This window comes from Bufo gargarizans, chromosome 9, assembly GCF_014858855.1.
Source record: "Bufo gargarizans isolate SCDJY-AF-19 chromosome 9, ASM1485885v1, whole genome shotgun sequence".
In the NCBI taxonomy this organism is placed as follows: domain Eukaryota; kingdom Metazoa; phylum Chordata; class Amphibia; order Anura; family Bufonidae; genus Bufo; species Bufo gargarizans.
The window spans coordinates 187,105,969-187,178,057 of NC_058088.1; the positions used below are offsets into that span (position 1 = coordinate 187,105,969).

Genomic DNA, 72,089 nt, shown 5'->3' on the forward strand with positions numbered 1-72,089 from the left:
CTTCTGTCTGTTTAAATGATTATTCAAAAATCAAGTGCAAAGGAAGCCAAACGTTATTTGACCCTGGCTAATATTAACAATGCACACTAGTGTTGAGATGAACAAAGACCTTGTGGAGGAGGCTTTGGGGTAAATCATATTTGACCATATAAGGTTCAATTAGGTTTATTTGTAGTAAGTATAACAATTACTTTTTTTTTTGGGGGGGGGGGGGTAGAGGAATGTTGTACACTGGATTGTCAAATATATTCCCCCTGGAATTGGGTGCCAACCATCATGGCTCCCACATTAGCACGTTTTTTGGAGTCCTATATAGCTGTGTGTGGCCAAAAGAAGTAGCTAAATAAAACTGGATTGATCACTATGCGATTTCTTGGGGAAAGGGGGGGGCGCAATCAACTTCATAATCAAAATAAAAAAAATCAACCAAAAGGTTGTATGCTAAGAGTTATTTATAATATAACACTCGGTTCCTCTCCAGGAAGGTCAAACTCTCTATAGCTCAGTCCCAGCACCCCCCCACTGAGAATTTTTGCTGGAAGTTACACTATCCTGGCGGAACCCTCATCTAACTTCATTAGTGAGCAGATAACAATTAAAGAAGCTTTAGGGATGTAAACGTCTCCTATTGTCTGCGACTAGAGGTCTTTTAAATGCGCATTCCCACAATGAATAGATCTCCATCTCTATTCTAATCCAACTTTTGGTTCCTCTGTCTAATCTTACACTGTCATCCTCCCAGTTGTTCCCAGAAAGACAAAGGAGCCAACAGTGATAAGAATGCGAAAAATACCTGATTACTATCATGCAAACTCAGGGCCGTAAAGAAGTATTTAGAAACCCTGAACCCCATGGGGTCATCTGCAGGAAGGCCACAGTTCACTTCCTAGTATACATTAAATAATCGAATCTCTAGACCCAAAATTAATTTAGATTCAGAATTTCTTCATGGGTACTGAGACTGTTGGTACCGCCATGGGCACGAGCAGCAAGCCCACTAAATAATACAGATTATATGGAGGGCCTACTGCATTACCCAAATCATATCTGTAAAAGAAGTGAGGTTGCAAAAAGGTGAAGCTTTATTTTACATATTGTAAGTTTCCATAAGATTGTTGTCTTTTTGTTGCATATACAGGGAGTGCAGAATTATTAGGCAAGTTGTATTTTTGAGGATTAATTTTATTATTGAACAACAACCATGTTCTCAATGAACCCAAAAAACTCATTAATATCAAAGCTGAATATTTTTGGAAGTAGTTTTTAGTTTGTTTTTAATTTTAGCTATTTTAGGGGGATATCTGTGTGTGCAGGTGACTATTACTGTACATAATTATTAGGCAACTTAACAAAAAACAAATATATACCCATTTCAATTATTTATTTTTACCAGTGAAACCAATATAACATCTCAACATTCACAAATATACATTTCTGACATTCAAAAACAAAACAAAAACAAATCAGTGACCAATATAGCCACCTTTCTTTGCAAGGACACTCAAAAGCCTGCCATCCATGGATTCTGTCAGTGTTTTGATCTGTTCACCATCAACATTGCGTGCAGCAGCAACCACAGCCTCCCAGACACTGTTCAGAGAGGTGGACTGTTTTCCCTCCTTGTAAATCTCACATTTGATGATGGACCACAGGTTCTCAATGGGGTTCAGATCAGGTGAACAAGGAGGCCATGTCATTAGATTTTCTTCTTTTATACCCTTTCTTGCCAGCCACGCTGTGGAGTACTTGGACGCGTGTGATGGAGCATTGTCCTGCATGAAAATCATGTTTTTCTTACCTTGCAGACTTCTTCCTGTACCACTGCTTGAAGAAGGTGTCTTCCAGAAACTGGCAGTAGGACTGGGAGTTGAGCTTGACTCCATCCTCAACCCAAAAAGGCCCCACAAGCTCATCTTTGATGATACCAGCCCAAACCAGTACTCCACCTCCACCTTGCTGGCGTCTGAGTCGGACTGGAGCTCTCTGCCCTTTACCAATCCAGCCATCTGGCCCATCAAGACTCACTCTCATTTCATCAGTCCATAAAACCTTAGAAAAATCAGTCTTGAGATATTTCTTGGCCCAGTCTTGACGTTTCAGCTTGTGTGTCTTGTTCAGTGGTGGTCGTCTTTCAGCCTTTCTTACCTTGGCCATGTCTCTGAGTATTGCACACCTTGTGCTTTTGGGCACTCCAGTGATGTTGCAGCTCTGAAATATGGCCAAACTGGTGGTAAGTGGCATCTTGGCAGCTGCACGCTTGACTTTTCTCAGTTCATGGGCAGTTATTTTGCGCCTTGGTTTTTCCACACGCTTCTTGCGACCCTGTTGACTATTTTGAATGAAACGCTTGATTGTTCGATGATCACGCTTCAGAAGCTTTGCAATTTTAAGAGTGCTGCATCCCTCTGCAAGATGTCTCACTATTTTTGACTTTTCTGAGCCTGTCAAGTCCTTCTTTTGACCCATTTTGCCAAAGGAAAGGAAGTTGCCTAATAATTATGCACACCTGATATAGGGTGTTGATGTCATTAGACCACACCCCTTCTCATTACAGAGATGCACATCACCTAATATGCTTAATTGGTAGTAGGCTTTCGAGCCTATACAGCTTGGAGTAAGACAACATGCATAAAGAGGATGATGTGGTCAAAATACTCATTTGCCTAATAATTCTGCACGTAGTGTACATTTGGAAATAATATAGAAGTAGAATTAGCTTACATAATACTTTTATGGTTCTACCACATCCCAAAAATAGATATTTTTTTGAAGTTTTTCTTTTTATAAAATGGGAGAAAAAAATTTAAAGAATAATATATATATATTTATAATATTCAATTATAATGATATTACTATATTTTATAAACTATTAAACTATTTGATATATAATATTTATTCATCTTAGTATTTCAGTGTATATCTTTTTTAGGCATAATAATCCTGAGAGAATGAATTCTAGATTTGATAAAGTCCCTAATGAGATATACAAGATTACATAAAAAATCTTTTGTGGTGCCGGGAGAAAAGTATATAAGGTGGGATAGAAAGAGCACATTTTCTTATTGTGGCAAATGACTTGAGGTGAGGGCAATATTCTATTGTTTTTTGTTTTTTTTTGCTATTGTGTTTGCTAATAGGTAGGTGTTTTTCTTTAGTTTTTTTTGTTACATTTGTTCTAATTTTTCTTTTGTCTTTTTTTATATATTTTATTCTAGAAGGTGGTATTTAACATAGATGTTGGAACCATTGAAACAAAGAAGCCAATAATTCCACATGTCATCGATTTAGCCAATATGGAAATAATTTTACAGGAAATATTGTCCTCATTCTTGCAAAATAAATTCCTGAAATTATCCAGTGTATTTACGGTAATTATCTGTATTACAGCCAGATGCTGGTGGCTTAGACTGGATTCGGTGGTGATGTGTTCTGTGTAGTAGAACTACGGGGGGTCTAAATCCTCAGGTCTGCGTAAGTTCTTGGGTGGTTGAGATGTCCCTTTGTTGTAAAAATGTAATGGAGGGTGAATAATGGGCTACAGTCTGCTGCAAATGCTACACGTCCGCTTAATTTAGCTTTTAGAAGTCAGGCTAAAAAATATTTTACTGTAACACATATAATGCAAAAGCTCAGAAGACCAAATGGATCCCACCAGCGACCCTCTGCTTATTTGTATTAAAACGTAACCTGTGTTATATTGGATTTAAAAAAATGCAAAAATAAATAAATAAGGAAATTGTTTTTAACCCCCTCGTGTGGGAATTGTTAAAACTATCAGTTGGTGCGAGGGGCCGTTGCCTGTGGGTGCTCAGAAAATTAGAAATGGGTTAATACGGAGTATTGCGCCTGCGCTGTGTTAATATTTACTCAGAAAAGGGGGGAGATTTATCAAAACTGGTGCAAAGTAGAACTGGCTTAGTTTCCCACAGCAACCAATCAGATTCCACTTTTTATTTTCCAAAAGAGCTCTGCAAAATAAAAATTGGAATCTGATTGGTTGCTAGGGGCAACTAAACTGTTTTTCCTTCACACCAGTTTTAAAAAATCTCCCCCAATGTTGCTAATCTCGCCCCAGTTTATAGCAACACCTGTGGTTCTTCCACCTGAATAAGCAGTAGAGTGGCAATGAAGCTGTGCAGCAGAGGTGAGTGTTCTCATTGTGGCATGAAATGGTGATTGCCGACATGCCATTAATTAACCCTTTCATTGCCAGGCCTAAAAAAAAGGCCCGAATGTCCAAGCAATTTTTTATGATTTTGTGCTTGTGGTGGTTTAGTGACCCTAACTTTTTTATTTGTTAGACTAGCAAGCAAATTTTATTTATTTTTTACTTGACACAAAGGACTTTTTGTTAGCATGTTTTTTTTTTCTTTTTTTTTTCTTTTTTTTTTAGGTTTGATTTGGGGGAAAAATGCTAATTCTTATTAAACAGTAATTTTTTTTCTAATTATAGCTTTTTATTTCTTAAATATTAAAACTGACACAAAAATAAGTTATTGCAATGGGTTCCCTATTTTGTGACGATCGTTTCGATATGTAACGTGTATAGGTTCGACAGAACGGGGCAATTGTGGCGACGGTTTCAATTAGCGACAGCATTTAAAAAAAATTTATTTACATTTTTTATCTGTAATTTTTAAGCAATATTTTTTTGCTTATATTTTAATTTTTTTTGACACATAATATGTCCACTAGGAGGTCATTAAAAGACCTCTGGAGCACACTGATTTTTATTTTATTTTTACTTTCACTGTTTCCACTGTAAGGCTACTTTCACACTTGCGGCAGAGTGATCGTCGGAGCTGCCTGCCGGGTCCGGCAATCTGCATGCAAACAGACAGCATTTGTAGACGGATCCGGATACGTCTCACAAATGCATTGCAAGAACGGATCCGTCTGTCCGTTTGTCATATGAACAAACGGATCAGTTTCTATTTTTTTTTTACATTTTTAAAGGTCTGCGCATGTTGCTTAGAACAGCTCAAGCAAAATGGCCGCCCCATAATCATGTTCAGGAAATAGAATAAAAAAAATCTAAATTCAGAAAATAAAAACCGATTTAAAAAAAAGGAGACGTGTTACTATCTGGTTTTAACTGGCAGATACAGATTTTTGGTGACACATTTCCTTTAACTTCCCTCAATATGAATACTAACTTCCCTCTGAGTATTGCTCTAGGTCAGGGACAGGCGTAGCAACGTGTAGATAGAAGTTTGCCAGCGTTCCACTAGAATACCCGAAGTCCAGAACCTGTGGGATTTGCAGCACTCAGCCATCATTCAGCTACACCCCCCCCTACCAGAGGATTGTGTATATCCTGCCTGACATGTTTCACACATTTTACACAGTGCAGATGCAATACTCTCGGTCACCAAGGTAGGAAACCATTTCTAATTTACTGAGGCCACACAGGCAACGGCCCCTCACACCACATATCTTTATCTACTACAAGCCAACTTTTTTTTCCCTTTTTTTATCAAATATAATAAATTATTTATTTTTACATATTCCATAAATCGTGAAAAAACACATTTCTGGGCCCAAATTACACCTCGTGTACCCTTAAATTTGGAGTCCAACACTATGGCTAAAGTTGGACTGGCCTTTTAGGATGCAAAAGTGGGCCTGGGTTCTCTAGACACAATGATGGGCTACAAAAATCCAGCTGAAGACAATCCCATTTGGAGGTGACTTTTGGACAAATGTTTGACTGACTGCGATTCCTCAAAGTCTCCAGATAGCTTAAGGGAAATAAGCTACTGCCAGACATCTTTGGGCCTCTGCTTTCACAGTAGCTTGCAGAAGATGGCTGATCTCCTTGAGGTTTTATTTGCTTTAATTGAGTTGTTCTTAAAAGCAGCCATACCCCATAGATATATATCAGCCGATCCTACCACGTGACGTTCAGCAAGTTTGGTCAACCATCTATGTGTAGGAGTACCTCCTGATGTCACATGTTGGGGGAGATAAGAATTCGGCTGTTGGATTTCACCAGATCCTTTTGTTCTCTGGCAATATGTCACCAGCAGAGGTTCGAGACACATGCACGCTCAGCCTAGTTGAGCTTACATGAGTATATGTGTGTGTGTAGGCTTGGGGTCAGAAGAGATAGTTGTTGCTGACAGGTATAGCAAGTCTTACCCTTTTCCACCCATAGGATTGACCTAAACTCTACATCAAGTACAGCTAACAACATATATATTTTTTATTCCTTCAGTGACCAATCTATGGCGGACAGCAATCCAGCCAACAGCACTACCATCATATTTGTTCTTATGGGTCTACCCAACACTCCACTGCTCCGTTACATTTCCCTTGGGGCCTTTTTGAGTATATACTTGATGACATTAGTTGGGAACTTTGCAATTCTCATAGCCATTGTCTCAGATGCTCGTCTTCATACTCCCATGTACTTCTTCCTGGCCAACCTTTCTTTAGTAGAGCTGTGCTACACAAACGTCACTCTACCTAATATCCTCAACAACATAGTAAGACAAAGTGACATGATTTCCTTCCAGGCATGTATCTGTCAGGTTTATCTCTTCACGTTCTGTGTCACTGTTGAGTGTGTCCTACTTGCCATCATGGCTTACGATAGGTACGCTGCCATCTGTATACCATTAAGATACAGGATTATCATGAACCAAGCAGTGTGCCTTCAACTAGCATCTACCACATGGATCGCCGGTATCTTGAACGCTATCATACATTCCATCCCAACATCTCTCCTGCCTTACAGTGGTGTCAACAAGGTTGACCGACTCTACTGTGAGGTCCAACCCCTAATACAATTGTCTTGTAGTGACACATCCCTCAACAAGATGTTGACCACTTTGTCTGCTTTATTATTTGGGGTTGGGTTGATGACTTATATTTTAGTGACCTACGTCTTTATTATTTCAGCCATTCTCCGAATCCCTTCATCATCTGGACGGTTAAAAGCCTTTTCCACCTGTAGCTCCCACATCACGGTGGTCCTCATGTATTACGGAGCCCTTATCTTTATGTACTTAAAGCCAACATCTAGGGATGTCCGGAAAATGGATAGTGTTATCTCTGCTATGTACTGCATGGCCATCCCTGTCTTGAACCCGATAATCTACAGCCTGAGGAACAACGATGTGAAACTTTCTATAAGAAAATTTTTGACGTTGAAGAGATTCACTTAAGGGGACTGATGTGTAATGTGATGGATGCATTTAACCATGTGGAAATACATATTAATATAGTAACATAGTTTGTAAGGCTGAAAAAATACATCTTTCCATCCAGTTAAGGCTGTTATACTGCAAGTTGGAACAGAGGAGGGCAAAAAATCCTTGAGGTAGAAGCCAATTTTCCTCATTTTAGGGGAAAAATTCCTCCCTGACTCCAATCTGGCAATTAGAATAACTCCCTGGATCAACAACGCATGTCTAGTAACTATAACCTGTAATATTATTACTAGAGATGAGCGAATTTCATAGAAGTCTATGAGCTGCAAAACGGATCCGTCCCGTTTCCGTTATGCAGGGGGACGGATCCGTTTTGCAGCCCATAGACTTCTATTATGACAGAATGAATAACGGAATGCCTCTTAAAGGCATTCAGTCATAGAAATGCGTTATGGTCCGTGGTAACGGAATCCATAAAACAATTCACCTTTTACCAGTAAACAAATTTCATAACCTGAAATTCGCTCATCTCTAATTATCACACACCAGAAATACATTCAGGTTTGTTTAGCTGACTTCATCAAAAGTGTATGGTGGGCTTAAAGTGGCACTGTACTGTCATTAAAATTTTGATATGTGATACGGACATATCAAAAGTTTAGATCTCTGAGGGCTGAGAACCCCTTTGACCTCTAAAATGAGAGAAGCATGCAGGATAGGAAGTAAGACGGTCTCAATAGAAAGTCTATGGTTTCGCTTCACTTCCGTCTTGTGCATCGAGGAGAAAGAGAGAGCACACACTCCTCTCCTCTCGTTCAGCATTCAGGCCTGCTCTAAACTTTTGTTAGGTCCAAATAACATATCAAAAGTTTTATGAAAGTACAGTGCCACTCCACCATACACATGCATGCTTGGGTCAACAACATATGCTTGTGTTGTGGTTGGGAGAGAAGAGAAAACTGCTGGTGGTGGCTTATCTCTTCGAGAACATGTTAAAATCCATCATGCCCACCTTGCAGTTAGGGAGAATGGAAGGAAGAGTTAGGAGGCCTCCATGAACATTAGATGGTTGGCTGCCCCCCCCCCCCCCCCCCCCCCTGAAATTGACATCTATCTAATTGTGTGGCTATCTTAAATACTGTATCAGGTAATGCTTTTGTGCACCAGTAAGTATGTCCAAACATAATGGTCAAAGACTCAAAACTGGTTTTCCAATATGAAACATAATACTGGTCTATTAGTATTAGAATGAACTGAGCATATCTGGTACAAAAAAAAATTGTTCATATGAACTTTTAGAACTTTACAAAAATAGACTTTATTTACCTGAATGTGCAATTCTTCATTAAACATAATACTTAGCAATCTCTGACTCATTGGCTTCCTTTGATGGGTTTCATTCAGCCATTCATACGAACCACAATGTGAAGAAGGAGAGCAAGAAGAATGAGGACACCAACCATATGTTATGCTTACTTTGAAGCCAGTTTTGGACGTAACAGGCTCCATTGAAAGTGGTCATATACTTTAGATAGTGGTGGGCTAAATGCTCCTCCTCACAACCTATCTCAGTTCCTCCAGAACCCCCCTATACATGCACTCTTGGCCTGACCAAGCCTGTATGTATTCTTAATAAGTCTTAGCAGCTGCCAGACTCTTTTGATGGTGGCTTATCTCCTTCAGAAGAAAAGGATTGAGCATGTTGAAATTCAACATGCCAGACCCTCATCTCTCTTGACATCTGCTATCAAGGCAGAGTCACGACATGTCCATAATCACTAGATGACTGGCCGTTCCCATCATAATTGGTGGGTTTGACCAATGTCTAGTCAAACTGGGGCTACATAGGGTGCTTTTGAACATAATAAGATAGTTGATAAGAAAAAAAAATAATATTGTCTCAGGCAATCCTTGTCTTGAAAGGAGTGGGAATGGAACCCCAAACCCTAGAACAAACATATTATAGATAGAGATTTTCAAAAATTCGATTTGGAAAAGCCACCGTTTTTTTTCCACAAAAAATTTGATTAGATCCGAATTAGTTAGTCGCGAAGCGCGTTATAAACCAGCTATTTCCCGGCCTGCAGGGAGTGTGTATCTCGCTGTACATCACTGTGCATCGCAGAAACATGCATAGCTAGTCCGCTGTGGTAGTGCAACAGTTAGTGTGCGTCAGTATGACAGGCAAGTGACAGGCGTCGCTCTTAGACTCAGTCCACACTTCACTAATTTGGTCAGTTTCAGGTCAAAAACTGACCAAATAACTGAAGTGTGAACTATACCTTACAGGTCAATGCTAACGTCAGGTATAAAGAACCGTGCAGCGGCCCAAGATTCTACTATAGAGTTAAATAGCGTGCTCCTTTGACACCGTCGTCAGCTGATTCCACATAGATTTGTACAGAACCTATTCTGTTACACGCTGATACAAGTAGTGAGCTAGAGGAGAGGGTGTCAGCAGTAAGTTTGTGTTGCCATCACTGTTCATTTTTCCCATCAGAAGAACAACCCCAAAAAGATGGATCCTGTCTTTTGAGCATCCACCTTTACATGGTCGGTATTTGGTCAGTAATTGATCAGTATTGGTAAGGCCAAAATAAAACCCAGGAGTGGGTCCAAAACAGAGATGACAAGTGATGGGAATATTTGCTTGTCTTCTGTGTTTTGGACCCACTCCTGCTTTTTTTCTTCCAAATCATGAACAAATCCCGATGCAAAATAGGGACAGTGTGATAGACGCCTTATGGATGCTTCAAAGACAGGATCCATTGTGTTTTTGATTTTTCTTTTCTTCTGACAGATCAGAAGGATAAAATGTCAACAGGGAAACTAGCGGCATCGTCACAGAATGCTGAGGGTGGCAACCGCATGAGGAGTCAACATAGTGTCCCAGTCACAGAGTGGGGGGGGGGGGGGGTGGCAACAGCAGTGGAAGTAACAGCACAAAATGGTGGCAGTAGGAGAAGATGGCAGCAGGTGTGTGGCATCAGGCAGGTGGGTATCCGAATAGTGGCTAAAGCACGTGGCCAGAAGTAAAGGGCCATATTTTACAATGTTCTGGTGTTGCACCCAGAATCATCTAGTCTGATGCAGCAGGCACTGGTTTGTGGAAATCCTGGCTGATCCACGCCTGATTAATCTTTAGAAAGGTTAATATCTCAACATTTCCTGTTAAAAGGCGAGTTCTCTTTGAGGTAACTATGGCCCCCGCCGCACTAAACACCCGCTCTGATGCCACACTACTGGCCGGGAAGGAAAGCTTGTCCAGTTGCAGCCACGAATCAAGTTTGGCCGCCAAGTAGTCTAGGGGATCCTGGATCTGGGGTTTCAGGGTGCAGTCCACGTATGCCAGCACTTACTGGTTCAGGTTCTGCTCCATGTCCTGCTGCGGCTGGTGGGTGGTTTCTTCAGTAGGCGGGTGAAGAAAAGTGCTCATTAGAGAGTCAAGACTTAAATTGCTGCTGATGTAGCTGGTTCTGCTCCTGTCCCCCCCCCCTCCCCCAGCAGTTATGGCAGTGGAGCATGAGCACAGACCTTCATGAGGATGGGCAATGGCGCACATAGGCAGTGACCAGTTGACTACATAGGATGTCTCAATAGTAATTGAGTTCATCATTCATATTTTGACCTGGTAGCATGGGTCTAACATTGTGAAAAGCCAGTAGTCATCTGGTGATAATGCAGCTGTCACTACTCAAGCAACTCAGCATGCATCTGGCCAATTGCACAAGGGAATCAGAGGGAGTCCTTGCCTCCATCTGAACTGCACATTGCCATGGTCTGCTCGGGTCATCTGCCTGGCCTTCCTCATTGTGTGCTCCAGCTCCTCATACTTCTCCTGTTCCTCTCATGTGGTTTGGGCAGATAGACAAACTATTTCTGTATACAGTTCCTGGGCGTTAATGTCTCTCTCCTTCTCCTCCACCTCCGCCGGTTCACCCCCCCCCCCCGGGCCCAGGTGGGCATGAGATGTAGGTGCCACAACTCCTGTCCCCTGGCCAGCCAGATTTATCAGCATCTGCTCCAGGACGTGAAGGAGTGGAATGACGTTGTTCATCCCATAGACCTGGCGACTGACAAATAAAGTGGCCTCCTCAAAGGACCTGAGCAAACGGCAGGTGTCACGCATGAGCTGCTACTGGCTAATGTTGAAGTTACACTGGGGAGTAGTCCTGTCCGCCTTCATCATTACGGCCTCCCTCTGCTCATATAGTCGGTCCAACATGTGGAGGGTGGAGTTCCAACATGTGGAAACGTTGCATATGAGGCGATGTAGGGGAACATCATTCTGCCTATGTAGCTCAAGGATGGCATGTTTTGCTGGGTAAGAGTGGGATATTTACTGTGATGCTGACTTTTATGTACTACCCCTAAAATCTATGTATAGGAAGGAAGGAAATAGTTAACTTGCTGTTTTTCAGTATTAGTTGCTAGGTAATGGTCCCACTTTCTCCAAGTTAGTGGAGTCTGCGAGAGACAGGGCATGTCTAGAGTGTGCTGATATAAAGTAGGCCAAGACAGAATCCTTCTCCAAGAAATCACCATTCCTGAGAGTGAAAGCTTCCAGAATGGTTTAGGACCTTGAATGCCATGCTTGAACTGAGCCAGTAAGGGTAATGCATGCCTACAGATTTAGACTTTACTGCTCATGGTTGGGGTTAATTGCTTCTGGCCTCCACCACACTACTGAGACAGACTGGCCATCTGATCTAGGACTGCACCCCACAGCCAGGAATTGCAAGGAAATATTGAGTAATTGCACGCCTTTGGTCAACTGGGAAGATCACTAGTAACTATAAAGTTCAAGACTGAGGGAGGACTACCACCATCATAGTCACCTCCCATATACAGCCTGCTCTGTCTCCTCTGTGAAATACTAGAGAACTGTCTCTGCTGCTTGTATCTGTACCATGACCCCCATCATTATTCTCTTGCAAAGCTGGCCTGGTCCTTGGTTTCCACACCCGATCCTGATACTAGTATCTGGCAACAACAAGGTAATTACTGCTACGATTATTAAATAGGGTTCACTTACTTTTCTCCCTGCGTTGTGAATGTTTACACAATGTGCACAATACAAGACCGGGATGGTACAACGCTCTGTGTGTTATTAGGTGAGTTAGATGGTTTTCATCGATAACTGTGACCACATTTTTATTAGCATCGATGGAGAAATCCAGGTCATTTCATGAAGGTCACTTACTTTTTCTTGCAACTGTTTATCATTTTAATCAAAATATGAGCATTTTTTATTGCCAGGATATTACATTTGCACTGTTTGTACTTTGGGGACATGTTTAACTGTGACAAATGATGAGATACTCAAGAGATTGACCTAGACTATCCCCAACAGGAATCTCATGTCTGGAAATAGGGTATATTATGGCAGTGCATTGGCAGTATGCAATCATACTGGAGGTAGGTGACTGTATGTCGTACGCTATGTCTTTTTATTATCGTACCTACTTTCCCTATTCCCCATAACAGTTGGAACTTGAAGCTGCTGCACCCAATGCAAAATCTATAACAAGTCCCTCACCTACCATGTCCTGTCCTATTCTGTGGCGGAAGGGATATTGGGCCCTTGCCAACATTAGGGCCCAGGTTCAACTGCTATTTCTGCTATGTACCTATTATTCTTCCAATGCAGAAACCTGTTACTGATACGTCTATGTGCTGTGCACTGTGTTCCTAGTACAATAGATTCATGGATAGATGAAGGAGAACGATCAACATGAAAACCTAACAAAAGACCGCTCTCTCCTCCGTGTTTTGGTAGCATTTTTTTCCCATAAATGTAGCCATGGACATCCGCATATTTATTTATCATGTTTTTATCTTATTTTATGTTTTTATTTAGTTTTTATCTTTTCTCTGTGATTTTTGCTTTTTAGCACAAGCAGAGTTCACTTTAGTCTACTTTCACACTCGCGTTTTGGCTTTCCGTTTGTGAGATCCGTCATAGACTCTCACCAGTGGTCCAAAACGGATCAGTTTGCATTCTAATGCAGGCATGCTCAACTTGCGGCCCTCCAGCTGTTGCAAAACTACAACTCCCATCATTCCCAGACAGCCTACAGCTATCAGCCTACAGAAGGGCATGGTGGGAGTTGTAGTTTTACAACAGCTGGAGGGCCGCGGGTTGAGCATCCCTGTGAATCTAAAGCATTCTGAATGGAAAATGATCCGCTCAGAATGGATCAGTTTGCCTCCGTTCCATCTGAGCCAAACGGATCCGTCCTGACACACAATGTAAGTCAATAGGGATCCGTTTTCACTGGCACAATAGAAAACGGATCCGTCCCCCATTGACTTTCAGTGTTGTTTAAGATGGATCCGTCTTGGCTATGTTTAAGATAATACAAACGGATCCGTTCTGAACGGATGCAGACGGTGGTATTATCTGAACGGATCCGTCCGTGCAGACCCATGACGGATCCGCACAAAACGCGAGTGTGAAAGTAGCCTTCACGTTGGTTATCATTTTACTCAATTCACGTTTAGACCGGACCAAGAATTGACCGAACTCTCGATAATCTTTTTTTTAATTAAATATCAAAGACAATCCATTAACGTAACTATAAAAGAAAATACAAAACATCGTCAACTTCCTCAAATACTAACATTTAATCTACTGCGCCATGATTGCCGCCATCCCTCCCTCGTATTTGGCGTGCACCCTTTCCCCTTTGATTATTATTAGTGATGAGCAGCAGGGGTCATATTCGAATTTGTGATATTTTGCTAATATTTTGTAGAATATTCGCTATATTCTACATAATAGATCGCGTAATATGCGAATATTACGCGATCAGTACAGGCGTGGGTCAAAAACAAATATATATAGCACTATAGAATATAATGCTATATATTAGTTTTTAGAATATTCGTCATTCGACATGAGTCCTCCCTGCTTCTTGCTTTCGGGCCAATGACTCATTGGCCTACAAGCAACTTAAGCAGGGAGGAATCATGACTTCAGATGGAAAAAAATGAGGAATATTCTAAAATACGAATATATAGCACTATATTCTAAATATTCGCGAATTCTCGAAGTGGCGATATTTGAGATAAAAATTTGCTTTTCGAATATTCGTGCTCAACACTAAATATTATGTCCTTGGTTTTGGGAAACCAACTGGTTTCGAAGGGTGGACTGGCCATAGACCTTACAAGGAGATTTCTCAGTGGGTTGATGACCAGGGTGCCGCCTGAACGCTCTTACTGGCCGGGTACATAGGGATCTGATACTTTCTGTGTTAATTAACAGTGGGATCATCAGGCACTTACTTAGAAGGCCACAGCAGACCATGGTTCTCTGCCCTGCCGTTCCCCCTCATAGGCCATGTACAAAGTGGTGCAGAGACGTAGGAGGGCATCCTCTTTTTCTAATCTGTTTTTATTTTCAGATTACACATATTTTTATTGCATTTCCATAACATAATTATGGAGGCGGCCATGTTGCCTGAGACGTTCTTAACAGCATTTAGAAAGCATTAAAAAATTGCTTTACGGCAGCCCCATGGGCCATAGACACAATGGTCAGGAGGAGACCTCATTGAGTTTTCTAGGCTGCTCAGAGGTCATTGTACAGGGAATGAATAGATAAGCTCTGAAAATCACCTATTGTGAATGGTGGATACAGTCTTATCCATACACATAGGTGATATCATTACAGGCAGGATTAGAATGACAGATAAGCAGATAACTGTAGTAAATTGATCTGTACAGACTTAGAAATAGCGCCTATTATTTAGTAGTAATGGTCAGTGTCAAAACTGCAGGATTTTCTGGTTATTGTTTAACTATAGATGTTGACGTGGAAAATGTAAAATAACATTGTCAAAAGTTCTTTAAAAATATGTTAAACGTAATTTAAACAATAGGTAATTTTCTGACGGCACGTTCCCTTTAGGTTTTAAAACTCTATAAATCTGGGACAGGGTTAAAGTTCATTTACCAGCCAACAAGGAATCAAACAGAGAATTAGAAGTAAGATAATCTACTTTTCTTAAAGGGAATGTGTCGTCAGAAAACGACCTATTGGTTAAATCACATTTTTATGTTTAACATATTGTTAAAGAATTTTTGACCATGTTATTTTAAATTTTCTGTGTCAACATTTATAGTTAAACAAAAACCATAAAATCCTAAAGTTTTGGCACTGGCCACTAAACCTAATAATAGAGAGCACTTCCTGGTTTGTACAGATCACTTTACTGCAGTTATCTGTCATTCTAAATCCTGCCTGTAATGATATCACCACTGTTATAGATAAGACAGCATCCACCATTCACAATAGCTTATGTATTCCTTTCTTGTACAATGACATCTGCACAGGTCACAGAGCAGCCTAGAAAACTCTCCCATAGAAGTCATTGAGGTCTCCTCCTGACCATTGTGTCTATGGACCATGAGGCTGCCGTAAAGCAATTTTCTTAATGCTTTCTAAATGCTGTCTAAGAACAGCTCAGGCAAGATGGCCGCCACGATAATCATGTTCAGGAAATAGAATTAAAAAGTCTGAAAATAAAAACGGATTAGAAAAAAGGAGATGTGTCGTTATCTGGTATTAACTGGCAGTTAAAATTTCCTTTACCTATTTCTTTAGAACTCCTTTAATTGCTTGTACCTGAAGCAGTGTCGACTTGGTATCCCAAGATGGGAACTGTCTGCATTATATACGATACCTGGGTCATACTAATCATTTTAATTACCATTTTTTCAGACCATAAGATGCACCATGCCATAAGACGCAACTAAGATATAGAGGAGGAAAATATCACCCCATCATCAGACCCCCAAGCTCCATCAGCCCTCAGATCAGACCCACATCAGACCCCCAAGCTCCATCAGCCCTCAGATCAGACCCACATCAGACCCCCAAGCTCCATCAGCCCTCAGAACAGACCCCAACACTCCATCAGATCTCTGTATCAGACCCCCATTCCTCCTTAGACCTCAGATTAGATCCTTGTTCCTCCTCAGACCTCAGATCAGACCCCCATCATACTCCCAAGCTCCATCAAATCTCATATCAGGCCCACATTCCTCCTCAGATCAGACAATGGCTTTCTCCAATTGAACTGTTCAGAACATATGCACGCTCAACCAAGCTAAGTTTACATGAGTATATACAGTTGCAAGAAAAAGTATGTGAACCCTTTGGAATGATATAGATTTCTGCACAAATTGGTCATAAAATGTGATCTGATCTTCATCTAAGTCACAACAATAGACAATCACAGTCTGCTTAAACTAATAACACACAAAGAATTAAATGTTACCATGTTTTTATTGAACACACCATGTAAACATTCACAATGCAGGTGGAAAAAGTATGTGAACCCCTAGACTAATGACATCTCCAAGAGCTTATTGGAGTGAGGTGTCAGCCAACTGGAGTCCAATCAATGAGATGAGATTGGAGGTGTTGGTTACAGCTGCCCTGCCCTATAAAAAACACACACCAGTTCTGGGTTTGCTTTTCACAAGAAGCATTGCCTGATGTGAATGATGCCTCGCACAATAGAGCTCTCAGAAGACCTACGATTAAGAATTGTTGACTTGCATAAAGCTGGAAAGGATAATTGTTGACTTGCATAAAGCTGGAAAGGATTCTAAAAGTATCTCCAAAAGCCTTGCTGTTCATCAGTCCACGGTAAGACAAATTGTCTATAAATGGAGAAGGTTTAGCACTGCTGCTACTCTCCCTAGGAGTGGCCGTCCTGTAAAGATGACTGCAAGAGCACAGCGCAGACTGCTCAATGAGGTGAAGAAGAATCCTAGAGTATCAGCTAAAGACTTACAAAAGTCTCTGGCATATGCTACATCCCTGTTAGCGAATCTACGATACGTAAAACACTAAACAAGAATGGATTTCATGGGAGGATACCACAGAGGAAGCCACTGCTGTCCAAAAAAAAAAACATTGCTGCACGTTTACAGTTTGCACAAGAGCGCCTGGATGTTCCACAGCAGTACTGGCAAAACATTCTGTGGACAGATGACACCAAAGTTGAATTGTTTGGAAGAAACACACAACACTATGTGTGGAGAAAGATGCCCAGCACACCAACATCAAAACCTCATCCCAACTGTGAAGTATGGTGGTGGGGGCATCATGGTTTGGGGCTGATTTGCTGCGTCAGGGCCTGGACGGATTGCTATCATCGAAGGAAAAATGAATTCCCAAGTTTATCAAGACATTTTGCAGGATAACTTAAGGCCATCTGTCCACCAGCTGAAGCTCAACAGAAGATGGGTGTTGCAACAGGACAACGACCCAAAGCATAGAAGTAAATCAACAACAGAATGGCTTAAACAGAAGAAAATACGCCTTCTGGAGTGGCCCAGTCAGAGTCCTGACCTCAACCCGATTCAGATGCTGTGGCATGACCTCAAGAAAGCGATTTACACCAGACATCCCAAGAATATTGCTGAACTGAAACAGTTCTGTAAAGAGGAACGGTCAAGAATGACTCCTGACCGTTGTGCACGTCTCATCTGCAACTACAGGAAACATTTGGTTGAAGTTATTGCTGCCAAAGGAGGTTCAACCAATTATTAAATCCAAGGGTTCACATACTTTTTCCACCTGCACTGTGAATGTTTACATGGTGTGTTCAATAAAAACATGGTAACATTTAATTATTTGTGTGTTATTAGTTTAAGCCGACTGTGATTGTCTATTGTTATGACTTAGATGAAGATCAGATCACATTTTATGACCAATTTGTGCAGAAATCCATATCATTCCAAAGGGTTCACATACTTTTTCTTGCAACTGTATGTATGTGTAGGAAAGAGAAGTCTTAAGAGATAGTAGTTGCTGAAAGGTATAGCTAGTCTTACCCTTTTCCACCCATAGCATTGACCTAAACTCTAAATTATGTACAGCTAACATCATATCATTTTTTTTAAACCTTCAGTGACCAATCTATGGCGGACAGCAATCCAGCCAACAGCACCACCTTCATATTTGTCCTTATGGGTCTACCTAACACTCCACAGCTCCGTTGCATGTCCTTTGTGGCCTTTTTGAGTATATACTTGATGACATTAGTTGGAAACTTGGCTATCCTCCTAGCCATTGTCTCAGATGCTCGTCTTCATACTCCCATGTACTTCTTCCTGGCCAACCTTTCTTTACTAGAGATGTGTTACACAACCGTCACTCTACCCAATATCCTCAACAACATAGTAAGACAAAGTAATCTGATTTCCTTCCAGGCATGTATCTGTCAGGTTTATCTCTTCACGTTGTGTGCCACTGTTGAGTGTGTCCTACTTGCCATCATGGCTTATGATAGGTATGTTGCCATCTGTATGCCATTAATGTACAGGACTATCATGAACCAAGCAGTGTGCCTTCAACTAGCATCTACCACATGGTTCACCGGTATCTTGAACTCTATCATCCAATCCCTCCCAACATCTCTCCTGCCTTACTGTGGTGTCAACAAGGTTGACCGACTCTACTGTGAGGTCCAACCCCTACTACAATTGTCTTGTAGTGACACATCCCTCAACAAGATGTTGACCACTGTGTCTGCTTCACTATTTGGGGTTACGATGATGACTTTTATTTTGGTGACCTACATCTTTATAGTTTCAGCGATTCTCCGAATCCCTTCATCATCTGGACGGTTGAAAGCCTTTTCCACTTGTAGCTCACACATCACCGTGGTCATCATGTATTATGGAGCCATCATCTTTATGTACTTAAGGCCAATGTCTAGTGATTCCCAGAGAATGGATAGTGTTATCTCTGCTATGTACTGCATGGCCATTCCTGTCTTGAACCCCATTATATACAGCCTGAGGAACAAAGATGTGAAACGTTCTATAAGAAAATGTTTTACTTTGAAGAGATTCAGTTAAAGAGGTTGGCCACTTTCTGGCTACTTTTGGCCAATGCATATGAGAGTTGACTATATGACACATACTAATATAGCCCTGGTTGATTTTCTGTGCCGTTTGCTTGATTTTGTAAGACATGTGTCCTTGTTGGGCAAATATTTTGTGCTGCTGTCCACACAGGAGACCTGTCCATAAGATGGCTGCTGATGGAAGGTCTTGTGAGCAGGGAAAAGTAACTCAGACACCACACATCGCTCAGCCTTTTCCACTCAAATACACCACATCTGCTTTCTGCACTTGCAATGTTGAGATTTTAGTGCAGGTATACTGTATTTTAACAGAGGAGACTGAGTGATTTGTCTGGTCACATAACCCTCCATCAGCAGCCCTTTTATGAACAGGACCTCTGTGTGGACAGCACAGAAGACCTGGCCAACAAGGGAGAATACATTATGAAATATAGGAAATGGTGCAAAATATCAACAAAGATTATATTGTTAAGTGCCATATGGTCATCTTACTAACATTTTGGTCAACAGTAGCCAGAAAGTGGGCAACCCCTTTAAGGGGTGTGATGTGTAATGTGATGGATGCATTTAAGCATGAGGAATTAAAATCAATCTATCTGCCCAGAGGGTATACAGTTGGCTTGGTGGTATAGGCACATTGACAAGAGGCCCTTCACTGATGGTCAATAAGTCCCCACACAGATCATTATCCAATCTTGACAAAATTGGTGAGTTTGACTGACTGATCGAAACTGTATGGCGTTATTAAAGTGGCACTGACTTTTGATATCTTATAGCGACATATCAAAGGGTTTAGATCTATGGGGATCTAAGCAGTAAGACCCATGAAGACCTTTGAAATATCCCTATAACATATCAAAAGTTTTATAAAAGTACAGTAGCACTTTAAAACCAGCCATATGGTATAAAAAAAATATATCAAGGATGTTTGTTGGGGATGACTATCATTTTGCCATCGGAAATCTCTTCCACTCCACCATACACATGCATGCTTGGATTAGCAAAATATGGTTGTGTTGTGGTTGGGAGAGGAGAGGAAGCTGCTGGTGGGTGGCTTATCTCCCCAGGAACATGTTAAAATCCATCATACCCACCTTGAAGTTGAGGGGAGGCATGGAAGACTCAGGAGAGCCTCCATAAACATTAGATGGTTGGCTGATCCTCCCGAAATTGACATCCATCCGATTTGTCGGGCTATCTTAAAACTTGTAACAGGCAATGGTCTCTCGTGCACCAGTAAGTATGTCCAAAAGTAATGGTCAAAACTCTTCCAAACTTGATCCAATGGTCAACGGATTTACCAGTACAGAACACAATACTGGTCCATCAGAATGTGAATAAACTGAGCACATCTGGTACAAAAATATTAAATGTTTTTTGTTCACATCAACTTTTTGAACCTTATCAAAACAGACTTTATTGACCTGCCTGTTTGTACAATTCTTCATTAAACATAATACTTAGCAATCTCTTTGCCTTCTTTTGAAGGGTCTCATTTAGTCATTCAAACTAACCACAATGGGAACAGGGCATCAGAAGGAGAGCAAGAAGAATGAATGACAATGGCTACAAGCCTACTCTGACCTTCTGTGGTGCTTCTTTAGAAATGCTGGCCACACATATGATATATCAATTCCTATCAGATTCCTCTCTGCTATGCTCATCCTCATCATGACTGCAGCTACACAAACTCAAAATGACCACAGCTCCACAAAGCTCAAAGACGGTCTTTGATTGTTGAATAAGAAGAACCAGAGAAAATAAAAACAGCACTGCATGGGATCCAATTTAAAGAGCACCTATCAGCAGGATTACCCCTATTAAACCAGGCATACTGCCTGGTAGAGTTGATCCTGCTGATTAAAATGATACCTGTCTTGTGAAAATCGGTTGTGGCGTTCCCGAGAAAAAACAATATTTATTCTGTATACAAATGAAGGCTGCAGTGCACTGAGGGGTGGAGCCAGCACTGGAGAGCTGAGGTGTCACTAGGCCCCACCCCTTAGTGCACTGTAGCCTTAATTTGGATAAAGAATAAAAGTGATTTTTCTCAAGAACATCACAACTGATTTTCGCAAGACTGGTATCATTTTAATCGGCAGGATCAGCCCTATCAGACTGGGGACTGGTCTAATAGTTTTGATCCTGCTAACAGGTACTCTTTAAAATAGTATTTCTCCTGATAAAATCTTTTTCATAAGAACTTCAAGCAGAAATGCCATGGATCACAGATATTGGGGGGGGATTTATCATTCCCTCCCACACCAGTTTTTGGTGTAAAAAAGTTGCAAACACTATTTTTCAACTTAATGCTACTTCATTTCATGCCCTAGCCACTCTTGCAAAAAGGGGCGTAACGAGAGGGGATAGGGCCAGTGGCCCCTGCATATTTATCTTCTATTATGCCAGGTTGTTTTTTGTATAAAAGAAGACTGAAATCTACACCAGCTAGAGGCAGGCGTACACTCCAGTTTATGTCCATGGACAGTCGGAATTGGGCTTTTTAATTTATGACAAGTTGTGAGCCTCTTTATAAATTAGGCTCGGAGTAAAGGGATATCATAGACTGGTGTAAAACGATGGTCTATAATAAATCCCCCCCCATTTTTCAACCAGTTTTGCCATTCTGGCTTTGCCAAGGCTTAAACACAAGTGGTCCATAAAAAGAACTCTTGGCTTCATCGTCAATGTTTAGAATAATAAAAATATGCCTTATATAATATACATTAAAATGTGGTTCTTTTGGCCCAAAGGTAAGGAATCCTTGACAAACCCAAGGCTTGGCTAATACCTGTGATCAATCTTATTTTGCTTGATGAACTTGTTAGTATATTGGGTCTTTGTGTTTCTTCAGTTCTTTATGGTTCTTCGTAAGCTTCATTTGATGGGTTTCTTAATCATCCATGTCCAGGCTGAAAGTTTGATGGGGCTGAGGCAGTCCATTTTTGATTGATCTCTGATCTCTGAGATTGTGGTTATACTTGACTTTATTACATCGGGCTGATGGGCCTAATTCTATATTAAATTAGTAAATTTATTTAAGTGTGTGTGGGTGATCACTGAGCCTGTAGGAGCAAGGAGAGTCAGGTAAGTGGAAGTTAATCTAAAGGCAGAGGGCAAATTGCAGGGGGCAGTCCAGTTAAGAAGCTCAAATTAGTTGCTCTGCCTTGATAACACTTTACATAAAAGGAGTCTGTTACCCACCAAATCAATTTAAAAGAAAACCTGGCCAAATGGGGCTGCACGGTGTTATTGGCGGACCTATGGTATATCAAATGGAACGGTGGTGCCCATGGTGCTCTTAAAACCTCATTTGCATATAAATAAGAAGAAGCATTTAGGAAACTAGATTTTCTTGAGACAAGTATGGTTATGTTTCGGGACACAAACACTACATGGTGGTATGCTTACTTTGAAGCTAATTCTGAAGGTGACAGACTTAAACTGGCTATATACTTTAGATAGCTGTGGGTTAAATGCTCATCCTTCCAACCTATCTTGATTCCTCCAGAACCTTCCTATACATGCACTCCTCGCCTGACCAAACCTGTATGTATTTCTAATGATGAGAGGAGTTAGCAGCTGCCAGACTCTTCTAATGGAGGTTTATCTACCTAAGAACAAAATTATTGGGCATTTTGAAATTCAACATGCAAGACATCAGCTATCAAGGTAGACACACCACGTGCCCATAAACACTAGATGATTGGCTGGTCCCATCAAAATTGGTGGGTTTGGCCAATATCTAGTCAAACTGGTGCTACATTGTGTACTTTTGAATGTAATGGGTTAGTTGAAAAAAAAATATATATATTGTCTCAGGCAATCCTTGTCTTGAAAGGAGAGGGACTGGTTATGGTTGGTCTACTCTGAGGATCTAGCCATTTGTGAGATCACTGTGGGGATCCCAGCTCCCAGACCTCCAGTGATCTGATGATAAATTGACAGTCCTGTTCTAAGTGTAATTTATGGGAAATCTTCATAGACCATAAACAAAAAGAATATGCATAGTTCTCTGTTTATCTATGGCTAGCATCCAAGCATTGCCGAGTAGAATGGAGCCCCAAAGCCTAGGACATACATATTATAGAGGCAGAACATGAAGCATAGGGTCTTTGGAGGATAAAATCCAGGTTTATCCCAATGATTTTATTATTGGGCGTTAAGAATATACTCATCAGACTCCTCTCTATAGCGGAATAAGGGTACAGGGAAGGGGAATTGGCACAAGGGTCATGAAAAGGACATGGATAAGACAAAAACACCAGGATCTCCTCCTTCTTTGGTTCTGGTAACACCCATGCTGGTCTTTGTCTCACCCACCTGTCACGCCTTGCCCTGTGAATGTGCGGAGATCTGTCAGACTGGCTGCCCCTGTCTGACTTCTTTGTTTGTTTTGATTTGGGTTTCAGCTGGATCCACCTTCCCTCAGGTGTACTGGGTTTCATTGTTAGTGATGCTATTTATCCCTCCTTCTCCCAGTGGCCTGTGCGGGTTATAGTTCTTTCCTGGGAGCTCTTGATTTGTGGTGGATCGTCTGCTCCAGCTCTACTCAAGATAAGTCCTCTCCTTCATTTCCCTTTGTGTGTTTTAACTACGCCTCTAGGGAGACACTTGCCTCCTCCTGGTTTGAAGAATCAGGTTGTCTCTTCCCTTTCCCCTGCTGCTTAGGGTTTTCCCAGGGTGTTTAGGTTTAGGCACAAGGGCATGTGCATATCCACCCTAAGGGTATGCACATGGGAGCAGCAGTTTAGGGAAAGCTTTTAGGGATTGCTAGGATGTGCCCCTTTTCTCCCTAGCTTTTGGGCCTAGTCATTTGTTCTGTTTGTTTTCCCGTGTTTGGTTATTTCCCTGCTTACCTACCTATCGTGACACCATTATTGTTGTACAGTAATGGTGGAGTGGACCTCTGTGAGTTCCCTTCTGTCTTGTTAACTTGTTAACTTACATCGGGGTGCTTAGGAGCCCTTCAAAACTTCAAACAGCTACTGTGGCAACTTTGGCTAGGGCTCCACCTCTCCAAATTCACAGTTGACAGTAAATGGTTAATTGCTTAATGCATGTGTCACGATACTGCTGTAATCCAATGGCAGGGACAAGGCCTAAACACAGGAGGCACCGTAGTCTTGAACAGGAGGTATCAGGAATGCAGATGAAGGCAGGGATCCAGATTAGAGGTCAGGGGGAAACCCAGCAAGTGGTCGGCAGGTGTCCAGGAGTATCAGGGTAAACCGCGAGGAGAAGGAACAAACCAAAGAGCAAGTTCCAGGCAAGAGGACTGCACAAGCGGGAGCTAAAACACAATACTCAAGCAATGAGTAACAGGCTTAAAAGGTTTATATATTAAACCGGGAGTAATATGGCACCCAGCTGAGACACAATCCACCATCTTTACTGAGGGAAAACTTAAGGGCAAGACAGTCTGAACTAAACAGACATAACAGGATAATTCCTAACAGCATGACTTATTCTGACAAATAGCTTCTTTGAAGCCTGCTGAACATCCTTGTTCCTTAAAGTGTAGATGAAAGGGTTGAACATGGGGGCAAGAATGGTGTACATCACACTGGCTATCCTGTCCTTAATCAAAGAGTAGCTAGACGATGGACGAAAGTACATAAACATTATTGTCCCAAAATAAAATGTCACCACAGCTAGATGGGAAGAGCAGGTGGAGAAAACTTTTCTCCTTCCTTTGGCAGAATGAATCTTAAGAATGGTGGAAATAATCCGGACATAGGAGGCCAAAATGAATAGAAAGGGACCAGCGACCACAATGGATCCTTCAGTGAAGATGACTACTTGATTGATGGTAGTGTCTGAGCAGGAGAGTTTGAAGAGAGGCACCATGTCACAAAAGTAATGGTCGATGTGGTTGGACTTGCAGTATGAGAGTCTCGATGTTAAAGTGGTATGTAGAAGGGCATTTGCCGTAGACAGGACCCAGCAAATGGCAACAAGTTGGGCACGCAGTTTCCTATTCATTACAATTCCATAATGGAGAGGGTCGCAAATGGCTAGATATCGATCATAAGCCATGACAGCAAGTAAGAAGTCCTCAACATTGGCAAATGTCAAAAAGAAGTAGATTTGGGCCATGCATCCACCAAACAATATGACCCTTCTCTTCAAGTCCAACAAAAAATTCTTCAACATTTGAGGAACCGTCACCAAACACAGACAGGTGTCTACAAATGATAGGTTGGTCAGGAAGAAGTACATTGGGGATTGTAGTTGAGAGTCAGAGATGGTCAATGCAATGATTGCCAAGTTTCCAGTTATGGTGATAATCAAGATGAAGAAAAATACTACAAAGAGCTTGAGCTGGTAACTATGGAGATCGGCAAATGTGGAGAGTATAAATTCTCTCACCGATGAAGTGTTGGTGGTTTCCATATCTTTTAGGTTTGTTCTTATATTTCTGAAGCCATGAAACAATAACAAAAATAAAAAAAAATAGATAAACTCAGAGTAATAACATATCATTCATCATTTTTCAGCACTGAAAAACTTTAAGGAAAAAAAAACGGAATATGCAAAAAACAGATAAAAGCAGCCAAGCTAGAGACATAGAGACTCTTTGTCAAAAAGAGTAAAACTAACCCTAAAATGTTCTTCAATTATATAAATGGTAAATGTTTAAACCTGAAAGTGTTGGCCCTTTACAGAGTGATGAGGGAAGAGTTGTAGAGAGCGATGAGCGGAAAGGAAATCAATAAAAAAAAAATGTCTCCACTGTATTCACTGAGGAAAATGAACTGTCAGATGAAATGCAGAGTGTAAACATACATTCCCCATTAAAATTTTCTTGTGTGACTCAGGAAGAAGCGCAGCGGCTTCTTAAAAATGTTAAAATAGACAAATCACCAGGACCAGATGGCATACACCCCCCATACAGTAGAATTAAGTAATGTCACAGCCAGACCCATTTTTCTGATATTTAAGGATTCTGTATTGACAGAGAGTTTAGCAAATGTGGTGCCAATATTTAAAAAACGGGTCAAAAGAGCCCGGGAACTATAGGCCAGTAAGTCTAACATCTGTCGTGGGTAAACTGATTGAAGGTTTTCTAAGAGATGCTATCTTGGAGTACCTCAATGAAAATAAGCGTATAACACTGTACCATGAGGTCCTGTCAAACAAATTTAATCCATTTCTATGAGGAGGTAAGTTCTAGACTGGACCAGGGTGAGTTAATGGATTTCGTATAGCTGGACTTCTCCAAAGCATTTGACACTGTACCACATAAAAGGTTAGTACATAAAATGAGAATGCTTGGACTGGGGGAAATGTCTGTATGTGGGTAAGTAACTGGCTCAGTGATAGAAAACAGAGGGTGGTTATTAACGGTACACACTCAGATTGGGTCACTGTCACTAGTGGGGTACCACAGGGGTCAGTACTCAAGAGGTCACCAATGGAGTGCCTCAGGGGTCAGTATTGGCCCCTATTCTCTTTAATATATATAGTAATGATCTTGTAAAGGGGTTGTGCAGTAAAATATCAATTTTACTATACTATGTAAAGTAATTAACACAAAAGAGGACACTACACTGCTACAGATGGCTATGTTGGAGGCTTGGGCAGATAAGTGGCAAATGAGGTTTAACACTATTAAATATAAGGTTATACACATGGGAAATAATAATGCAAGTCACCCATACATACTGGAAATGGACTTAGGAATTTTAGTGGACAGCAAACATAACTGGAGCAACCAGTGTCAGGCAGCTACTGCCAAAGCCAATAAGATAATGGGTTGCATCAAAAGGGGCATAGATGCCCGTGATGAGAACATAGTCCTGCCACTTTACAAATCACTGGTCAGACCACACATGGAGTACTGTGTACAGTTCTGGGCTTCTATGAACAAGGCAGCCATAGCAGAGCTGGAGAGGGTTCAGAGGAGGGCAACTAAAGTAATAACTGGAATGGGTGGACTACAGAACCCAGAAAGATGATCAAAATTAGGGTTATTTAGTTAAGTAAAACGAAGACTGAGAGGAGATCTAATAACTATGTATAAATATATCAGGGGTCAGTACAGAGATCACTCCCATCATCTATTTATCCCCAGGACTGTGACTGTGACGAGGGGACATCCTCTGCGTCTAGAGGAAAGAAGGTTTCTACACAAACATAGAAGAGGATTCTTTACGGTAATAGCAGTGAGACTATGGAGCTCTCTGCCTGAGGAGGTGGTGATGGTAAGTTCACTAAAAGAGTTCAAGAGGGGCCTGGATGTATTTCTGGAGTGTAGTAATATTACAGGTTATAGTTGTTAGATTTCTGGAGAAAGGTCATAAATCCAGGGAGTTATTCTGATTGCCTGATTGGAGTCAGGAATAAGGAAATGAGGAAAATTGTCTTCTACCTCACAGGGGCTTACTCTGGATCAACTTGCAGGATAACTGGCTGAACTGGATGGGCAGATGTCTTTTTGTAGCCTTACTATGTCATTACGTTCGTTGTTCTCTGGATCTTTTGGTTGAAACACCTTCAAGCTCGTCATACATGTTAGAAAAATACTAGTCATAGTTTCAAACTCCAACTTGTATGGGGAGCAGCCCATTTTTTTGCCTCGGCCTGATATAATTTTTATATCTTGTACTCACTTAGGATGAATTCATTGGCAGGGCCTACTATGGGTTTGGATGGTGCTCTATGCAATATCTTCTGTTAACACCCCCTACAACATGCAAGTCGTAAACCAGGCTGATCATGTTCATCAGTACAGGTATGGGGCCATCAACCAACCTTTCTTGTAACCACAGTAGCAAGAGGTCCTCTTCATTGTCATCTTCATATGAAGTTGCCCAAAACTGAACCTCATGGGCTGGAATATATTATTGTGTCAAGACTAACTGGGGAATCCTCTGGTCTTCTGGTGGAATATATCTTATCATTTATTGGGGAATACTCTATAACCCAGATTTGTACACGTCATCCTCAACAATACCTAAAACAGACAAACTTTGGCATTCAGTGGAGATCCCAAATCCATATTGAGAGCTTTAAAAGGCCACATATCTGACAATAAATTGCAAAGGATCCCATAATTGCCACTGGAATGCCAAGAAAATACTCTTGGTACCAAATAAAAACCCAAACTGCCACCTTACATTATGCAACATCTGCATGATCCCTGACCCTATACCTCTTCTCGGGTTGAAAGTTTTACCACAATTTCTACAGTTCCCTGCCTAGTCACTACTGTTCTCTGAAGCAATATATAGGACCCATGTATACTCATTGCTCAACACGGTGACCTATAACAGTGTCAGCCAGCCACAGTGCTCAAAGTACCAGAAGTCCAACATGACTCATAGCAGTCCCAGCTACTCAAAGTGGTGCACCAGTACCTGCCACAATGTTACACAGCAGTGCCGAATGCAGGTATCTTTTTTCCACAGGGACCTGTTGCAGTAAAAACCACCCTCAGTGACCGATGGCGGCGCTAGACAGTGATTGACAACAGTAACCGTTAAAATTACCCATAGCAGTGTGAGTCAACAAGCCACAATGACAAATAATATTGGCCAGTATCCACCACAGTTACTCACGGCTATGCCAATATGCCAGTGTCTAATAACGATGTCTACCAACCACATTTACTGCAAGTCACAGTGATCGATTGCAGTGCCAGCTAGCAGTCTTAACACATAACAATGCCAAAAAGCCAAAATGACCCATAACAGTGCCAGCCAGCAAGCCAACCACAGTGACCCACAACAGTGTCTATCAGCAACAATGATTCATAGTAGTGGCAATCAGCCATGGAGGCCTCCTTCTTCTACTAGCAACAGGGTCTTTATAACCGATGTCTATGACTGCCTAGGAACAGGTACAGTATTCTGGTCTATATAGGACTTTAGTACTTTGGTGTTGGTACTTTGTAAATGTACATAAAGTAATAAATCACTTATTCTGTATGGGTGATACATACATTTCTGGATTTTTCAACACACTACAGATTGTATTGAAAGCTTCTCTAGATGTCACAGTCAACACATTCAGTCCACTATTCAGGTATTTCCCAAGATTATGTCCAGTGGTGGTCAAATCCTTTCTGGAAACCACGAAACAATGGATGCTGGTAAGATGAATGGACATGTTCTTCAGGAATAGGGTCATCACTGACTGGCATCACTGGTACTGGAACTATGGTTACCAGTACCACACAGCAGTTAGCAGTGATGTCTCCCAGTAAAATACTCACCCGAATCATCGTCTTGGTTAACCACCACTTATATTAAATCTGTGGAAATCGCTTTGTATTCTCTTGGCACCACTGCAATTTTATTTTTGCACAAACAGTCCAAATTGATCTCTGGAGAATAGGTTCACAGAAATACTACTCAAATAGACATGATAATTGGAAATGGGAATAACCCAGTGGTAATTGTCTTCAATTTTCATCTGCAGGGTAACGACTACTGGTATATTGTCATTTTGACACCACTAAAAATTAAATATCTGGCCTATGCTAAAAGCCTATGGAGAAGCCCAGAAAATCCAAAAGTGAACACCAAAAATCTCCCATAGTTTATGCCTGTAGCTTGTTTCCAATGTATAGCATTCTTTGGAGAACCCCAAACCTTTCTTGGTTTCCATCCCAGGAAATCTCCAACACAATGGGGGAAATATATAAAAAATATTTAATGGCATTTTACCGGTCCAGTGATTGACTAAATGCATCACCAGTGAATTCTGCAGCCTAGCATTTCTCCTATCGTCTCCATCTATTGTGGATGTTCTCCGGACATTTCTATGGTCCTATGAATAAGGCCTGTGTACAGGTTTCCAGTGTCCTAAGGAGAATACATGACTTTATATAGTGACATAGTTTGAGGCTGAAAAAAGAAATACATCCAAGCAGCTCAGCCTTTTATACTAAAAAGTTGATGCAGGGGAAGACAAAAACCCTTATAAGGTAGAAGCCAATTTTCCTCATTTTAGTGGAAAAAATCCTCCCTGACTCCAAATCAAGCAATTAGAATAACTGTAGATTTTAGGTTAGAGTTAGAAAGGTCAACAGGATAGGGTAAGTAGGGTCAGTGGGCTAGAGTAAGTAGGGTGAGGTGGTTAGGGTTAGTTGAGTTCAGGTTAAAGCTAGTAGGGTCTGTATCTAAGTGTAAGTAGGGATTTGGGCTAGTGTACGTAGGTTAGGGTTATTAGGACTGTTTGTATTAGGGTTAGTTGAGGTTACAGTTAGTAAGTTCTGAGGGTTGGGTAAGTAGGGTCTTTGACTAGAGAACATCGGGTGAGCTGGCTAGAGCTAGTTGTGTTAGGGTTAGTAGAGTTCAGGTTAGAGCTAATAGGGTCAATGGGTTAGAGTAAGTAGGGTCTGAGGGCTAGGGTAAGTAGGGTCTTTGGGATATGGAATGTAGGGTAAGTTGGCTAGGGTTCATTGAGTTAGGGTTAGAGCTAATAAGATCAGCGGGTTAGGGTAAGTAGGGTTTGGGGGCTTGTGTAGGTAGGGTAATGTGGCTATGGTTAGTTGAGTTAGGGTTAGTAGAATTCCGGTTAGAGCAAATAGGATCAGTGTGTTAGCATAAGTAGGGTATAGGGGCTAGGATAAGTAGGGTAACATGGTTAGGGCTCATGTAACAGTTTGTAGGTTCAGCGGGTTAGGGTAAGTAGGGTCTGGGGGCTTGTGTACGTGGGGTAAGGTGGTTAGGGCTTCTTAGGCTACATAGAACCAACTAGGATATATGGATTTACTGTGTAATAATTAACATGATCAAACACAATTCATGATAAATATCTAACATTTTATTAGTAATCAAAGTACAGACATGATTGACACAACACAATGGAGTAAAAACACTTAAACTTCATAGGAGTGGTGGTCCAGAGGTAAGGGAGTCCAATAAAGTGCAAGTGTATAAACTGGTAAGGAACAGTCCACTGATGGTACGTATAAAAATGATATATCTGATACAATTAATGACCTTGGTAGAATATTTAGACTAATAAAAAATCTGAGCAAGTGCAGAAGAATAAAAAACAATGCAAACACCAAGTTATCGGTATAAAAGGTGAAACATACTGACCAGTAAAAGATCTCTCCTCATCAAGAGGAGTGGTCAGTATGTTGCACCTTTTATAACTTGGTGTATTGTTTTGTAGTATCTTGGTATATTTATTCTTCTGCACTTGCTCTGATTTTTCATTAGTCTAAATATATTACCAAGATCATTAATTGTATCAGATATATCATTTTTATACTATGAATTTCAAGACCAAGCAGTTTTTCACCTTCGTGATCAGGTTTAATTTTGCAAATCTGACATGTGTCACTTTATGTGTTAATAACTTTGGAATGCTTTTATATTTATCCGAGCCATTCTGAGATTGTTTTCTCGTGACATCTCGTATTTGATGTTCGGGGTAAATTTGGGTCGATAAGTTTTACCTTTATATTATAAAAAATCCCAAATTTACAGAATTTTTTAAATTTTTTTTAATTTTCTCAATTTGAATTTCTAAGCATTTAAAAATTACATTATTTTTTTTTAGGACGTTAGATGGCCTAGAATTTAAGAAGCAATTTTTCAAATTTTCTATAAAATTTTCAAAACCGACTTTTTCAAGGACCAATTCAGTTCTGAAGTCACTTTGAGGTCCTTACAAAATAGAGACCCCCCATAAATGCCCCATTTTAGAAACTACACCCCTCAAATTACCTAAAAATGGTTATACAAACTATGTTAACCCTTTAGGTGTTCCACAAAAAATTTAAGGGACATTTACAATTTTCAGTTTTTGTACAGATTTTTTATTTAAATCCAGTTTTTCCTATACCATAGCAAGGGTTAGCAGCAAAACGAACCTCAATATTTATTACCCTGATTCTGCAGTTTACGGAAACACCCCATTTATGTTCAGAAACAGCTGTATGGGCGCATGGCAGGGTTCAGAAGAAAAGGAGCAACATAGGGTTTTTGGGGAGCAGATTTTGCTGGAATGGCTTTTAGGTGTCGTGTCATATTTAACCCCTTAAGGACACAGGGCGTACCCGTACGCCCTATTTCCCGAGTCCTTAAGGACCAAGGGCGTACCGGTACGTCCTGACTTAAAATCGGCATTCCGGCGCCGCGGGGGTTAATCGGAACGGGATTTCGGCTGAAATCATTCAGCCGGCATCCCGTAACAACGCAGGGGGGGGTCATTTGACCCCCCCGTATCGGCGATCGCAGAAAACCGCAGGTCAATTCAGACCTGCGGTTTTCTGCGTTTCCGGTCCATTCGGGTGTCCGGTGACCCGATGAACCGGAAAAAGACTGCGATCGGTGGCGTAATTATACACCACCAATCGCAGTCCGAGGATTTGAGGAGGTGGTGCTGGCCCTGGTGCTGAACACTGCTGTCCAGGGTGCTGATTGGTGCAGGGGAGAGAGGCGCGAGATTCAAACTTCCTGCGCTCCTCTCTCCCCTCCTCTTCCTGTTCTGCACGAGCACCCGGCAGCATCGTCCAGCACCAGCTCCTGTGTCCCCCTAATCGCCATCCATCACCCTCCTGCACCCATCGCCACCCAGGTAGGTTAGGGTCAGTGAGGGAGAGGCATCGTTAGGCAGGGAAAGAAGGGAAAAGTTAGTTAGGAAAAAAAAAAAAAAAAAAATTTTTTAACTTTTACACAAAACTTTTTTGATCCATCTATCAGACCCCAGACCCCCCCCTGCCACTTGCCCCCCCCTACCAGCCCCCCACCACCACCAGCCCCCCCACCCCCTCCACCCATCCCCCCACCACTCCCCCCAACCCCCCCCCCCCCCCACCACCACCACCACTAGCCCCCTCACCACCACTTTTTTTTCTGCGTTCGCTGACTGGTCGGCACTTTTTAGCGTCCGTCCACTGTTAGCGCATCGCCTGCCCCACCGCTGATCAGCGTTGTACCGCTAATCAGCAACTTTTTTTTTTTCCTAACACTTGCCCTTTTTTCCTTTTTTTAGTACGCGAACACCCGTTGCCCCCACACACACGCACATATAATAAAGTTTTACACACACGCACACCTACACGCACACACACCCATGGCCCGCCGGGTGTTCTCGGCCGAGGAGGCATATGCCCAGATTGCCTCCGACTCCGAGAGCCCCAGTGAGGATGAGGATGACCCCACATTCCTCTTATCATCAGCATCCTCCTCATCATCATCGGATGACGATGAGCCACCAAGGCGGCGGAGACGCCGCCAGGCAGAGCCAGGGGCCGCACATGCTAGGGATCCTGTGGCCCACCCTAGTACGAGCCGCCCTGGGGTTCGTACTGGTTTCCCGGCCCACCAAATAAGTTCACCGGAGACCCCTGCCGATGAACTTAGCTGGTGTCCCCCAGTGGACTTTGAGCCTGAGATTCCGGATTTCGCTGGCAATCCTGGAATCCAGATTCCCACAGTGGGGTTTACTGAAATTGACTATTTTAGTTTTTTTTTCAGTAACCCACTGGTGAATTTGATGGTGGAGCAGACGAATCTGTACGCCCAACAGTTCGTCGCTCAAAACCCAGGCTCAGTTTTGGCTAGACCCGGTGGCTGGACGCCGGTCAGTGCAGCCGAAATGAGGACATTTTGGGGCCTCGTGCTGCATATGGGTCTAGTCCAAAAACCCAGTGTCAGGCAATACTGGAGTGGGGACGTCCTGTACCAGACCCCACTGTACAGTATGGTCATGACACGCTCCCGGTTTGAGGCCATCCGGAAATGTCTGCATTATTCCGATAATGCAGCATGTCCACCCCGAGGTGATCCTGCCTATGACCGGCTGTATAAGATACGGCCTGTCATCGATCACTTTGGGGCCACATTTCAGCAGGCCTACGTACCTGGAAGGGAGGTCGCGGTTGATGAGTCGCTCATTGCGTTCAAGGGGAGACTCAGTTTCCGCCAATATATTCCCACAAAGCGAGCGAGGTATGGCGTGAAGCTATACAAAATTTGTGAGAGTACCTCAGGGTACACTTACAAATTTCGTGTGTACGAGGGGCGAGATTCCCGTATTCAACCCCCAGAATGTCCCCCCACTCTGGGTGTTAGCGGGAAACTCGTGTGGGACCTTATGTACCCACTGCTGGATAATGGTTACCACTTGTACGTGGATAACTTTTATACCAGCATTCCCTTGTTCAGGTCCCTTGCCGCCAGATCTACGTTCGCTTGTGGGACCGTGCGGAAAAATCAGCGCGGCCTCCCTGCCTACCCCCTCCAGGTACCTATCCCCAGGGGTGAGACCCGTGCACTTACCAGTGGAAACCTGTTGCTGGTCAGGTATAAGGACAAGAGGGATGTCCTTATGCTGTCCACAATCCACGGTAACGGCACCACCCCAGTCCCTGTGCGAGGTACCGCGGCAACGGTCCTCAAGCCCGATTGTATCGTCGACTACAATCGGTATATGGGAGGAGTTGATCTCTCGGATCAAGTCCTCACGCCATATAACGCCATGCGCAAAACCCGGGCATGGTACAAAAAAGTTGCGGTCTACTTGGTGCAGGTTGCCATGTACAACTCTTTTGTACTATCCCGAAGCGCTGGCAGCACAGGGACATTCCTCCAATTCTATGAGGCAGTCCTCAAGGACCTGATCTTTTCGGACCGGGAAAGAGCAGGCCGGAGTACCTCGGGAACTGGAGGCGCCCGGATCGTCCCTGGCCAACACTTTCCAGGTGTGGTCCCCCATACTGGAAAGAAGGGACGAACCCAAAAAAAGTGCAGAGTGTGTCGCAGGAGGGGGATACGGAAGGACACCACCACTCAGTGCGACACGTGCCCCGATCATCCGGGCCTCTGCGTTATCGATTGCTTCAGGGAGTATCACACTTCCATGGAGTACTAAATTTTTATAATCCCCAACAGTTCACTAGAGAACATAAAACACTATGGCTCTCAGACTTTGGAGACACGAAAACTATTTTTCTTTCCCCCAAAAATATTAGTTTTAGTGCAGGCATCCTCAAACTGCGGCCCTCCAGATGTTGTAAAACTATAACTCCCAGCATGCCCAGACAACCTACAGCCATCAGCAGGGCATGGTGGGAATTGTAGTTTTACAACATCTGGAGGGCCGCAGTTTTAGGATGCCTGCTTAGTGTCTCCAAAGTCTGAGAGCCATACATATTGGGCATCGTCGCGTGCGTAAAAGTCGTCGCTATAAAAATAACTTTTGACCAAACGCCTCGGATGAACGGTGTTAAAAATATAAAATAAAAACGGTGCCAAAACACCTATTTTTGGGCAAAATTTCAATTTAAATCCATTTTGCCGGTAATAAAGCAAGGGTTAACAGCCAAACAAAACTAAATATTTATTGCCCCGATTCTGTCGTTTGCAGAAACACCCCATATGTGGTCGTAAATGGCTATATAGCCGCACGGCAGGGCATAGAACGAAGGGAACGCCATACGGTTTCTGGAAGGCAGATTTTGATGGACAGTTTTTTTTTTGACACCATGTCCCATTAGAAGCCCCCCCTGATGTAGCCCAGACTAGAAACTCCAAAAAAGTGACCCCATCTAAGAAACTACACCCCTCAAGGTATTCAAAAGTTACTTTACAAACTATGTTAACCCTTTAGGTGTTCCACAAAACTAAATAGCGAATGTAGAAACAATTTTAGATTTTAATTTTTTTGTTACATTGCCTCAAAAAAGAGTAATATAGAGCAACCAAATATCAAATTTACCCCAAAAATAGTCCCAAAACAACAACCACCTTATCCCGTAGTTTCCTAGATGGGGTCACTTTTATGGAGTTTCTACTCTAGGGGTGCATCAGGGGGCTTGAAAGGGTACATGGTGTAAATAAACCAGTCCAGCAAAATCTGCCTTCCAAAAACCATATGGCGTTCCCCTTCTTCTATGTCCTGCCGTTTAGCCAAATAGTAGTTTACCACCACATATGGGGTGTTTCTGCAAACTACAGAATCAGGGCAACCCATTTTGAGTGTTGTTTGGCAGTTAACCCTTGTTTTACTCCTAGAAAAAATTGATTATATTGGAACATTTTCCAAAAAATTGAAATTTCATAATTGTTTCTCCATCTGCCATTAACTCTTGTGGAACACCTAAAGGGTTAACAAAGTTTGTAAACCCAGTTTTGAATACCTTGAGGGGTGTACTTTCTTAGATGGAGTCACTTTTTTGAAATTTCTATTCTAGGGGTGCAACAGGGGGCTTCAAATGGGACATGGTATAAACAAAACCAGTCCTGCAAAATCTGCCTTCCAAAACCCATATGGTGTTCCCCTCCTTCTATGTGCTACCGTTCGGCCAAACAGTAGTTTACGACCACATATGGGGTGTTTTTGCAAACTACAGAATCAGGGCAACCCATTTTGAGTGTTGTTTGGCAGTTAACCCTTGTTTTACTCCTAGAAAAAATTGATTATATTGGAAAATTTTCAAAAAAATTGAAATTTCATAATTGTTTCTCCATCTGCCATTAACTCTTGTGGAACACCTAAAGGGTTAACAAAGTTTGTAAACCCAGTTTTGAATACCTTGAGGGGTGTACTTTCTTAGATGGAGTCACTTTTTTGAAATTTCTATTCTAGGGGTGCAACAGGGGGCTTCAAATGGGACATGGTATAAACAAAACCAGTCCTGCAAAATCTGCCTTCCAAAACCCATATGGTGTTCCCCTCCTTCTATGTGCTACCGTTCGGCCAAACAGTAGTTTACGACCACATATGGGGTGTTTTTGCAAACTACAGAATCAGGGCAACCCATTTTGAGTGTTGTTTGGCAGTTAACCCTTGTTTTACTCCTAGAAAAAATTGATTATATTGGAAAATTTTCAAAAAAATTGAAATTTCATAATTGTTTCTCCATCTGCCATTAACTCTTGTGGAACACCTAAAGGGTTAACAAAGTTTGTAAACCCAGTTTTGAATACCTTGAGGGGTGTACTTTCTTAGATGAAGTCACTTTTTTGAAATTTCTATTCTAGGGGTGCAACAGGGGGCTTCAAATGGGACATGGTATAAACAAAACCAGTCCTGCAAAATCTGCCTTCCAAAACCCATATGGTGTTCCCCTCCTTCTATGTGCTACCGTTCGGCCAAACAGTAGTTTACGACCACATATGGGGTGTTTTTGCAAACTACAGAATCAGGGCAACCCATTTTGAGTGTTGTTTGGCAGTTAACCCTTGTTTTACTCCTAGAAAAAATTGATTATATTGGAAAATTTTCCAAAAAATTGAAATTTCATAATTGTTTCTCCATCTGCCATTAACTCTTGTGGAACACCTAAAGGGTTAACAAAGTTTGTAAACCCAGTTTTGAATACCTTGAGGGGTGTACTTTCTTAGATGGAGTCACTTTTTTGAAATTTCTATTCTAGGGGTGCAACAGGGGGCTTCAAATGGGACATGGTATAAACAAAACCAGTCCTGCAAAATCTGCCTTCCAAAACCCATATGGTGTTCCCCTCCTTCTATGTGCTACCGTTCGGCCAAACAGTAGTTTACGACCACATATGGGGTGTTTTTGCAAACTACAGAATCAGGGCAACCCATTTTGAGTGTTGTTTGGCAGTTAACCCTTATTTTACTCCTGGAAAAAATTTATTATATTGGAAAATTTTCCAAAAAATAGAAATTTCAAAATTGTTTCTCCATCTGCCATTAACTCTTGTGGAACACCTAAAGGGTTAATAAAGTTTGAAAAAACAGTTTTGAATACCTTGAGGGGTGTAGTTTCTAGAATGGGGTCATTTTTGGGAGGTTTCTATTATCTAAGCCTCACAATATGACTTCAAACCTGAACTGGTCCATAAAAAGTGGGATTTTGAAGATTTCTCAAAAATTTCAAAATTTGCTTCTAAACTTCTAAGCCTTGTAACATCCCCAAAAAATAAAATATCATTCCCAAAATGCTACAAACATGAAGTAGACATATGGGGAATGTAAAGTCATCACAATTTTTGGGGGTATTACTATGTATTACAGAAGTAGAGAAACTGAAACTTTGAAATTTGCTAATTTTTCAAAATTTTTGGTAAAAAATGTATTTTTTTATGCAAAAAAAAAAACTTTTTTGACCCAATTTTAGCAGTGTCATGAAGTACAATATGTGACGAAAAAACAATCTCAGAACGGCCTGGGTAAGTCAAAGCGTTTGAAAGTTATGAGCACTTAAAGTGACACTGGTCAGATTTGCAAAAAATGGCCCGGTCCTTAAGGTGAAAATGAGCCCGGTCCTTAAGGGGTTAAAGGCACACTAAGGCACCCCTATAGTAGAAACTCCCCAAAACTTGTATTTTGAAAACTACACCCCCTCAAAGAATTTAGTGAGGTGTGTAATGACCACTTTTACAAGAAAGTCACTTAAGCCCAAATTTTTCACTTCAACAAGGGATAACAGGAGAAAATGCACCTGTGTTACCCATTTTTTCCCTGAATACAGCAACACCCCATATGTGGTCGTAAACTGCTGTATGGGAAGACGGCAGAATTCAAAAGGAAAGGAGCGGCATCTGCATTTTCTAAAGTAGATTTAAGGGGAACCTGTCACCGGGATTTTGTGTATAGAGCTGAGGACATGGGTTGCAAGATGGCCGCTAGCACATCCGCAATACCCAGTCCCCATAGCTCTGTGTGCTTTTATTCTGTAAAAAAAAATGATTTGATACAAATGCAAATTACCCTGAGATGAATCCTGTCCCTGACTCATCTCACGTACAGGACTCATCGCAGGTTAATTTGCATATGTATGAAATCGTTTTTTTTTCCACAATAAAAGCACACAGAGCTATGGGGACTGGGTATTACGGATGTGCTAGCGGCCATCTAGCAGCCCATGTCCTCAGCTCTATACCCAAAATCCCGGTGACAGGTTCCCTTTAAGGGCCATAACGTTTTTATTTCATTGTGGACTGAACTGTGTGGGGGCTCATATTTGCGGGAAGGGCTGTAATTTTTTAAAGCATCATTTTTAGTTACATATGACTTTTTGATCGCTTTTTATTTAATTTTTCATGAGGTGAAATGGGCTAATTGCAATTCTGCCAGTGTATTTTAATTTTTATGATGTTCTCCATGTGGTATATTTGATAAGATAATTTTATTCTGTGGGTTTATACGGTTATGGTGATACCAAATTGATATTGTTTTATTTATGGTCTACCACTTTTATATCATAACATTTCTTTTTATTAGACTTTTTTTTTTTTTTTGCATCACCAAATTGAAGACCCATAACTTTTAGATTTTTCCGTCAATGTAGTTGTGTAAGAGCTTGTTTTTTGCAGGACGGGCTGTAATGTTTACTGGTACAGTTTTGGTGTCTATATGACTTTTTGAGCGCTTTTTATTCCATTTTTTGAGGATGTGAAGTTGGCAAAAATTGCATTTCTGTCATTTCAGTGTTTTTTTATTTTTATGGGGTTCTCCATGTGGTATATTTGATATAATAATGCTATTCTGTGGGTTAATACGGTTATGGCGACACCAAATTTGTATAGTTTTTTTTCACGTTGTACCATTTTTATATCATAAAATCACTTTTTGTTAAACATTTTTTTTTTGCATCACCAAAATCTAAGACCCATAACTTTTTTATTTTTTCTGTCAACATAGTTGTATAAGGGCTTATTTTTTGCAGGATGGGCTGTAGTTTTTATTGGTATCATTTTTGGGTTGCATATGACTTTTTGATCGCTTTTATTAGATTTTTTGGGGAGGTAAGGCAAAAAAAAAAACAGCAATTCCACCATAGTTTTTTTTTTGTACAGTGTTCACCACGTGGGATTAGTACCATGATCATTTTATAGATAAGGTCTTTACAGACACGGCGATACCAATTATGTGTCGTTTATTTTTATTATTTTTTCATTTTTTTATCTCTTATGAAAGAGTGGGAAAAGTCAATTCATATTATTTTTCATTTATATGTTTATTTACTTATTTTTTTACATAGCTTTTTTACTTTCTTTTTTATTTTTGCACTTTTTTATACATTTTTGCACTCTTTTTTTTATTGAGTTCCACTTGGATCTTGAAGATCCAGTGGGGTTATTGCCTGTTCTATACTTTGCAATGCTTATGCATTGCAAAGTATAATACTATCAGTTTTACACTGATAGATGGCAACACTGGACGCCTTTGCAAGGTGTCCAGTTGCCGCGGTAACCATCGGGCCGCTGCCATCGGAGCGCAGCAGCTCGATGGTTAAGAGAGGGAGCCTCCTCCCTCTGTTAACCTCTTTGATGCCACTGACTGCGGCATCTAAGGGGTTACAGCAGAGTGTCAGCATACAGCTGACACTCGCTGCTGATAGCGGTGGCTCAGGAACAGAGACATACATACAGCAGGGGGACCTCACAAGGGGGCACAGGTGAGGGATGGGGACACCGATGGTGGAGGGAGCATCCTAGTTTGAGAATGGTGGAAAAAGCATAATGGTTTGGGGCTGGTGGAAGGAACATCAGGATTTAGGGCTGGTGGAGGGAACATCATGGATTGGGGCTGGTGTAGGAGTCATCATGGTTTGAGGCTGGTGGGGGCAACTTCATTGGTTGTGGCTGGTGATAAGGACATCATCATTGGTTTGGGGCTGCTTTGCTGTCTCAAGGCCTAGGCACCCTGCAATCATTAAATAAACAATGAACACTATGTGCAGTGACCTGGTGCTTCACTGCTTAAGGGTTAATACTATGGTTCACAGTAACCCTAAAGGCTATGTATAGGAAGGAAATAGTTAACTGGCAGTTTTGTTAGTATTAGTTGCTGGGTAATGGGCTGGCCCCGTTTTCTCCTGTTTACTGGAGTCTGCTTCTGAGCAAGCTAGAGACAGGACATGTCTAGAGTGTGCTGCTGTGAAGTAGGCAAAGACAGAATCCTTCTCCAGGAAAACCCCATTCCTTAAAGCTTCCAGAAAAGTAACTTTCCCTCTGAGGGAAAGAATCATTGAATTATTGCAGATAGTTGAGGACCATGAAGGCCGTGCTTGGACCGAGTCAGTAACGGTAACGCACACCTACAGATTTAGACTTTACTGCCCGTGGTTAGGGTTAATTGCTTTTGGTGCACACCACACAACAGAGACAGACTGTTCATCTGATCTAGAACCGCCAGGAACTGCAGGGAAATATCGAGGAATTGCATGCCTTTGGCCATTGGGGAAGATTGTTAGTAACTGTGAAGTTCAAGATTGAGGGAGGACTACCACCATCATAGCCACCTCCTGTATACAGCCTTTGGGAAAAGTCTGCTCTGTGAAATACTAGAGAACTGTGTCTGCTGCTTGTATCTGTACTGTGGCACCCATCATTATTCCGTAAGGGAGAGACTTTATTTTGTAGTAACAAAGCCGGCCTGTGGTCCATGGTTTCCACATCCAATCTGGGTACTATTATCTCGCAAGTAAACAACCAAGGTAATTACTGCTGAAGGATATCCACTAAATTCAAGAGTTCACTTACTTTTCTCCCTGCATTGGGGATGTTTACAGAATGTGCTCTATGCAAGACCTGAACAGTACAACCCTCTGTGTGTTATTAGGTTAGTTGGATGGTGTTTATCTATAAGTGTGACTTTGAGAACAATCCGACCACATTTTATTAGTAATCGATGGGGTTCACTAACTTTTTCTTGCAACTGTATATAATAATGTTTATCAAAGTATGAGCATTTTTTTGCCAATATATTACATTTACGCCGTCTGTACTTAGGGGACATCCTTAACTGGGACAAATGATGAGATACTCAAGAGATTGACCTAGACTATCCCCAACAGGAATCTCATGTCTGGAAATAGGGTATATTATGGCAGTGCATTGGCAGTATCATACTGGAGGTAGGTGACTGTATGTCGTATGCTATGTCTTTTTTTTATCGTACCTACTTTCCCTATTCCCCATAACAGTTGAAACTTGAAGCTGCTGCACCCAATGCAAAATCTATAACAAGCCCCTCACCTACCACGTCCTTCTTATAATACTGGTGTCTTATTCTGTGGCAGAAGGGATATTGGACCCTTTCCAATATTAGGACCCAGGTTCAACTGCAACTTCTATGTACCTATTATTCTTCCAATCCGGCAACCTTTTATTGATAAGTCTACGTGCTGTGCACTGTGTTTTTGGTACCAAAATGTGGTATCTGGAGTGTGTGTAACGACCCTGGCCTAGACAATTGCCATAAATTGATTCATGAATAGATGTAGCAGAGCTTAGTTACATGTGATCAACATGAAAATCTAACAAAAGAGAGCTCTGCTTTTGCTGTTTTGGTAGCACTTCTCAGGGTGGTACTTTTTTTTAGCATGGGCAGAGTTGAGTCTTATTAGGTTTTCGCATTGGTTATCATTTTGCTCAATTGGTATTTAGATCAGACCAATTCTTGAATTGAATTAACAGTACTGTCCATGTGCAAGATATTTCACCAGAGCTGATGCTTTTTTGGTCTAAGATGATGTCATTTGTCTCGCAGAATGAAGGTTGATGTCTGATCTATTACTGAGAGATTGATGATGAACCAGACCACTGTGACCTACTTCATCATCCTTGGCTTCTCAGCCTTCACAGAAGTCCGTCTTCCCATTTTCCTCCTTTTCCTCTTCGTATACTTGGCCACCCTGATTGGTAATGGAGTGGTTGTCTGTGTTGTGCGTTCAGATCCTGCTCTGCACTCTCCCATGTACTTCTTCTTGTGTAACTTGTCCATCTTGGAGATAGTCTACTCATCTGTCACCATGCCAAAAATTCTTGCAAATGTCCTATCGAAAGACAAGAGAATCTCATTTCAAGGTTGTGCTATTCAGTTGTTCCTATTCATAGCACTAGGAACCACTGAATGTCTTCTTCTGGCCGTCATGGCCTTTGACCGTTTCACTGCCATATGTAGACCTCTTTATTATAGTTTGGTCATGAGTGCTCAGAACTGTTGCTGTCTTTCTGCTTTTTCCTGGTTGTTTGGAGTTCTAGTTTCCATGGAACAGACCATTTTTATCTTTAGCCTGCCCTTCTGTGGGCCAAATGTTATTGACCACTTTTTTTGCGACATACCTCCAGTCCTGAAGCTAGCATGCTCAGAAACATTCTTGAATGAGATTTCCATCTTCATCGTATGTTTGATTGTCCTTGTCATGCCCTTCCTTCTCATTCTAGGGTCCTACACTCAAATCATCTCAACTGTACTGAAAATGACCTCTGTGGACAACCGTAGCAAAGCGTATTCCACTTGTGTATCTCACCTGACTTCCGTCACTCTTTTCTACGGCACAGCGTCTTTCATGTACTTTCGGCCTAGATCCTCGTATTCTCTGGAGATTGACCGTTTCTTGGCTCTCTTCTACAGTGCGGTGACTCCTATGCTTAACCCTCTTATCTACACATTAAGGAACCAAGAAGCAAAGCTTTCATTTGTTAGAGGTCTGAGACACCTTCACATTTTATGTAATAAATAAAACCTCATTAGCATAATCAAACATACTTCACATCCACGGTACATATAGCAGGACTCTTCCGATCCAAAATATTGAAGCATGACAGACAAAAATGTTTGCCTTGACCCATGTCTTGAACCCTCAACATTTATTCTATGCTTCTTGAGTAGACCAAAAACAAGTCTGTGAAGCTTGGATAAGCTGTCTGTAGCAGATAGAGCTTACTCTGACCAATTCTACCTGTATAGCTATGTGTAGGAAAATTGGGTGGGAAGTTTCAGGTAACCTGAAATGGCAGGAGATTCTAAGCAAATACAAAGAATCTTCAAAGGTATGAATTGGTAATTCAACTATGTATATGCATTTGCTACAGTGAAGGTAGACTTTAAAGATGGTTGACTAGCCATGATCAAGTTAGATGTCCATATAAGAGTAAAAAAAAAAAAGTTGAAAACCATTTTACAGTTTCATGATTTTATTTTTAGAATTAAATTACTTTTCAAAAAACTTTTGATATATCATAGAGATATATCAAAAGTTTAGATTGGTAGGGGTCTGAGCTGAGACTCCAACCTATCTCTCCTCTCGTTCTCAAGATCGGTGGAGTTGTCAGTGCTCAGACGCTACTGAACTAAACTGTTGATATGTCTATGTGACATATCAAAAGTTTTTTGAAAAGTTATTGACCCTTTAAAAACCAACATGTACAACATGGGTACAATTAACTATTTAAAGTAAGACACATTGGGAGAGATTGATCAACAGTAGTGTAAAGGAAAGTTGGCACAGTTGACCATATCAACCCATCAGATTACAGTTCACTTTTAAGGTTTCTTTGGAGAAAAAAAGCCAAAAAGGGGTTGTTGAGTTTCGAAAAATCTATTGTCAAATATCCTGTGAGGGTATTTTGAGATAATAGAGTGGAGTCTTTCATTTGGATCCTTTGCAAGAGCTGAAACAAAGAGTGTTTCTTGATTTGGAGGATTCAGAAAGTTCAAGCACTACATGGATTCACCATTGAGTGCAATGTAAGCCATGTAGTACTCCTTTTTACCTGTGGGGGTGCTGCTGGGGAATTGAAGATGGGTTGACAGGTTTCCCCAAACATTATAGCTGATCATCAATGATCTACCCTTCTGACGTTCAAACTGGAGGAACCCCGAATTGGTTGCTATGCACAACTGCTCCACTTTTTCATGCACTTTACTCATTAAATATGCAGAATACGATTATCCAGCAATTATAAATTTAAAAAAAATTATTTTAAATATCATTTGGCACCATATTTTATGTCTTTGACATTAAATACTATTTAGTGTTCCTCGATTGCCTCAAGAGAATAATATAACATTTTGGGCCAAATATACAGCAAAACTGGACAATAATATAGAAAAAATCTCAATCGTAGTCTTTAGTGCTGAGATAAGCAGGATAAAGGTCAACCAAACACTTAAAATGTCAACATGCTGAAGCTACTGTACTGATTATAGCCCAGAAGGACAAGTATTCAATGGCGGAGAAGAGCATGACAAGTACTAAACAACAGAGTCAAGGCATAGGGCTGGCTTCTCCAGTGTCCTCCTGTGCAGAAGAAGGGTTTGATGCTGAGGAAAGGCCTCAGCTAGCTGTCCCTATCTCTCTCAGAAGGCTGGCATCCTGGTCAAGGGCCCATGGTTGTAGCTCAGTAGTCTAGGTGGCTCCTTGGTCACAGGGCTAGGGACCCATGGTCTGTGGCTCAGCGTCCCCATCTCAGCATCTTCTTTTGGTCACTCATGCAGGCTGGCATGAATCTTCCCTTCCAATCCCTAACTGCAGAACACTAGGGGCTCTGACCGCTCTCCTTATATACAGTTTTAGCTAGACTAGAACCTTCTAGTGGGAGGGGTGGAGTGGAGAAGCTCAGCACAGATACTCATAGACTTACATTACAGCTTCAATGATACTCAATGGCAACGACACAGCAGGTTTTCCAGACAAAAACAAGTTTACAGACAGTCACAAGGTCAGTCTGTCTGGTTTTGGTGGTAAACAACGTCTGTGTTTTTCCTCCAAAACATGCTCTTCTTCAAACTCTATCTATAGCAGCTGTGGAAAATTACCAGTTTCCTATTCAAAGTCCTAGCAGTCTCTCAGTATTCATTAACCCTTTCCACAGAGCCTCAGAAATATAGTGCTAATGAACAGGATATATATCACAACATACATATAAAATGTAATTACACAGCATTAAACAATGCAATTTAACCCTTTTGAAGTGAAATAAAGTAAGACGTTTATAACTTTGTATAGGGGAGATAGACAAATATCCACAAATGTCCAAATGTCAAAGTACCCCTTGATCCAGGGCAGTGCACTCGTGCTACTGTGAGCAGCCTGCATGGCCTAAACGTGCTACCATGGCCTCCAGCATCTCTGGACTTGTCTTTCATCAAGCTCATCTAGGATGTCATTGGTCAGCAATTACAAAGGGATCTGCCAGCAGCGGATCTTGATGATTTGTGTGTCCAAGTGCCTTCAGCGTGGAAGAACATTCCTCAGACAACCATTAATAACCTCAGCATGCCAAGGTGTGGAAGTGCATGTATTCCTGTGCGTGGTGCTCATTCTCTATAAAGACTAAATCCAGATTTTTTTTAATTAGTTTTTATTATAATTTTCAAAATACAATAACATAAACAGTAGCCAATCAGAAGTCCGTAGTAACATGGCAATAGAAAGACCTTGCGATTTAAAGTTTTTGTGTTTTCATTTTTCACTCCCCATCTTCCTAGAGTTCACAAAATGTTTTTTATTTTTCTGTTGACATAGCCTCATCAGGGCTTTTTTTTAGCACTATTTAATATTGCTTATGATATAGTGGGGAGTTAGAAAAATAAATCAAATTGGGTTGGAATTGGGAAAAAAATTATTCTCCCACAGTTTAATGGGAAAAGGGGAGTTTACGGCGTTCCCTATGCGGTAAAATTGACCTGTTATCTTCATTCTCCCGGTCAGTATGATTAGAACAATACCACACTTGTATACTTTTCTTGTGTTTTAATACTGAAAAAAATAAAAACCATGAAAAAATGAAAAAAAATATTTGTACAGAGCTGCATGAGGGCTAATTTTTTGCAGGGCGATCTGTATTTTTCAGTGATACCACTTAGAAGTGTGTGCTACTTTTTGATCACTTTTTGTTAATTTTTTGGGGGGAGGTGAAGTGGCAAAAAATGTTAAATTGGCCATTTTTCATTTTATTCCGTTATGCCATTCACCGTATGGGATAAATCTTGTTATATTTTAATAGTGTGGGTGTTTGCACACGTGGCGATGCCCATGTTATGTATTTGTATTTTTATTTTAGGTAAAGCAGGGTGATTTCAACTTTTATATTTTAATTTTTTTTTTATATTTTAAAAACTTTTTTTCCTTTTTTTTAAGTCACCCTAGGTAACTATAACTGGCTATCAGTACATTGCCCATTGTGTTTTGTGATGGCTAAATAGCTATCATAGAACACTTCATTTGCAATATAACAATACAGTGCTGCCACCTGCTGGCCTGTATTGCTATATTCTAGTAATAGCTACCAAAGCCTGCTTGAGGCTTTGGGCTATTACTATACCATAACAGGTTCCCCGATCTCTGCCAGGTCATGGTCATAGGAGCACGTGGCTCAGATGCCGTGGTCACATTTGAAACAGCAGAAACCCAGCGACTATGGCGCCCGCTGAATGTGTGAGCGGTCGCCATCTTTAAAGTTGCCAAGGGGTTAAAGGACATTTCACGTGTCATTCACTAAAGAAAAATACCACCACACCCAAGGAATGCATCAATAAAATCTACAATGAAAGGGTTAGAAAATTAATTTTAATTCTGAGGAAAGGGGGAGCGGGTAATTTAAATGATATTTTTTTAATATAACTTTTTAAACTTCTTTTTTTTTTTACTCATTTTAGCCTCCCTATGCAATATTCTAAAATCTTTTACCTTACATTGTAGTTCAATAGAACTAAACAGTCTAAGCTCCATTTACAGTTATCCAGTGAAGGTCTGCCACCTGCAGGCCTCCATAGGAATTACAGCTCTGAGATGCTGGGTCCCTTCAGAGAGACGAAGCACATCAGAGCGAAGCAATGGCTCCACCAATCACCGCATTGGGGAGCTGATCCTGACCCAGAAGCGTGCATTTGATTTTTGGGCATTTAGAAGCCGCTGTCACGTTTGACCACGGCATCTAAAGAGTTAGATGCCTGCGATTGGCGTTATTGCCGGTCTCAGACATTACCCTTGTGCCTCTGCTGTTTGAAACCCCTCCTTCTGCCGTACATGTATGGCACTGGGATTTAAGGGGTTAAAAAAGGCAGAAGTGGGGAAGATACCCATTTTATAACGTCTTATGGGGATGATGTATGCCCTGTGAATTAGTTTAAAGAGATGTTCCCATCTTGGACAAATTGCTAGAATATTCCCCCAATGTCTGATAGGTGCAGGTCCCACCTATACTTAGAACGGAGCCCGCAAAGTCCCATAGGGCGCACCACGCACACGCAGGCAACCTCCATTCATTTTTATGGGAGCTGTCACAGGTATTGAGTAGGGGAAAACACCAGATAACACACAGAAGGAAAAAGACCAGGTGAGTCCAGGCCTCAAAGCTGAGGGAGAGGGATGGTGACCTCCTAGGAATCCCTAGACCTCTCCCTGACTCCTGCCAATATGAGTAGACCCTGAAGGTGGTAATACTCATACACCGGAACCTTAGCCCTAGAGACCCTGGAAAACCCTAGGAGTTGTGGCAGGGAATGAGACTATTGGTTCCTTTCCAGATGAAGGAACCAACGTCTTCCTGAGGCCTAGAAAACAACAAACACAATCGAACAACAAAATGCAAACAAAATGCACTTAGCTTAAAGAAGAATGGAGGAGCAGGAGATCAAATGGAACAACACACCAGCTCAACCAACTCCAGCAGGAAATATCAACCGCATGGTAAGCAGTGTGAGTCAGAACTAAATAGAGCCTCAGTAATGACCACAAGCTGCACCTGACAAGAAGTGTGGTAATTACCAAACAACAACACTGCAAGGAGAAAACAGAGAGACTGTCAGATACTCTCACGTGCCACCAGTCTCTCAGATCTTCTCACCTCTGTCATGGGAGGGACCGTGACAGGAGCACTGAAAATAGCCGATTGGCACGGTCGGCTATTTTCAGAAGTCACATTCAAATGAATGGCAAGCGCGGCCACCACTTCATTCACTTCTATGGGGCCTACGGAAATAGCCCAACCAGCACTTGGATATTTTCTACGCTCCCATAGGAATGAAAGGAGGGCAGCACTTTGCAGACTGTGTTCTAAGTATAGGTGCTGGTCCCAGAGGTGGGACCTGCACCTATACGACAATGGGGGCATATCCTAGCGATATGCCCCCAATCTCCACAATGGGAATACCCCTTTAAGGAGCAATGGGGGTATGAAGGAATTAGTATGTGTGTGTAATAGCGGCTCTGTGGTAGCTGGGCTCTACTATAAGGGGTTTAAATTGGGAGGTCCATTATTGGGGCGTAACATGCCACAGCTATAAGACTGGAGATAATGAAAAAAAGGAAAACTAATACCGGAGAATTTACCTTGTAGCTCAGAGAGGGATCGGGGGTCATTTTTGTGTAAAATGTAACAAGGATGTTATGGGAGCTCTTCTTTTCCAATCTCTAAATATTTGGTGTAGGATTCCCTGTTAATCCCAATGTTTTGAATATTTTGTTTCAATTTTTAATTATTTACATATCATTAACGTAACTATCCATCCTGTGATTTCCAGAACTCCACGACCATTCTTTTTGCTGATGCAATTTCATTGTTGACGAGTGTAACTCCATGGAGATTGCGCTGTGTTCTCTAGGCACCATTCTCTTTTCCTTCTTCAGAGATCAATTCAGTTGATCTCTAAAGAATAGGTTCACTGGAATATAAAAAAATAGCCATGATAATTGGAAGTGGCAATTACCTTCAATTATTATCACCTACAAGGTAATGACTATTTTGTCACATTGACCCTACAAAAAATGAAATATTTGGTCTATCCTAGAAGCCTACAGAGAGATCCAGAAAATCCAAACAACATCTCTAAAAATTATAGTTAATGCCTTCTGCTTATTTCCAATATATAGCATTTTGTGGTTTCCATCCTTCCAACACAGTGGGCAGAAAATATTTCATGGCAGTTTATCGGTCTAGTGACTACATATCTAACTAGTAAATTCTGCAGCTTAGCACTCATTGTGGCCCATTCAGTAATGCCTGTGTACTAGTGCCCATGTAACGGTCACGTACACACACACAGGGGGGAGGATAGTGACCACTGCGCTCCACCCTCACCCCTGGCCCTGCCTACTTGCCTCACGAGTCCTGATGACAGGGGACAACTGGACGGCAGTCCCTAACTTAGGATACGTGCGGGAAGCACAGACAAGACAAATAATGGATAGTGAACGGACCGGGTCAAAACCAAGAGGACAACACAGTACAGAGGAATAAGCAAAGAAAGGTCAGGAGAAGCCGGGGTCATAAATACCAGGAGAGTCGAGAAGTACCAAAGGAGTCCGCAAAGAAAAGTCAGGTGGAAGCCGAGGTCAATATACCAGGAAGGATGTTCAGTACAGGAGGAGCAGGCAAAGGATCGTCAGGGAACAGGATCAGGTAAGTACACAGGTATCCAACAACTGCCACTGGACCCAAGACTTCAGGCGATGGCCTTTCAGGGTGTTCTAAATGAAATTTTCGAACAAGTCTAGGAGCATGAACCTCCCTGGCAGGTACCCAATATCTCTCTTCAGGTCCATACCCCTTCCAGTGAATCAGGTACTGCAAGGAATTACGCACCTTCCTGACATCAACTATTTTAGACACCACATACTCGACAGCATTATTAACAAGAACCGGCAAAGGCGAGGCTTTCGATGGTACTACCGATTCAAAATATTTAAGTAGAGATTTATGGAACACATTATGAATGTGGAATGACTCGGGCAGCTCCAACCTAAATGATACCGGGGTTAATCACCTCCGTGATCTTATATGGTCCAATAAAACGAGGAGCAAACTTTTTAGAATCTACCTCAAGAGAGAGATTCTTGGAGGACAACCATACCTTATCCCCAACCTGAAAATTCACCCCCCTTGAACGTCTCCTATCGGCTTTGAGTTTCTGAGAACTTTGAGCCTTTTCTAAGTTCGATTGAACCCGGGCACAGTTCAGAGGAGAGCCTATCTGCCTCAGGGTTAGAGGAGGATACGGATGACCCAGAATGAAAACGTGGATGGAAACCATGGTTACAAAAGAAAGGTGAAACCCCAGCAGAAGAATTGACACGGTTATTGAAAGCAAATTCAGCCAATGGAAGAAATTTCACCCATAATTGCTGGTCATCAGCAACATACAACCTCAAGAATTGTTCCACAGACTGATTAAGGCGTTCAGTCTGCCCATTACTCTCAGGGTGGTAGGCAGAGGAAAAAGACAATGAAATTTGACATTTTTGACAGAAGGCCCTCCAGAATTTGGACATAAACTGCATACCCTTGTCAGAAACAATATTTTCCGGGATACCATGCAATCGAACAATTTCTTTTACAAAAATAGACGCCAGGGTTTTGGCGTTCGGGAGTTTAGACAGGGGAATGAAATGGACCATCTTGCTAAACCTATCAACCACTACCCAAACTACAGTCTTACCCTCCGCCGGCGGTAGGTCAGTTATAAAGTCCATCGAGATATGGGACCAGGGTCTACTGGGAATGGGTAGGGGTCGTAGGTTACCAGCAGGGCGAGTCCTAGGTGTCTTGGACCTGGCACAAACCTCACAGGCTGACACGTAGGACTTGACATCCCTAGTTAGAGTGGGACACCAATAAGATCTAGAAACCAGATCCTTAGTGCCCTCAACACCCGGATGTCCACATAAGGCAGAATCGTGACACTCACCCAACAGCTGGAGGCGAAATTGTACGGGAACAAACAAGTTATCTGTTGGGGTGGAAACCGGTGCCAGATGTTGTTCAGACCTAATGCGAGCCGAGATATCCTGGGTTAGAGCTGCTATGAAGATTTTTGCTGGTAGGATGGATTCAGGTGGTACCTCAGTAGGTTGAAAAGCATGGAAGCTCCAAGATAATGCGTCCGCCTTCACATTTTTACTTCCCGGCCTGAACGTAATGGAAAAATCAAAACGAGTAAAAAACAGAGCCCATCTGGCTTGACGGGGATTCAACCTCTTAGCAGACTCGAGAAACATAAGGTTTTTATGGTCAGTGACAACAGTTACACAATGCCTTGCCCCCTCCAAAAAATGCCTCCACTCCTCAAATGCCCATTTAATGGCCAGCAGCTCCCTATTCCCTATCTCGTAGTTTTTCTCTGTGGGAGAGAATTTCCTGGAGAAGAAGGCACGTGGTCTCAGGTTAGTGAGGCTAGCAGGACCTTGTGAAAGGACTGCTCCTGCGCCGTCCTCGGACGCACCCACCTCCACAATAAAAGGTCTCTCCTGATCCGGCTGGATCAGAATGGGAGCGCTACTGAATGCCTTTTTAAATTTTTCAAATGAAGAAATGGCCTCAGTAGACCAATTCTCCAAATCCGCCCCTTTCTTAGTAAGGTCGGTCAACGGTTTAGCATTTACGGAAAAATTCATAATAAATTTACGATAGTAATTGGCGAAACCTAAGAACCGTTGTAAGGCCTTTAACCCCTTAGGGACACAGCCTTATTTCACCTTAAAGGGGTTCTGCACTTTCATTTAACTAGAGTGGGGCGCGGCTAAGCTCCATTCAAGTGAACAGAGTTTAGCCGCGCCCACTCTAGTTGATACAAGTCGTGACGTCAGTGGGCGGGCGGCCCGGCGGTAAACAGTGAGAAGGCCGCGGCGCTGCTGGAGCGCCGCTGCCTTCTCAAACAGCTGATCGGCGGGGGTCCCGGGTGTCGGACCCCGGCCGATTAGAAGCTGATGATCTATCCAGAGGATAGATCATCAGTTAAATGAAAGTGCAGAACCCCTTTAAGGACCAGGCCATTTTTTGCAAATCTGACCAGTGTCACTTTAAGTGCTGATAACTTTAAAACGCTTTGACTTATCCAGGCCATTCTGAGATAGTTTTTTCGGCACATATTGTACTTCATGACACTGGTAAAATGAAGTCAAAAAAATATTTTTTTTTTGCACCAAAAATTACCTAATTTACCCAAAATTTGGAAAAATTAGCAAATTTCAAAGTTTCAGTTTCTCTACTTCTGTAATACATAGTAATACCCCCGAAAATTGTGATGACTTTACATTCCCCATATGTCTACTTCATGTTGGAATTATTTTGGGAATGATATTTTATTGTTTGGAGATGTTACAAGGCTTAGAAGTTTAGAAGCAAATCTTGAATTTTTTCAGAAATGTACAAAAACTCAATTTTTAGGGACCAGTTCAGGTCTGAAGTCCTTTTGCGAGGCTTACATAATAGAAACCACCCAAAAATTATCCCATCTAAGAAACTACACCCCTCAAGGTATTCAAAACTGATTTTACATACGTTGTTAACAATTTAGGTGTTGCATAAGAGTTATTGGCAAATGGGGATGTAATTTGAGAATTTAATTTTTTTGCCTAATTTTTCATTTTAACGCATTTTTTCCACTAATAAAGCAAGGGTTAACAGTCAAACAAGACTGTATCTTTATTGCCCTGACTCTGAAACACCCAATATGTGGCCGTAAACTACTGTACGGCCACACAGCGGGGCGTAGAGTGAAAGGTGCGCCGTTTGGTTTTTGGAGAGCTGATTTTTATGGACCGGTTTATTTACACTGTGTCCTGCTTCAACCACCCTGATGCACCACTGGAGTAGAAACTCCCAAAAAGTGACCCCATTTTGGAAACTACGGGATAAGGTGGCATTTTTTGGGAGGACTTTTTTTAGGGTAAATATGATTTTTGGTTGCTCCATATTACATTTTTATAAGGCAAGGTTACCAAAAATTGTAATTCTAAAATTACATCTCCATTTGCCATAAACTGTTGAGAAACACCTAAAGGGTTAATAAAGTTTGTATAATCAGTTTTGAATACCTTGAGGGGTGTAGTTTCTTAGATGGGGTCACTTTTAGGGAGTTTTTACTCTAGGGGTGCATCAGGGGCGCTTCAAAAGGACATGGTGTCAATAAAAAAGGCCATCAAAATCGGCCTTCCAGAAACCATGTCGGTCCTTTCCTTTTGCGGCCTGCCTTTTACTGATACAGCAGTTTACGACCACAAATGTGGCATTTCTGTAAACTGCAGTATCAGGGTAATAAATTTTAACTTTTGTTTGGTTGTTAACCCTTGTTTTGTTACCGGGAAAAATGGATTGAAATGGAAAAGTGCCAAAAATAGCGGTTTTGGCACCGTTTTTTTATTTTTTATTTAACCGTGTTAATCTGGGGGGTTAGGTCATGGGATACTTTTATAGAGGAGATTCTTACGGACGCGGCGATACCTAATAAGTTTATTTTTTTTTTTACAATTATTTGGGTTTTTGACTATATTATCCTTTTTGTTACAAAAAAAATAATTTTGTATCTCTAAAGTCTAAGTGTCTTTTTTTTTTTGCGGGATGAGATGACGGTTTTATTGGCACTTTTTTGGGGGCTATATGACTTTTTTATCGCTTGCTATTAAACTTTTTGTTATGTAAGGTGACAAAAAAAAATCTTTTTTTGCACCTATTTATTTTTTATTTTTAACCGTGTTAATCTGGGGGGTTGGGTCATGGGGTATTTTTATAGAGGAGATTCTTACGGACGTGGCGATACCTAATAAGTCTATTTAGGTTTTTGACTATTTTCCTTTTTGATACCAATTATTTTTTATTGCCACTATATTGGGGGCTATATGACTTTTCGATCGCTTGCTATTAAACTTTTTATTATGTAAGGTGACAAAAAAAAACTTTCGATCCGGCGCCTACATTTCCCGAGGTACTCCAACCTGCTCTTTCCCGGTCCGAAAAGATCAGGGCCTTGAGGACTGCCTCATAGAACTGGAGGAATGTCCCTGTGCTGCCAGCGCTTCGGGATAGTACAAAAGAGTTGTTTATGGCAACCTGCACCAAGTAGACCGCAAATTTTTTGTACCATGCCCCGGTTTTGCGCATGGCGTTATATGGCTTGAGGACTTGATCCGAGAGATCAACTCCTCGGGCTTGAGGACCGTTGCCGCGGTACCTTGCACAGAGACGGGGGTGGTGCTGTTACCGTGGATTGTGGACAGCATAAGGACATCCCTCTTGTCCTTATACCTGACCAGCAACAGGTTTCCAGTGGTAAGTGCACGGGTCTCACCCCTGGGGATAGGTACCTGGAGGGGGTGGGCAGGGAGGCCGCGTTGATTTTTCCGCACGGTCCCACAAGCGGACGTGGATCTGGCGGCAAGGGACTGGAACAAGGGGATACTGGTATAAAAGTTATCCACGTACAGGTGGTAACCCTTATCCAGCAGTGGGTACATAAGGTCCCACACAAGTTTCCCGGTAACACCCAGAGTGGGGGGACATTCTGGGGGTTGAATCCGGGAATCTCGCCCCTCGTATACACGAAATTTGTATACGAGGTACTCTCACAAATTTTGTATAGCTTCACGCCATACCTTGCCCGCTTGGAGGGCACATACTGGCGGAAAATGAGTCTCCCCTTGAATGCAATGAGAGACTCATCAACCGCGACCTCCCTTCCAGGTACATAGGCCTCCATGAATTTGGCCCCAAAGTGATCGATGACCGGCCGTATCTTATACAGACGGTCATGGGCAGGATCACCTCGGGGGAGACATGCTGCATTATCGGAATAATGCAGACATTTGCGGATGGCCTCAAACCGGGAGCGTATCATGGCCGTACTGTAACGTGGGGTCTGGTATAGGACGTCCCCACTCCAGTACAGCCTGAAACTGGGTTTCTTGACCAGGCCCATATGCAGCACGAGGCCCCAAAATGTCCTCATTTCGGCTGCACTGACCGGCGTCCAGCCACCGGGCCTGGCCAAAAAGGGGCCCGGGTGTTGAGCGACGAACTGTTGAGCGTACAGATTCGTCTGCTCCACCATCAGATTTACCAGTGGGTCACTGAAAAATGACAAAAAAAGTCATATTCAGTGTAGCCCACTGTGGAAATCTGGATTCCTGATTGGCCTACAAAATCAGGAATCACAGGCTCGTATAGCTCTGGGCTACACCAGACTAGTTCACCGGCAGGGTGCTCCGGTGGATTTAACTGGTGGGCCGGGAAACCAGTACGAGCCCCAGAGCTGCTCGTACTAGTGTGGGCCACAGGGTCCCTAACATGGCGATCCCCTTGCTCCGCCTGGCAGCGTCTCCGTCACCTTGGGGGCTCATCATCATCGCTAGATGATGAGGAGGACGCGGATGACAACAGGAATGTGGGGTCATCCTCGTCCTCACTGGGACTCTCGGAGTTGGAGGCAAGTTGGGCGTATGCCTCCTCGGCCGAGAACATCCGGCGGGCCATAGGGGAGTGTGTGTCTGCGTGTATATGTGCGTGTGTAGAAATCTTTATTTGGTGTGCATGTGTGTGGGGGCACGGGTGTTCGCGGACTTAACCCTAAAACTAACAGAAAAAAAAACTAACTAAAAAAAAGGGCAAAAAATGTGGGGGGGAAAAAATTCAAAACCGCTGATCAACCGTCCGAAGTTGATCAGCGGTGGGGTGTGCGATGCGCTAACAGTGGCCGGACACTAAGAGTGCCGGCCACAGTCAGCGTACACAAAAAAAAACAAAAAAGCTGCACCCCAAAAAAGTGGGGGGGGGCAGCGGCAACACCCCTGGGGGGTCTACAGGGAGTGCAGAATTATTAGGCAAGTTGTATTTTTGAGGATTAATTTTATTATTGAACAACAACCATGTTCTCAATGAACCCCAAAAACTCATTAATATCAAAGATGAATATTTTTGGAAGTAGTTTTTAGTTTGTTTTTAGTTTTAGCTATTTTAGGGGGATATCTGTGTGTGCAGGTGACTATTACTGTACAGAATTATTAGGCAACTTAACAAAAAACAAATATATACCCATTTCAATTATTTATTTTTACCAGTGAAACCAATATAACATCTCAACATTCACAAATATACATTTCTGACATTCAAAAACAAAACAAAAACAAATCAGTGACCAATATAGCCACCTTTCTTTGCAAGGACACTCAAAAGCCGCCATCCATGGATTCTGTCAGTGTTTTGATCTGTTCACCATCAACATTGCGTGCAGCAGCAACCACAGCCTCCCAGACACTGTTCAGAGAGGTGGACTGTTTTCCCTCCTTGTAAATCTCACATTTGATGATGGACCACAGGTTCTCAATGGGGTTCAGATCAGGTGAACAAGGAGGCCATGTCATTAGATTTTCTTCTTTTATACCCTTTCTTGCCAGCCACGCTGTGGAGTACTTGGACGCGTGTGATGGAGCATTGTCCTGCATGAAAATCATGTTTTTCTTACCTTGCAGACTTCTTCCTGTACCACTGCTTGAAGAAGGTGTCTTCCAGAAACTGGCAGTAGGACTGGGAGTTGAGCTTGACTCCATCCTCAACCCAAAAAGGCCCCACAAGCTCATCTTTGATGATACCAGCCTAAACCAGTACTCCACCTCCACCTTGCTGGCGTCTGAGTTGGACTGGAGCTCTCTGCCCTTTACCAATCCAGCCATCTGGCCCATGAAGACTCACTCTCATTTCATCAGTCCATAGAACCTTAGAAAAATCAGTCTTGAGATATTTCTTGGCCCAGTCTTGACGTTTCAGCTTGTGTGTCTTGTTCAGTGGTGGTCGTCTTTCAGCCTTTCTTACCTTGGCCATGTCTCTGAGTATTGCACACCTTGTGCTTTTGGGCACTCCAGTGATGTTGCAGCTCTGAAATATGGCCAAACTGGTGGCAAGTGGCATCTTGGCAGCTGCACGCTTGACTTTTCTCAGTTCATGGGCAGTTATTTTGCGCCTTGGTTTTTCCACACGCTTCTTGCGATCCTGTTGACTATTTTGAATGAAACGCTTGATTGTTCGATGATCACGCTTCAGAAGCTTTGCAATTTTAAGAGTGCTGCATCCCTCTGCAAGATATGTCACTATTTTTGACTTTTCTGAGCCTGTCAAGTCCTTCTTTTGACCCATTTTGCCAAAGGAAAGGAAGTTGCCTAATAATTATGCACACCTGATATAGGGTGTTGATGTCATTAGACCACACCCCTTCTCATTACAGAGATGCACATCACCTAATATGCTTAATTGGTAGTAGGCTTTCGAGCCTATACAGCTTGGAGTAAGACAACATGCATAAAGAGGATGATGTGGTCAAAATACTCATTTGCCTAATAATTCTGCACGTAGTGTAGGGTCACACAGCTGTGCTGTGGACCCAAGACACCCTAACTTAGGGTGATGCAATAAACTGCAAAAACTAACTTTCCCTTTTTTTCCCCTGTCTAACCCAAACTTTCCCTATGCTGTCCCTATGTACCTGATGGGGGGTGCTGGTGGCACAGATCGGGTCCTGGGGCACAGATCGGGGTGCTGGCAGCAATGGTGGACACACGTGCAGGCAGCTCCTCTCTCCTCGGCTCTGGAACACAAAAGGAGGAGGAGAGGAGCGCCTGCCTCTTTTGGATATCCCGCCGGACCGCCCACAGACCAATCAGAAGCGATCCTGAGTGGTGATGTCACCACCATCACTACTCAGGATCGCTGGATGGTGATTGGTGGGGTGAAATCACCCCACCATCACCATCCTGTTCCGGGTTATCGGGTCTTCAGAGACCCGAATAACCCGGAAATGCAGAAAACCGCAGGTCTGAATTGACCTGCGGTTTTCTGCGATTGCATACATGGGGGGGTCACCGAACCCCCCGGCGCATTTTCCCTAAGTGCCTGCTCAATGATTTGAGTAGGCACGGGGTTCCGATCGCCGCCCGCCGCGCGGCGGTGATCGAAAATACACAGGGCGTACAGGTTTGCCCTGTGTCCTTAAGTACCAGGGCATCAGGGCGTACCTGTACGCCCTATGTCCCTAAGAGGTTAAGGATGAAGGTCTTACCCATTCCTTAATTGCTAGTACCTTACCAGGATCCATCTTGAAGGCGTGAGGAGTCAGAACATGCCCTAGAAACAGAATCTCCTATACACCAAAGACACATTTCTCTTGCTTAGCGGATAGCTGATTCTCTCTCAACACCTCTAATACTTGTTTAACATGAGACACATGGGATTCGAAGTCAGGAGAGAATATCAAGATAGACAATAACAAATTTACCTAAGAACTCCCTAAGAATGTCATTCATGAAGTTTTGGAACACAGCTGGGGCATTGCTGAGTCAAAAAGGCATCACCTGATATTCAAAGTGTCCTGCCGGAGTATTGAACGCAGGACAATCTTGGAAAACCAGGTTGCCCCCAGAACCTGGTTAAATAAATCCGGAATCAATGGGAGGGAGTATCTATTCTGGACAGTGATTTTATTTAATCTCCGGTAATCGATACATGGCCTAAGACCACCATCTTTTTTCTTAACGAAGAAAAACCCCGCCCCCATAGGAGAGACAGAAGGTCTAATATGCCCTTTACCAAGGCTCTCCTTAATATAATCTTCCATGGCCTTACGTTCAGGCTTAGAAAGATTATAAATTCGCCCCTTAGGAAACTTGGCCCCCTCTACTAGTTCTATAGTACAATCATAAGGTCTATGGGGGGTAGAACCTCCGGGGTTGGTGATGAGAATACATGAGAATATTCCCTAACAACAGTGGGTAAAGTATCAGACTTTACTGAGACCCCAGCCTGTACCACGGACAAGCACAAGTCACACTTAGGCCCCCATCTCACCAACTCCCTCTTGGACCAATCTATAGTGGGGTTATGTAGTCGGAGCCAAGGCAACCCTAGTACCACCTCAGCCGGTAGGTTCTCCAGGACTAAAAAGGAACATATCTCTGAGTGGCACACACCCACGGTTAGAGAAATCTCTGAGGTACATGAGCTCACCGTACCACCAATAAGAGGAGTAGCATCAATAGACATGACGTGGATTGGAGTTGGTAAAGCAAACATTGGAATACCCAATCTTACAGCGTACTCAGATTTAATAAAGCTGGCCGCTGAGCCATAATCAATAAAGGCCTTACCCGGCCATTTATCTACCCCCAGAGAAATCGTAATTAGTACCAAAAGCTTACATTTAGAAAAATCAGGGTGTACCTGGTCTTTAGGTTGCCTTGCCTTAGGAGACTTGACAGAGAGGACCTTCTTAGGACACTGGTTGATCCAATGGTCAGGATTAGGGATGAGCGAACTCGAACTGTATAGTTCGGGTTCGTACCGAATTTTGGGGTGTCCGTGACACGGACCCGAACCCGGACATTTTCGTAAAAGTCCGGGTTCGGGTTCGGTGTTCGTCGCTTTCTTCGCGCTTTTGTGACGCTTTCTTGGCGCTTTTTGAAAGGCTGCAAAGCAGCCAATCAACAAGCGTCATACTACTTGCCCCAAGAGGCCGTCACAGCCATGCCTACTATTGGCATGGCTGTGATTGGCCAGAGCACCATGTGACCCAGCCTCTATTTAAGCTGGAGTCACATAGCGCCGCCCGTCACTCTGCTCTGATTAGCGTAGGGAGAGGTTGCGGATGCGACAGTAGGGCGAGATTAGGCAGATTAACTCCTCCAAAGGACTTCACTTGATTAATCGATCGATCTGCAGCTGTGCATCATTGAGCTGCTGATACTCAAATGCTCACTCACTGTTTTTAGGCTGCCCAGACCGTTTGTCAGTCACTTTTTTATGGTGTGATCGGCGGCCATTTTGTGTCTTGTGCGGTGCTGCGACCAAGTGCATCCAAGCTGCGACCAAGTGCATTTAACCCTCAATGGTGTGGTTGTTTTTTGGCTGAAGCCTACATCAGGGTGAAGCTGTCACACCAAGTGCATTTAACCAGCAATAGTCTGTTCATTTTTTGGCCATATACTAAATCAGGGGCAAGCTGCGCCTGTCACCAAGTGCATTTAACCCTCAATGGTGTGGTTGTTTTTTGGCTAAAGCCTACATCAGGGTGAAGCTGTCACACCAAGTGCATTTAACCAGCAATAGTCTGTTCATTTTTTGGCCATATCCCAGTCTAATTCTGTCACTAAATCCATACCGGTCACCCAGCGCCTAAATACTAGGCCTCAAATTTATATCCCGCTAAATCTGTCCCTAGTGCTGTAGCTGGGCGAGTTATTTAGTGTCCGTTCAAGCACATTTCTTGTTCTGGGTTGAAATACAATTCCCAATTTAGCAATTTCATAATTTAGTGGTTTCTGCTATATCAGAGCTATTTGAAATCTATCCCTAAAAGGGTATATAATATTCAAGGTGCACATTGGGTCATTCAGAATAACTTCACACACACCCGCTACTGTGTATTTCCAAGTCTAATTCTGTCACTAAACCCATACCTGTCACCCAGCGCCTAAATACTAGGCCTCAAATTTATATCCCGCTAAATCTGTCCTTAGTGCTGTAGCTGGGCGAGTTATTTAGTGTCCGTTCAAGCACATTTCTTGTTCTGGTTTGAAATACAATTCCCAATTTAGCAATTTCATAATTTAGTGGTTTCTGCTATATCAGAGCTATTTGAAATCTATCCCTAAAAGGGTATATAATATTCAAGGTGCACATTGGGTCATTCAGAATAACTTCACACACACCCGCTACTGTGTATTTCCAAGTCTAATTCTGGCACTAAACCCATACCTGTCACCCAGCGCCTAAATACTAGGCCTCAAATTTATATCCCGCTAAATCTGTCCCTAGTGCTGTAGCTGGGCGAGTTATTTAGTGTCCGTTCAAGCACATTTCTTGTTCTGGGTTGAAATACAATTCCCAATTTAGCAATTTCATAATTTAGTGGTTTCTGCTATATCAGAGCTATTTGAAATCTATCCCTAAAAGGGTATATAATATTCAAGGTGCACATTGGGTCATTCAGAATAACTTCACACACACCCGCTACTGTGTATTTCCAAGTCTAATTCTGTCACTAAACCCATACCTGTCACCCAGCGCCTAAATACTAGGCCTCAAATTTATATCCCGCTAAATCTGTCCCTAGTGCTGTAGCTGGGCGAGTTATTTAGTGTCCGTTCAAGCACATTTCTTGTTCTGGGTTGAAATACAATTCCCAATTTAGCAATTTCATAATTTAGTGGTTTCTGCTATATCAGAGCTATTTGAAATCTATCCCTAAAAGGGTATATAATATTCAAGGTGCACATTGGGTCATTCAGAATAACTTCACACACACCCGCTACTGTGTATTTCCAAGTCTAATTCTGTCACTAAACCCATACCTGTCACCCAGCGCCTAAATACTAGGCCTCAAATTTATATCCCGCTAAATCTGTCCCTAGTGCTGTAGCTGGGCGAGTTATTTAGTGTCCGTTCAAGCACATTTCTTGTTCTGGGTTGAAATACAATTCCCAATTTAGCAATTTCATAATTTAGTGGTTTCTGCTATATCAGAGCTATTTGAAATCTATCCCTAAAAGGGTATATAATATTCAAGGTGCACATTGGGTCATTCAGAATAACTTCACACACACGCTTCTGTGCATTTCCAAGTCTAATTCTGTCACTAAATCCATACAGGTCACACAGTGCCTAAATACTAGGCCTCAAATTTATATCCCGCTGAATTTGAATACAATACATTGGGCCAAATAATATATTTGTTGTTGTGGTGAACCATAACAATGAGAAAAACATCTAGTAAGGGACGCGGACGTGGACATGGTCGTGGTGGTGTTAGTGGACCCTCTGGTGCTGGGAGAGAACGTGGCCGTTCTGCCACATCCACACGTCCTAGTGTACCAACTACCTCAGGTCCCAGTAGCCGCCAGAATTTACAGCGATATATGGTGGGGCCCAATGCCGTTCTAAGGATGGTAAGGCCTGAGCAGGTACAGGCATTAGTCAATTGGGTGGCCGACAGTGGATCCAGCACGTTCACATTATCTCCCACCCAGTCTTCTGCAGAAAGCGCACAGATGGCGCCTGAAAACCAACCCCATCAGTCTGTCACATCACCCCCGTGCATACCAGGGAAACTGTCTCAGCCTCAAGTTATGCAGCAGTCTCTTATGCTGTTTGAAGACTCCGCTGGCAGGGTTTCCCAAGGGCATCCACCTAGCCCTTCCCCAGCGGTGAAAGACATAGAATGCACTGACGCACAACCACTTATGTTTCCTGATGATGAGGACATGGGAATACCACCTCAGCATGTCTCTGATGATGACGAAACACAGGTGCCAACTGCTGCGTCTTTCTGCAGTGTGCAGACTGAACAGGAGGTCAGGGATCAAGACTGGGTGGAAGACGATGCAGGGGACGATGAGGTCCTAGACCCCACATGGAATGAAGGTCGTGCCACTGACTTTCACAGTTCGGAGGAAGAGGCAGTGGTGAGACCGAGCCAACAGCGTAGCAAAAGAGGGAGCAGTGGGCAAAAGCAGAACACCCGCCGCCAAGAGACTCCGCCTGCTACTGACCGCCGCCATCTGGGACCGAGCACCCCAAAGGCAGCTTCAAGGAGTTCCCTGACATGGCACTTCTTCAAACAATGTGCTGACGACAAGACCCGAGTGGTTTGCACGCTGTGCCATCAGAGCCTGAAGCGAGGCATTAACGTTCTGAACCTGAGCACAACCTGCATGACCAGGCACCTGCATGCAAAGCATGAACTGCAGTGGAGTAAACACCTTAAAACCAAGGAAGTCACTCAGGCTCCCCCTGCTACCTCTTCTGCTGCTGCCGCCTCGGCCTATTCTGCTGCTGCCGCCTCGGCCTCTTCCTCCGCCTCTGGAGGAACGTTGGCACCTGCCGCCCAGCAAACAGGGGATGTACCACCAACACCACCACCACCACCTCCGTCACCAAGCGTCTCAACCATGTCACACGCCAGCGTTCAGCTCTCCATCTCACAAACATTTGATAGAAAGCGTAAATTCCCACCTAGCCACCCTCGATCCCTGGCCCTGAATGCCAGCATTTCTAAACTACTGGCCTATGAAATGCTGTCATTTAGGCTGGTGGACACAGACAGCTTCAAACAGCTCATGTCGCTTGCTGTCCCACAGTATGTTGTTCCCAGCCGCCACTACTTCTCCAAGAGAGCCGTGCCTTCCCTGCACAACCAAGTATCCGATAAAATCAAGTGTGCACTGCGCAACGCCATCTGTGGCAAGGTCCACCTAACCACAGATACGTGGACCAGTAAGCACGGCCAGGGACGCTATATCTCCCTAACTGCACACTGGGTAAATGTAGTGGCAGCTGGGCCCCAGGCGGAGAGCTGTTTGGCGCACGTCCTTCCGCCGCCAAGGATCGCAGGGCAACATTCTTTGCCTCCTGTTGCCACCTCCTCCTTCTCGGCTTCCTCCTCCTCTTCTTCCACCTGCTCATCCAGTCAGCCACACACCTTCACCACCAACTTCAGCACAGCCCGGGGTAAACGTCAGCAGGCCATTCTGAAACTCATATGTTTGGGGGACAGGCCCCACACCGCACAGGAGTTGTGGCGGGGTATTGAACAACAGACCGACGAGTGGTTGCTGCCGGTGAGCCTCAAGCCCGGCCTGGTGGTGTGTGATAATGGGCGAAATCTCGTTGCAGCTCTGGGACTAGCCAATTTGACGCACATCCCTTGCTTGGCGCATGTGCTGAATTTGGTGGTGCAGAAGTTCATTCACAACTACCCCGACATGTCAGAGCTGCTGCATAAAGTGCGGGCCGTCTGTTCGCTGCTTCCGGCGTTCACATCCTGCTGCTGCTCGCCTGTCTGCGCTACAGCGTAACTTCGGCCTTCCCGCTCACCGCCTCATATGCGACGTGCCCACCAGGTGGAACTCCACCTTGCACATGCTGGACAGACTGTGCGAGCAGCAGCAGGCCATAGTGGAGTTTCAGCTGCAGCACGCACGGGTCAGTCGCACTACAGAACAGCACCACTTCACCACCAATGACTGGGCCTCCATGCGAGACCTGTGTGCCCTGTTGCGCTGTTTCGAGTACTCCACCAACATGGTTTTTGGCAACAGCAGAGGCCAGGTACAAATGTGGCCAGCCAGGGCCCACTACTGGAGGACGAGGAGGACGAGGATGAGGAGGAGGTGGAGGAGGATGAGGATGAAGCATGGTCACAGCGGGGTGGCACCCAACGCAGCTCGGGTCCATCACTGGTGCGTGGCTGGGGGGAAAGGCAGGACGATGACGATACGCCTCCCACAGAGGATAGCTTGTCCTTACCCCTGGGCAGCCTGGCACACATGAGCGACTACATGCTGCAGTGCCTGCGCAACGACAGCAGAGTTGCCCACATTTTAACCTGTGCGGACTACTGGGTTGCCACCCTGCTGGATCCACGCTACAAAGACAATGTGCCCACCTTACTTCCTGCACTGGAGCGTGATAGGAAGATGCGCGAGTACAAGCGCACGTTGGTAGACGCGCTACTGAGAGCATTCCCAAATGTCACAGGGGAACAAGTGGAAGCCCAAGGCCAAGGCAGAGGAGGAGCAAGAGGTCGCCAAGGCAGCTGTGTCACGGCCAGCTCCTCTGAGGGCAGGGTTAGCATGGCAGAGATGTGGAAAACTTTTGTCAACACGCCACAGCTAACTGCACCACCACCTGATACGCAACGTGTTAGCAGGAGGCAACATTTCACTAACATGGTGGAACAGTACGTGTGCACACCCCTCCACGTACTGACTGATGGTTCGGCCCCATTCAACTTCTGGGTCTCTAAATTGTCCACGTGGCCAGAGCTAGCCTTTTATGCCTTGGAGGTGCTGGCCTGCCCGGCAGCCAGCGTTTTGTCTGAACGTGTATTCAGCACGGCAGGAGGCGTCATTACAGACAAACGCAGCCGCCTGTCTACAGCCAATGTGGACAAGCTGACGTTCATAAAAATGAACCAGGCATGGATCCCACAGGACCTGTCCGTCCCTTGTCCAGATTAGACATTAACTACCTCCCCATAACCATATATTATTGGACTCCAGGGCACTTCCTCATTCAATCCTATTTTTATTTTCATTTTACCATTATATTGCGAGGCTACCCAAAGTTGAATGAACCTCTCCTCTGCCTGTGTGCTAGGCCTAAATATATGCCAATGGACTGTTGCAGTGGTGGCTGACATGAAGCCTGATTCTCTGCTATGACATGCAGACTAATTCTCTGCTGACATGAAGCCAGATTGTCTGTTACGGGACCTCTCTCCTCTGCCTGGGTGCTGGGCCTAAATTTATGAAAATGGACTGTTGCAGTGGTGGCTGACGTGAAGCCTCATTCTCTGCTATGACATGCAGACTGATTCTCTGCTGACATGAAGACAGATTCTCTGTTACGAGACCTCCCTCCTCTGCCTGGGTGCTGGGCCTAAATATATGACAATGGACTGTTGCAGTGGTGGCTGACGTGAAGCCTCATTCTCTGCTATGACATGCAGACTGATTCTCTGCTGACATGAAGCCAGATTCTCTGTTACGGGACCTCCCTCCTCTGCCTGGGTGCTGGGCCTAAATATCTGACAATGGACTGTTGCAGTGGTGGGTGACGTGAAGCCTCATTCTCTGCTATGACATGCAGACTGATTCTCTGCTGTCATGAAGCCAGATTGTCTGTTACGGGACCTCTCTGCTCTGCCTGTGTGCTAGGCCTAAATATATGCCAATGGACTGTTGCAGTGGTGGGTGACGTGAAGCCTCATTCTCTGCTATGACATGCAGACTGATTCTCTGCTGTCATGAAGCCAGATTGTCTGTTACGGGACCTCTCTGCTCTGCCTGTGGTCTAGGCCTAAATATATGCCAATGGACTGTTGCAGTGGTGGGTGACGTGAAGCCTCATTCTCTGCTATGACATGCAGACTAATTCTCTGCTGACATGAAGACAGATTCTCTGTTACGAGACCTCCCTCCTCTGCCTGGGTGCTGGGCCTAAATATATGCCAATGGACTGTTGCAGTGGTGGCTGACGTGAAGCCTCATTCTCTGCTATGACATGCAGACTGATTCTCTGCTGACATGAAGCCAGATTCTGTGTTATGGGACCCCTCTCCTCTGCCTGGGTGCCAGGACCTAAATTTATGACAATGGACTGTTAGGCTACATGCACACGTTCAGGATTCATGTGCGGAGAATCCGCACTGAAATCCGCAGGTGTTCACAGGCAAATCCGTGCGGTCAATCCGCATTAATTGGTGCGGATTTGCATGCAGATTTTTTCAACATCTCTCTAGAACAAAAATACACCCTTTTTTAACATAATTTCCTGTGACAACATTTGAGAATCGGATTTGAGAATTACTGTACGTTGAAATCGTGATGCGATTAATTTAACACGAAATAATCGCATGGCGATTTCAACTTAGTACTGCTATATTCCATATTCGCCGAATATGGAATATAGCAGTACTAATGGAGCGTCCCCATCACCATGGGAACGTCTCCATATACTAGAGTGTACTGTCGGATTTGAGAATTACGTTGAAATCTCAATTCGATTAATTCAAGTTATAATAATCGAATTGCGATTTCAACTTAAGCACTGTTATGTTCCATATTCGTTAATTCTAGCCTACTATGGAATATAGCAGTGCTAAGTTGAAATCGCCATGCGATTATTTCGTGTTAAATTAATCGCATCGCGATTTCAACGTACAGTAATTCTCAAATCCGACAGTACATTCTAGTATATGGAGACGTATATTGCGTCTCCATATACTATATGTAGTATATTGCTTCCTTCTCTTGCTGCAATGAACAGACACAAAATGGTGGCTGATTTTCCTCCCCTTATTACATTATTCTCTGCTATGGGACCTCTCTCCAATTGATATTGGTTAATTTTTATTTATTTTATTTTTATTTTTATTCATTTCCCTATCCACATTTGTTTGCAGGGGATTTACCTACATGTTGCTGCCTTTTGCAGCCCTCTAGCTCTTTCCTGGGCTGTTTTACAGCCTTTTTAGTGCCGAAAAGTTCGGGTCCCCATTGACTTCAATGGGGTTCGGGTTCGGGACGAAGTTCGGATCGGGTTCGGATCCCGAACCCGAACATTTCCGGGATGTTCGGCCGAACTTCTCGAACCCGAACATCCAGGTGTTCGCTCAACTCTAGTCAGGATCTCCACAGTAAAAGCATTCTCCACGTCTGCAGCGAAGATTCCCTCGGGTCATGCCAACCTGCATGGGTTCCTCGTGGAGACCTCAGCATTGTCTTTGGGATAGGCCTCTGGCTGGACCACCATCTGGGAAGAGAACTGTTGTTCCTGTCGTCTCTCTCTAACCCGTCGGTCAAGTCGGACAACAAGGGTCATCATCTCCTCTAAGGTCTCTGGAAGTTGATAACTGACCAGAAGATCCTTTAAATTATCCGACAGACCTGACCTGAACTGACTCTTCAGGGCTGGTTCGTTCCATCCTGAGGGGACACACCACCTTCTGAATTGGGTGCAATAATCCTCCGCAGGTAGATTGCCCTGAACCAATGCCTTTAGAGCCGTCTCGGCTACTAGAGCCCTGTCTGGTTCCTCATAGAGGATACCCAGGGCCTGAAAGGACCCCTCCACAGAAGTCAAACAACTGGCGCCAGCAGGTCAAGAGAACGCCCAGTCCTGGGGATCACCCTGTAGTCGGGAAATGATAATACCCACGCGTTGACTCTCGGCGCCAGAGGACACGGGGGCGCAAATGGAAGTAAAGTCTGCAACTCTCCTAAAAGAGAGAAACTTCCTCCAGTCTCCAGAAAAGAGTACTCGGAGATTAATCTGGGGCTCAAAATGCGGACTGGAGGCCTGAGGAGTGGAAGAACCTTGCCCTAACTCAAAAGAACTGAGTTTTTCCCCTAGCTCCTGCACCATCTGCGTCAGATTTCAGACATGGTCAGTCAGGGTCACCAGAGGATTCATTAGACAGTGGTTATTGGGCCTGTTAATCTGTAACGGTCACATACACACACACACACACAGGGGGGAGGATAGTCACCACTGCGCTCCACCCTCACCCCTGGCCCTGCCTACTTGCCTCACGAGTCCTGATGACAGGGGACAACTGGACGGCAGTCCCTAACTTAGGATACATGCTGGAAGGACAGACAAGACAAATAACGGATAGTGAACGGACCGGGTCAAAACCAAGAGGACAACACAGTACAGAGGGATAAGCAAAGAAAGGTCAGGAGAAGCCGAGGTCATAAATACCAGGAGAGTCGAGAAGTACCAAAGGAGTCCGCAAAGAATATTTAGGTGGAAGCCGAGGTCAATATACCAGGAAGGATGCTCAGTACAGGAGGAGCAGGCAAAGGATCGTCAGGGAACAGGATCAGGTAAGTACACAGGTATCCAACAGCTGCCAGGAACCTAAATTAACACGCAACCTGTGGCCAGCTGGCTGCCTGTATTTATAGTGGGGATTGAGGGTCATGTGACGTGGCCAGCATCACATGACCGACAGACCGACCAGTCGAGCACCGAGTGATTAGCTCAGCACTCAAGGCAGACCTAAGAGCAGGGAGCCTCCCAGCTAGCAAAGCCGCCCTGGGAACGAGGTCAAACACAGATTCTCGCTCCCGAAGCTAAGCAGCAGGTCTGCGGCTGATGGGAGACCGAGTGCGCCTTCGGCACCCCGTTACAAGACATAGTCACATAGTTTGTAAGACTGAAAAAATCCATCCATCCAGTTCAGCCTATTATCCTGAAAAGTGGATCCAGAGGAAGGCAAACGCCTTTGGTAGGTAGAAGCTGGTTTTCCTCATTTATGGTGAAAAAACTCCTTCCCTACTCCAAATCTGGCAATCTGTAGGTTAGGAAAGTACGGTAAGATGGTTAGTGCTAGTTGAGTTAGGGTTAGTAGAGCTCAGGTTACAGTTACGAGGGTCAGTGGGTTAGGGTAAGTAGGACTAAGGTGAATAGGGTGAGGTGGTTAGGTCTAGTAGGGTCAAGGTTAGTAGAGATCAGGTTAGAGTTAGCAGGGTAAGGGTTTATAGTAAGTAAGTTTGGGGGCTAGGTTAGTAGAATCTAGCGATTAGGGTAAGTAAGGGTTAGAGTGAGGTTAGATAAGTAAGATAAGAAGGTTAGGATGAGTTGAATTAGAAGGTTAGGGCTGAGAAAAATTCTGAACGAAAATATGATGCTATAAATAACAGGGAGGCTGTTTTCTATTTATTTTTTACATCTTAGTTCATGAGGTTTTATGTGCAAATTAGCATAAAGCATGAAGATATGCCAAATTTATCACAGTGGCTCATTGTGGAGGGAGCATCATGGTTTGGGGCTCGTAGAGGGGGGGGAATCATGGTGTGGGGTTGGTGGAGGGGGTATCATGGTTTGGAGCTGGTGGAGATGGCATTATGGCTTGGGGCTGATGGCGAGGGCATCATGGTTTGGGGCTGGTGGAGGGAGCATTATGGTTTGAGGTTGTTGGAGGGGGCATCATGGTTTGAAGCTGGTTAAGGGGGCATCATGGTTTTAGGCTGGGGAAGGTGTCATAATGGTTTGGGGCTGGTGTAGGAAGCATCATAGTTTGGGGCTGGTGGATGTGGGGCATCATGGATTGGGGCTGGTAGAGGGAGCATTATGGTTTGAGGCTGTTGGAGGGGGCAACATGGTTTGAAGCTGGTGAAGGGGCATCAGGGTTTGAAGCTGGTGAAGGGGACATCATAGTTTGGGGTTGGTTGAAGGGGCATCATGGTTTGTGGCTGGTGGAGGGGAAATCATGGTTTGTGGCTGATGTATGAAGCATCACGGTTTGTGGCTGATGGAGGGGGCATCATGGCTTGGGGCTGGTGGAAGGAGCATTATGGTTTCAGGCTGTTGAAGGGGGCATCATGGTTTGTGGCTGGTGTAGGAAGCATCATGGTTTGTGGCTGATGGAGAGGCATCATGGTTTGGGGCTGGTGAAGGGAGCATTTTGGTTTGAGGCTGTTGAAGGGTGTATTATGATTTGGGGCTGGTGGAGGGGGGCATCATGGTTTGAGGCTAGTATAGGAAGTATCATGGTTTGTGGCTAGAGTAGGAAGCATCAGAGTTTAGGGCTGGTGGGGGGAGCATTATGGTTTGGGGCTGCTTTGCTTTCTGGATATCTTGTAATCATTGAGGGAACAATGAAACTCTAAGGAGAATCATACCATTTTACAGGAGCATGTAAGGACAGCAGTCCATGACCAAAAATTGTAGAGATGTTACGTGAAGACAAAGACCCTGTGCTCACAAGTAAATCAACTGAACAATGGTGTAAAAAAAAAATTGTGTTTTTGAATGGCTCAGTTATAATCCTGACATTAGCCCTATGAAGATGCCCTGAAGAGGACTGCGCAGGCAAGGCATCACAGAAATAGTGAGTAACTAAAACACATTTGCACAGAGGAATGGTATAAAATTCCTCCTCAACATTGTGCAAGCCATATTTGAGCTACAGAAAATGTTTGGTACAGGTGATCTACTCCTATTACATGTAAGTGTTCAATTATTTTTTCCCAGCATTGTGGATGTTTCAGACCACATTTTATTACTAATCAATGGAGAAATCCAGGTCATTTCATGGGGTTCACTTACTTTTTCTTGCAACTGTATATAATGTTTATCAATATATGAGTTTTTTTGCCAAGATATTACATTTACACTGTCTATACTTAGGGGACATGTTTAACTGAGACAAATGATCAGATACCCAAGAGATTGACCTAGACTATCCCCAACAGGAATCTCATCTTTAGAAATACAGTATATTATGGCAGTGCATTAGCAGTATGCAACGATACCAAAGGTAGGTGACTGTATGTCGTATGGTTCACAGCTATATTTTATTATCATTACCTACTTTCCCTGACAAAAGAGAGTTCTGCCTTTGGTGTTTCAGTGGCACTTCTGAGGGAGGTACTTTGGTATTTTTGTGTTGGTTATCATTTGACTCAATTGGCATTTAGCCCAGATCCTGAATTCACTTAACAGTACTGTCCATGTGCAAGATATTTTACCAGATCTGATGTTTCTCTGATGTCATTTGTGTGGCAGGATGAAGGTTGATGTCCGTTATTTTAAGAATGATGATGAACCAGACCACTGTGACCAACTTTATCATCCTTGGCTTCTCAGCCTTCACAGATATCCGTCTTCCTATTTTCTTCTTCTTCCTCTTTGTATACTTGGCCACCCTGACTGGTAATGGAGTGGTTGTCTGTGTTGTACGTTCAGATCCTGCTCTGCACTCTCCCATGTACTTCTTCTTGTGTAACTTGTCAATCTTGGAGATAGTCTACTCCTCCGTCACCGTGCCAAAAATTCTTGCAAATCTCCTATCGAAGGACAAGAAAATCTCATTTCATGGTTGTGCCATTCAGCTGTTTTTCTTCTTAGCCCTGGGAACCACTGAATGTCTTCTTCTGGCCGTCATGGCCTTTGACCGCTTCACCGCCATATGTAGACCTCTTTATTATAGTTTGGTCATAAGTGCCCAGAACTGTTGCCGTCTTTCTGCATTTTCCTGGTTGTCTGGAGCTCTACTTTCCATGGGGCAGACCTTGTTTATCTTCAGCCTGCCCTTTTGTGGGCCAA

At 43.1% G+C, this 72,089-nt stretch overlaps 5 protein-coding genes across 5 annotated transcripts in view; 4 read left to right on the forward strand and 1 right to left on the reverse strand.

Moving 5' to 3' along the window:
• The first annotated feature begins 6,227 nt into the window (after positions 1-6,227).
• On the forward strand, positions 6,228-7,169 carry LOC122919869 (olfactory receptor 5V1-like). The gene has a single exon (XM_044269052.1). It carries the CDS (start codon positions 6,228-6,230, stop codon positions 7,167-7,169), a length of 942 nt encoding a protein of 313 aa, XP_044124987.1.
• Positions 7,170-18,095: 10,926 nt separating this feature from the next.
• Positions 18,096-19,037, forward strand: LOC122919870 (olfactory receptor 1044-like). The gene has a single exon (XM_044269054.1). It carries the CDS (start codon positions 18,096-18,098, stop codon positions 19,035-19,037), a length of 942 nt encoding a protein of 313 aa, XP_044124989.1.
• Positions 19,038-24,472: 5,435 nt separating this feature from the next.
• Positions 24,473-25,441, reverse strand: LOC122919871 (olfactory receptor 1F1-like). Its single transcript, XM_044269055.1, has one exon. It carries the CDS (start codon positions 25,439-25,441, stop codon positions 24,473-24,475), a length of 969 nt encoding a protein of 322 aa, XP_044124990.1.
• Positions 25,442-38,804: 13,363 nt separating this feature from the next.
• Positions 38,805-43,456, forward strand: LOC122919872 (olfactory receptor 10C1-like; the record flags this gene model as incomplete). Its single annotated transcript, XM_044269056.1, has 2 exons — positions 38,805-38,813; positions 42,530-43,456. Coding segments are annotated over 2 exons (936 nt in total), but the record flags the coding sequence as incomplete, so codon positions are not given.
• Positions 43,457-71,578: 28,122 nt separating this feature from the next.
• Positions 71,579-72,089, forward strand: part of LOC122946700 (olfactory receptor 10C1-like) — a gene marked incomplete at its 3' end in the record, with an annotated part of 9,882 nt that continues 9,371 nt past the window's right edge. The window contains exon 1 of the mRNA XM_044306477.1: positions 71,579-72,089. This exon is cut by the window's right edge and continues 390 nt beyond it. Coding sequence (XP_044162412.1) covers positions 71,579-72,089 — 511 coding nt within the window.

Coding starts and splice junctions, on each gene's coding strand:
- LOC122919870 (XM_044269054.1), top strand. CDS start 18,096: ATGGCGGACAGCAATCCAGCCAACAGCACCACCTTCATATTTGTCCTT.
- LOC122919871 (XM_044269055.1), bottom strand. CDS start 25,441: ATGGAAACCACCAACACTTCATCGGTGAGAGAATTTATACTCTCCACA.
- LOC122919869 (XM_044269052.1), top strand. CDS start 6,228: ATGGCGGACAGCAATCCAGCCAACAGCACTACCATCATATTTGTTCTT.